At 40.2% G+C, this 62,526-nt stretch overlaps 1 protein-coding gene and 1 pseudogene across 2 annotated transcripts; one reads left to right on the top strand and one right to left on the bottom strand.

Annotated features, from left to right (window-relative positions):
* The first annotated feature begins 4,632 nt into the window (after nucleotides 1-4,632).
* LOC113254711 (cytochrome P450 4X1) lies at nucleotides 4,633-51,681 on the top strand. 2 transcript variants are annotated; one of them, XM_026498162.4, is made up of 12 exons: nucleotides 4,633-5,032; nucleotides 14,984-15,125; nucleotides 16,488-16,532; nucleotides 17,920-18,047; nucleotides 20,668-20,795; nucleotides 20,881-21,035; nucleotides 41,875-41,981; nucleotides 42,541-42,731; nucleotides 45,884-46,017; nucleotides 47,307-47,371; nucleotides 49,623-49,705; nucleotides 50,487-51,681. In XM_026498162.4, the coding sequence occupies exons 1-12, from the start codon at nucleotides 4,799-4,801 to the stop codon at nucleotides 50,653-50,655; spliced, it is 1,581 nt and encodes a 526-aa protein (XP_026353947.3). In that variant the 5' UTR covers nucleotides 4,633-4,798; the 3' UTR covers nucleotides 50,656-51,681. The 2 variants fall into 2 exon arrangements, with proteins under 2 accessions (XP_026353947.3, XP_026353948.3); XM_026498163.4 differs by having other exon boundaries at nucleotides 4,634-4,975.
* LOC113254295 (cytochrome c oxidase subunit NDUFA4-like) lies at nucleotides 40,388-41,436 on the bottom strand (annotated as a pseudogene).
* Nucleotides 51,682-62,526: the final 10,845 nt, after the last annotated feature.

Raw genomic sequence — 62,526 nt, 5'->3', positions numbered from 1 at the left:
TATCCCACAACACCTGGTGCTCTTCATGTCCCTCCAATCCCTCTGTTTGCTCCTTTTCCTCCTCTGGAAGCTCACACTTCTCAATCCAGTTTTTTAAATATTGGAATTACTTAAGGTAATTGAGCAACACTGCTAGACACATTTGACAGTTTCCTGACTCACTGGTTGTGTAATCCGAAGGAGTGGAGAGATGGGCACAACCAGTGTGGCACACAGGCAGCAAGGATTGGAAGGAGTGTAAACCTTGGAATTCTTGATCTGAAGAGAAGGGGCTCAGGGCAAGCTGCCTTTCTAAATTTTTTTTATTTAATTTCTTTATTCATAAGACCAGATGAAGTCTAGATAATCCATTGAGGTCTTTCCAGTCACTGCAGCTATTCATTATACTGTATCTATCTGTCCCTCCCCCAGATTGTGAGCTGTCCCAGGGAGAGGCCTACCCTGGATCCATCTTTTTATCCTGTCATTGTCCAGTACTGGCCAGTGTACAGGACACAGCAATGAGGGTGAGGACTGGCTATATGTCTCCTTTCTGAACATTTCCATTCTCTTACTCTGGACTATTGTGGGAGAAAATACATAATGGAGCCATGTGCCCTGGGCCCTCTGCATGGAACCTGCTTGTAAATTCCACTGGTTCCTCAGTCTCTTAACAACTGCTTGCCAATGCCCTCAGCATCACTGCAGCAACTGCTCTGAATCCCCACCCTGCCAGGCACTCAGTCCTCTCTGCCCCTGCCAGGGCAGAAGATGCCTCAGAATCCTCTGAGAAAATTGAGGTTATCTGGCATCAGAGATGTAATTTGCCCACTCCCTCCCTCTATCCTGCCTCCTATGCCTCTAACATGTTGGTCTTCCCAGTTTGACTCCTTCAAACCTGCAACTAATATGCCATCAATTAAGAGCAGACTGAAGTGATCACTGCTCAGCCTGGATATTTTCATAAAACAGTCTGGGACTGGACATCTATGACGTTTCTGTACCCCATCCCATCCAGCTTATTCCTTCTATTCAACACCCCACTCACCCCCGGGCCCTGTTTTTTTCTCTCATTGCCCCTCTCTCAGCACCTTCCATCCTTCCTCTCTATCAGCACCATCTCCCTTAGGAATATGCCCCAGATTCCCCCACTGTGAAAACAGTTGTCGTTTTTTTTATTCTTCCTCTCCTCACCTCCCTTCCCACCCCCTGCCTTATGCTTATTCTCTTAGTAGACAAGACCCTTGACCTGGGATGTCTCCATTCCTTCACTGTCCTCTAGTTTTGCAGATCATATAACTACATCTTATATTCCTCATCCTGCTCTTTCCTAAAAGCCCCCAATATGTCTCCCCAGTTCAAGTGAATTGAGTAACTATATCTAAAACATCTACTATGTGCCTAGCCTAGAGCTGGGCTCCAAGGGAATCCAAAAGATGGTGGTGGGGGGGGGGGTGTTTGCACTACCATGGAGTTTCCAGACCTAATTAGGAAGATAAGTTGAACATGAAAAGAGATACATAATGAGGTTGCATAGGATTGGTGACTATGGAATGAGTCATAAATGAAAACATGAATAAATGAAGGATCAAATGAGAGGTATGAAAATGAGTGTTTCCATTGTTCATAGGATCGATTCCAATGGGCTGGGTGGTTAGAGAAGCATTCATAGAGGAGGTAAATCTTGAGGGCATGTTCAAGAAGAGCAGAAGACACATGGGATGGGGCGAAGGAGCAAGGGGAAAGAGTGATTCTTCTTGCTCTTTCTACCTCAATGAAGAGAAACACAGAGAATATCCTAGGTTTCTTCCCTACTGGGCCCACATCCAGTCAGTTACCAACTCCATCAAAAACACTCTCTAGTATTTCTCCCACTCATTCTGCCTGTCTGACCCATGGCACTCCCCCTTGCAGGTCACCATCACACCTTATCTGAATATTGCAACAGCATCAGAACTTGTCTTCTAGTGCCAGTTTTTCACCCACCCCATACACATATTATTTGTTTCCGTAAATATTAAGATCCTAGGACCTGGATTCCTGAGACTGACTGGATTCAAATCCTGATCCCTTCTCACCCTCTGATTTTCTGGGCAGACTTCATAATCTCTCTGTCAGTTTCAGTATATATACAATGAGGATAATGGTAATATCTACCTCAAAATTTTTAATAGTAATATTTTTTATTATATTATGTTAGTCACCATACAGTACATCCCTGGTTTTTGATGTAAAGTTCCATGATTCATTAGTTGCGTATAACACCCAGTGCACCATGCAATATGTGCCCTTCTTACTACCCATCACCATGAGGATTAAATGAGTTACTACATGTAAATCACTTTAAAATAATACTTGGCACTTAATGAGAACACAGTAAATATTTGACTATTATTATCTCCCAAATAGCTGTGATCTACCACCTAACCATGTCACTTTTCTTCTTAAATTCCTTCGGTGGATTCCCATCGTCTTTTGTAAAGTCTGAAATCTTCATCTGGGCTGACCATGTTGCTGGGGCTTTTTCAGTGTCCCTATCCCCCATCCTACAGCCAAGCAAATTCAATTCAGTGGACATTTGCACAGGTATGCCAAGAAAAGGAAGGGATAGATGCCCCGCCATTGGTCTCCAAAATGGGATTTTCAAGTTGCAATAAGTATAGAAAGCCAGTCTTTGGCCAGAATAAATAATTTTCTAACTTTCTGAATGTCCCATTAGCATGTCCTACTGGAACATATTTTCAGTCTCAATCAGGGGTAGAGTGGACACAGGCTGTGTCATAAAGAAAGTTTCTACTACATGAATGGAAGTTGTAAAAAAGTCCCCCTCTTCCAGCCTGGTGGACTAGGGTAAGAATTAGCAGAAGTGGTAAAGCCAGAGGTCAAGAAAGCATCTGATTTTTCCCCTCTAGGCTAAATTTCTGGAAGTGGGGATTTGGATAGATTTTTCCTTGTTTCTTTTTGGAGAGGAACTAGAGTGAAAAATGGCAGTGAAACAGACAGAAGACTTGAGCTAGCACCCTCGAGTCTCTCTTAGGCTCCTGTGTATAGCAAAAAGTGCCAAAGTTCTTTGTTTTCTAAGGAAGGACATAGAATGCCGCGGATGGACCAGCCAGGTCTCGGAAAGGATTAACATCTCCAGCAAAAGCCTGAGTAAGACTGGGTCAACTAGGGAGTCCCCAGGCCCTGACCTTGCTGAAAAAACTAACGAGAAGTTCACTGACCCTACTCTACTGTTTGTCAGTCAGCCCAGAGGACTGCAGGACCAGAGCAGACTAGATGTCACGAAGCCAAGAGCAGCCTGGATCCTGAAGACAGAACATGGGACTGAGATCTCCATTTGGATCATCATGATGTGGTCATATGAAGGCCACCATATACTTATCATGAGTTGGGGAAAGGGTAGGGTACAGAGGAAGAATCTGAAAAACTAAAATGCCATGAGTTACTCAGAGAAGACTGTATAAACCAGAGATTCTGAGACACAGTCAAATAACAACTTCCATTTAAGGGATGGAGGTAGGCAGGAGGTGGGAAGGTCTGGGGAAGAAGGAGCTGTAACACAATGTGTGGGACATAATGGAACATCCCAGGGACTGGTACTTGGTCCAGATGAAGTTATCACAACTGGAGTCTGTCTTAACTATTAACCCACCAAATAAAACCTGGCAACGGAGACTGGGGTGGGGGCTTGAGGAGTGGGGGCAGTGACAGGGAGGAGAATAGAGGTTGTAGTAGAGATTGAGTTTATTGTTCAAGGCTGTAAAGCCAACACCTAACATGTGCCTTTCTTAGCATAAATACATACATACATACATACATACATACATACATACATACATACATTTGGGCAATGCCTATAAAGAAGGTTGGGATTGGGGGACAGCAGCTTGGGAAGTCAGGTCTGCTGGATCCTAGCTCACCACCTAATAAGTAATAAATACCAAAAGTTCATTACTTTCTAAATATTTTACTACATTTTCCTATTATCAATGCTCTTGAGTTTATTTATGTCTCTTTTATCCAGGGCTGGCTTCATGGGCGTTGAATAGGGCCCCATACTGCGAAGGGCGTGTGCTTGGCTTAACGCTCTGCTGTCATCATCTTGAAGTTGTTAATAACTTTTTAACAAGGGCCCCCACATTTTCATTTTGCCCTGGGATCCACGAATTATGTAGTGGGCCCCGATTGTATCTGTAGTGTCTTCTGCAGCTTGAAGTAGTACATGGTGGACGTTGGCAAACGCAAGAAATCCTAGTGAAGACCAATTGTAAAACATTTACCAGCACACCACTGGACAAGCCACACTATATAAGTATAATGATTATACATGTCCATTCCCAACTCCCAGATGCCTGTGGGTTCTGGCAGAATTTCAGAGCGGGGAAGAAGGGTTTTGGGTTGGGGTTTGTTTTTTTTTTTAACATAGCAGTTTACCATGTATTTGTGGCAAAGAAGAAAAACAATAGCCTCAGCCTTGGTATTATTTCAAAACCTTAATTCTGACCTTCCGTGATTGAAAACTGTCACAGCTGAAGTGTGACACTCCAGAAGGGCATTAAGAAGTCGCCCTGAATGAAGATTCTCCTCAATTGATAAAGGGTTAGAAAGGGTTAGAAAACTCTCGCCTGCCTCCTCTGGCCGAGCTGAAGCAGTCCCTCCCAGCGCTCATCCTCCTTCCCGGGGAAGAAGGGAGCTTGTCCGAGCGCACAGAGGCGCGCGGGGCTGGGCCATCCTCTCCAGGCGCGGCGCGGAGAAAGCCCATTCCCCCGCCTCGGGGGGCCCCGGAGATTGCCCGCGACCCGCGCGGCGCGCAGCGATGGAGTCCTCCTGGCTCGAGACGCGCTGGGCGCGGCCCTTGTACCTGGCCTTCGTGTTCTGCCTGGCCCTGGGGTTGCTGCAGGCCATCAAGCTCTACTTGCGGCGGCGGCGGCTGCTGCGAGACCTGCGTCCCTTCCCCGGGCCCCCCGCCCACTGGTTCTACGGGCACCAGAAGGTAATGGAAGGGAGGGACGGAGAAGGATGCTGCCGAGGACACCAGGCGGGCGGAGAGGTGGGCTGCTTCCTCCCTTTCCTTTCATCGCTGCATCCTGCACAGACCTCTCTGGCCCAGCCTGTGGCTCTCGGCATCTTTCCACTACTCTGGGCTTGCTCCGCCACAGCGCTGCAGAGAAAGGGAAACAAGCCTGGAGCCCCTGGAGTGGACGCTTTGGGGGCTGGGAGGACCTGTATAGAGACAGTACAGAAAAGGAGCGTCCTGTAACTCAGGGAGGTCTCCAGTTGCTTCACCAATCTTGTGCATTTATGGACTGCATCTTAAAAAGCCTTCCACATGGATCGCTGAGAAATAGTTATGTTATTCTAAATAATGCTTTTTAGCTGCAGAAAATATGCAAAATCGAACGCAATTAGTTGCCAGCCTTAGTGCATTACAACCAGAGAAAATGAACTTTTCCCAAGATTCTTGTGAAGTAGAGAGCAGCCCCCAACAATCACTCAAAAAGTGATGACGAATCGAAAATTGTAAGAAGGAGACCTTTACCTTTTGGTCCTCCTGTTCTCCAAATCTACTCACCCCTGATTCCCTGTTTTATTCAGTCAACCAGCTTTGAGTGGAATTGTGTGATGGGTGCTGGGATTACAAAGAGCAGACAGGTACCAGCCCTCAAAGGCCCAAGCCAGATGCATACTTAGACCTCAAAGAGAAAATGCAAATACAGGGCAGGGAGTGCTTTGATAGCAGCCTAGGGACAAGGGGATCTTGGAGGGAAGTAGGTGTCTCTACCTAGGGAAGGAAGGAAAGTCTATAGAAGTCTGGGCAGAATTTTAGAGCAGGGCTGGGGTGGGGAGGGTGTCCCCAGCAGAGCTCCTGCATGATCCTTTGCCCAAAAGCAACCACTCCCAACTGTTTTACCTGTTTATTTCAATCCTTACCGGCAAAATAATATTAATATGTTGCATTTCTTAATTTAATAATTTTAGATATCCACTTATTAACTACCTTATGATGGGTCATCACTTATACCTCATCATTTACTGTCCCAATATAGTTACATTATATTTTTTGTTAAATAGAATAGTTAGTATTTATATTATTTTGATCATGTAAATGTTTACTTACCACCTAATGGTTGATTTTGTTCCTTTTCTCATAGAACTTTTTTCCTCCCATGGTGTTATTACCCTCCTCCTCTCATCTGCTTAGTTTTTCAAAGTCTATCACTATTTTTTCCCCAAATGCCTTTATTTATTTTATTTTATTTTTTTTTAGATTTTATTTATTTATTCGACAGGATAGAGACAGCCAGCGAGAGAGGGAACACAAGCAGGGGGAGTGGGAGAGGAAGAAGCAGGCTCATAGCGGAGGAGCCTGATGTGGGGCTCGATCCCGTAACGCCGGGATCACGCCCTGAGCCGAAGGCAGACGCTTAACCGCTGTGCCACCCAGGCGCCCCCCCCAAATGCCTTTAATATTTCAAACACATCTCAACAATATTTCCAAATATTGAAACATATAAAAAAATCTGTCAGCCTATATGCTTTTCTGGAAGCATTTCTCCCAAAGACCTCTCCTCCCGTTCTAATCTGGACTGGTTGCTTTCGAGGCCAAGTACAAAGATATTGTGCTATCCTGTGTCATATCTTCCATTTCCTGGATACTATGTCTTTTCTTTTTCCTGATTTATTTCATCATTTTTATGGGTAGCTTCTTGAGATTGAGTGAAGAAATGTCCGGTGAATTTTTTGAGCTCTCCAAACTGCTGAAAATGTCTATTAAAATTCATAACTTGATCGATAGTTTGACTGGGTATAGGATTACACTTGGGAAATAATTTTCTCTCAGAATTTTGAAGACATCATTCCATTGTCTTCTAGCTTTCAGGATGACTGTTGAAAATTCTTTTTTTTTTTTTTTTAAAGATTTTATTTATTTATGTGACAGAGAGACAGCCAGCGAGAGAGGGAACACAGCAGGGGGAGTGGGAGAGGAAGAAGCAGGCTCATAGCGGAAGAGCCCGATGTGGGACTCGATCCCAGTACGCCGGGATCACGCCCTGAACCGAAGGCAGACGCTTTAACGACTGCGCTACCCAGGCGCCCCTGAAAATTCTGATACCTTTCTGACTTTTTTCCCAACATCTTTACCATAATAAAATGCCCAAAACATAAAATTTACTATCTTAACCATTTTAAAAAGTGTACAGTTCAGTGATATTAAATACATTCATAATGTTGTGCAGTCAACACCATCCAACTCCATAACTCTTTTGATGTGAAACTGAAATTCTATACCCATTAAACAATAGTTTCCCATTTCTGTCTCTCCCCAGCCCCCGGCAAACACCACTCTATTTTCTGTCTCTATATTTTTGACTACTCTATAATTTTGACTACTACTATCTCATATAAGTGGAATCGTGTAGTAATTATCTTTTTGTGACTAGTTTATTTCACTTAGCATAATGTCCTCAGGGTTCATCCATACTGTAGCATATGTCAGAATTTCCTTTCTCTCAAAAACCGAATAATATTTCACTGTACCTATATACCTCATTTTGTTTATCTAGTCATTGATCAGGGTTGTTTCTACATTTTAGCTATTGTGAACATGGGTGTACAAAAATCTCGTTGACACCCTACTTACAATTCTTTGGTTACATACCCAGAAATGGAATTGCTGGATCATATGGTAACTCTATTTTTAATTTTCTGAGGAACAACCACACTGTTTTCCACAGTGGCAGTACCATTTTACACTTCCACCAGAAGTGCACAGGGATTCCAATTTCCCCACATTTTTACAACACTTGCTGTTTTCTGGATTTTTGTTTGTTTGTTTGTTTGTTTGTTTGTTTTTTCTGACAGCAGTCATCCTAATGGGTGTGAGGTAGTATCTTATATTTTTGATTTGTATTTCCCTAATGATTAGTGACGTTAAGCATCGTTTCATGTGCTCAATGCCATTTGTATGTCTTCTTTGGAGAAATGTCTAGTTAAGTCCTTTACCCATATTTGGGTCAGGTTGTTTGTTTTTTGTTTTGAGTTTTAAAAGATCTTTATGTATTCTGGATATTAACCACTCATCAGATATTTGCAAATATTTCTCCCATTCTGTGTTTTTTACTTTTAACTCTGTTATACTCTTTTTTGTGCCCCCAAATTTTTCATTTTCATAAAGTTCAATTTGTATATTTTTTCTTTTTTCCTGTGCATTTGGTGTCATATTCCAGAAATCACCACCAGATCCAATGTTGTGAAGAATTTGCCCTGTGTTTTCTTCTAAGAATTTTACAGTTTTAGGTCTTACATTTAGGTCTTTGAACCATTTTCAGTTAATTTTCATATATGGTGTTAGGTAAGGAAGGGCCCAACTTTATTCTGTGCCATGTGGATATCCAGTTCTCCCAGCAACATTTGTTGAAAAGACTGTCCTTTTCCCATTGAATGGTCCTAGCTCCTTTGTCAAACATCATTTGGCCACGTATTTGGGGGCTTATTTCTAGACTTTCTATTTTATCCCATTTGCCTATATGTCTCTCTGTGCCAGAACCACACTGTTTTGATTACTGTAGCTCTGTAGTAAGTTTTGAAATCAGGAAATGTGAATCCTTCACTTTTGTTCTTGTTATTAAAGACTGTTTTGGCTATTCAAGGTCCCTTGATTTTCCGTATAAATTTTAGGATGGATTTTTCTATTTCTATAGAAAACATCATTGGGATTTTGGTAGGGACTACATTGAATTGTAGATTGCTTTGGGTAGTATTGACATCTTAACAATAATAAATCTTCCAATCCATGAACAAGGAACGTGTTTCCATTTATGTATGTCTTTTTAAATTTCTTCAGAAATGTTTAGTTCTCACTGTACAAGTCTTTCACCTTGTTGGTGGAGAATATTTGGTTTTCCAATACTTGGTTTCACCTCCTAAATATTTTATTCTTTTTGATGCCATTGCAAATGGGCTTGTTTTCATTATTTTCTCATTGTTTATTGTTAGAAACACAACTAGGTTTTGTGTAGAAAATGTAGATTTTCTACGTTTTAGTATAGAAATGAAACTGACTACCAAACCTAAGGTTAATTATTTATGCTTTCTTCTAAGAGTTTTATAGTTTTAGCTCTTTTATTTAGATCCTTGATCCAGTAAGTTAATTTTTGCATATTGTATAAGGTAGGGGTCTAACTTTATTCTATTTTTTGTGGATATCTAGTTATCCCAGCACCATTAGTTGAAAAGACTGTTTTTCCCCTATTGAATTGTTTTGGAACTTGAGTTGGAAAAACCAAGTCCTCCTGTTTCCCCTTTACTCTCACACTATGACCATATTCACAACACTTCTGACACCAGATGTTGGGTGAGTGACCCCACCCCTCACCCAAAACCAAGTGATCCTGTGATACCAGCTGAGTGTCCTATAATTTAATGCAATTCTGACACTGTCTACCCAGAGATAGCATCAGATCTCACAGATTAAGAACTCAGCCCCACAAGACTACCCCCTCCCCACTTCAGATGCCAATGGCAAGTCCAGGTTGTTACTGTGCTTCTGACCAATCACCGTGACCTCCTGTTTGGGTTTGGTTAATATGCTGGAACAGCTCACAGAACTCAGGAAAATGGTTAATTTACTGTTTACCAGTTTATTATAAATGAATATGGTAAAGGATACAGATGCAGTTGGAAGTGATGCATAGGACAAGGTATGTGGGAAGGGGTGCAGAGCTTCCATGCCCTCTCCAGACGCATCACTCTACAAGCACCTCCACATGTTCACCAAACTAGAAGCTCTCCAAACCCTGTACTTTTGGAATTCTTACAGAGGCTTCATCACGTCAGCATGATTGAACATTAACTCCATTTCTGGTCCCTCTCCCTCTCTGGAGAATGGGAAGTGGGGCTGAAAATTCCAAGCTTCTAATGATGGCTTGATCTTTCTGGTGACCAGCCCTCATCCAAGGGCCCACTAAGAGCCACCTCATTGGAACAAAAGACACTGCTATCAGTTGACTGTAAACATGAAGTTTATTTCTAGATTCTCAATTCTGTTCTATTGATCTATATGTCTATCCTTATGCTAATACCACACTGTCTTAATTACTTTTGTTTGTAGTAAGTTTTGAAATCAGGAAGCATGAGTCTTCCTATTTTGTTCTTTTTTTAAAAAGATTTTATTTATTTATTTGAGAGAGAGCAAGTGAGCTAGAGAAAGAGAGCTTGAGCAGTGCGGAGGGGCAGAAGCAGAGGGAGAAGCAGACTTCACGCTGAGCAGGAAGCCAGATGCGGAACACTATCCCAGGACACTGAGATCATGACCTGAGCTGCAGGCAGACGCTTAACCCGCTGAACCACCCAAGCACCCATATTTTGTTCTTTTTCAAGATTATTTAGGTTATTCTGGATACCTCTGGTTTCCATATAAGTTTTAGGATCAGCTTGTCAATGTCTACAAAGAACCCGGGTGTGATTCTGATACGGATTATGTTGAATCTGTAGATCAATTTGGGAAATATTGTCATGTTAACAATATTGAGTCTTCTGATACATGAACATGGGACATCTTTACATTTACTTAAGTCTTTTTAAAATTCTTTCAGCAATGTTTTGTAGTTTTCAGAGTATAAATTTTACATTTATCTTTTAAAATTTGTTTCTGAATGTTTTATTCTTTCTGATACTGTTGTAAACAGAATGGTTTTATTTTCATTCAGATTGTTTATTGCATTCATAATTTTTTTATTTTAATATTTTTTATTATATTATGTTAATCACCATACAGTACATCCCCGGTTTCTGATGTAAAGTGCGATGATTCATTAGTTGCGTATAGCACCCAGTGCACCATGCAATATGTGCCCTCCTTACTACCCATCACCAGCCTATCCCATTCCCCCACCCCCTCCCCTCCAAAGCCCTCAGTTTGTTTCTCAGAGTCCATAGTCTCTCATGCTTCATTCCCCCTTCTGATTACTCCCCCCTTTCTTTATCCCTTTCTTCCCCTACTGATCTTCCTAGTTCTTATGTTCCATAGATGAGAGAAATCATATGATAAAATTGTCTTTCTCTGCTTGACTTATTTCACTTAGCATTATATCCTCCAGTGCCGTCCATGTTGCAGCAAATGTTGAGAACTCGTTCTTTCTGATAGCTGAGTAATATTCCATTGTATATATGGACCACAACTTCTTAATCCAGTCATCTGTTGAAGGGCATCTCGGTTCCTTCCACGATTTAGCTATTGTGGACAATGCTGCTACGAACATTGGGGTGCATATGGCCCTTCTCTTCACTACGTCTGTATCTTTGGGGTAAATACCCAGTAGTGCAATGGCTGGGTCATAGGGTAGCTCAATTTTTAACTTTTTAAGGGACCTCCACACTGTTTTCCAGAGTGGCTGCACCAACCTGCATTCCCACAAACAATGTAGGAGGGATCCCCTTTCTCCACATCCTCTCCAGCAATTGTTGTTTCTTGCCTTGTCAATTTTTGCCATTCTCACTGGCATAAGGTGGTATCTTAGTGTGGTTTTGATTTGAATTTCCCTGATGGCTGATGACTTTGAACATTTTTTCATGTGTCTGTTAGCCATTTGTATGTCATCATTGGAAAAGTGTCTGTTCATATCTTCTGCCCATTTTATGATTTGTTTATTTGTTTCTCGCGTATTGAGTTTGAGAAGTTCTTTGTAGATCTTGGATACCAGTCTTTTATCTGTAGCATCATTTGCAAATACATTCTCCCATTCCGTGGGCTGCCTCTTAGTTTTTTTGACTGTTTCCTTGGCTGTGCAGAAGCTTTTCATCTTGATGAAGTCCCACAAGTTCATTTTATCTTTTGTTTCTCTTGCCTTTGGAGATGTGTCATGAAAAAGGTTGCTTTGGCCGATGTCGTAGAGGTTGCTGCCTATGTTCTCCTCTAGGATTTTGATGGATTCCTTTCATCCATTTGGAGTTTATCTTTGTGTATGGTGTGAGAGAGTGGTCACGTTTCATTCTTTTGCATGTAGCTGTCCAATTTTCCCAGCACCATTTATTGAAGAGACTGTCTTTTTTCCACTGGATGTTTTTTCCTGCTTTATCAAAGATTAGTTGCCCAAAGAGCTGAGGGTCCATTTCTGGATTCTCTATTCTGTTCTGTTGGTCTATGCGTCTGTTTTTGTGCCAGTACCATGCTGTCTTTGTGATCACAGCTTTGTAGTACAGCTCGAAATCCGGCATTGTGATGCCCCCAGCTTTGTTTTTCCTTTTCAAGAGTTCCTTGGAGATTCAGGGCCTTTTCTGGTTCCATACAAATTTAAGGACTGTTTGTTCCAGTTCTTTGAAAAATGTCATTGGTATTTTGATTGGGATAGCATTGAAAGTGTAGATTGCTCTGGGTAGCATGGACATTTTAACTATGTTAATTCTTCCAATCCATGAGCATGGAATATTTTTCCATCTTTTTGTGTCTTCTTCAATGTCTTTCAAGAGTGATTTATAGTTTCTAGAATATAGGTCCTTTACGTCTCTGGTTAAGTTAATTCCAAGGTAACGTATGGTTTTTGGTGCTATTGTAAATGGGATGGATTCCCTAATTTCTCTTTCTTCAGTCTCATTATTCGTGTATAGAAATGCAACTGATTTCTGAGCATTGATTTTGTATCCCGCCACATTACTGAATTGTTCTGTAACTTCTAATAGTTTGGGAGTGGATTCTTTTGGGTTTTCCATATAGAGTATCATGTCGTCTGCGAAGAGAGACATTTTGATTTCTTCTTTGCCGATTTGGATACCTTTCATCCCTTTTTGTTGTCTGATTGCTGTTGCAAGGACTTCTAGTACTATGTTGAATAATAGTGGCGAGAGTGGGCATCCTTGTCGTGTTCCTGATCTTAAGGGAAAGGCTTCCAGCTTTTCCCCATTGAGAATGATATTTGCTGTAGGCTTTTCATAGATGGTTTTTATGAGATCCCTCTTGACTGTCAGTAAATTATTTTTTTGTGTTTTAGAGAGGCCTCTATCAGAGTTTTACAGATGAGAGATGGCTGATATATCAAGCTGACTAATATTACCAACTCTACCTATTTACCTTCTTTTTTTTATACTTTATGTTTCTTTTGACAATTCATCACTTAGATAGTCACAAGGAACAGCTGGAACTATTTTCTTTAACCTCCCTAAGGTTCAGTTTCCTCATCTGTAAAATGTAGGTTCTAGTCATATCTGCTTCATAGGGTTCCTGGTATAAGGATTAAACAATATAAATCATGGAAAGCATGATCTTGGCAGCACCTAGTTCATACTAGTGTTTTGTAAGTGTTAGCTATTACTATTTGTCTGGAGACTAAGCATTTTCTGAATGTTTCTAAACAATGTTTCCTAAATATATGTAAGACATATTTTCAAATGTATTAAGATACTGCTGTGGATGAAGAAATATAAATTCATATATTACAGGAGTCACAATGGCTTTCTCTCCTTTTTGCCCAGACAGGAGTTACTAAAAGTATAACCAAATGCTTGTGGCTGAGGGTGTCCATGACAATTTCTAACTTAAAGAAATAATCCTCATATTAGACTATAATTTCCATAAGGGCAAGAACCTTGCCTGTCTTATATTTCCCTGCATCTCTATTGCCTGGTATATATAGTAGGCACTTAATAAATACTCACTTGTCTATTGTTTACAAATTAATGAAGGAACATTTGCTTTGTTGGGAGACATCATTTGCATTGTCAGTGAGTGCTTGTCACTGGCTTGATTGTGGGAATTTTAGCAAAAATGAGTCTGTACCATTTCAGGAGCTAGACTTCAAGAATCTCAACCTCCTAGGGGTCCTAAACTTTCCAGGGAACACTTCATGGGATAAAGGTGGTAGCTGGTAACAGAGGAAATTGGGAGCCAAAATTTTCCACCTTTTCTTAGGGTAAGAGAAATCACATGTCAAACGCTATATGATTGGTCACCCAAGGAAGAACTTGCCAGACTTCAGGTTTCTTCACAAGTCAAGACCCCCACGATCATGTGTCACTGGGCACACCCAGACACACACATACAGGTGCCCCCCACACTCTCACTTTATACGAGAAGTGGATATAAATGAATCTTCTTGTCAGTGATTTAGAGGAACTATTTAAATGAGTCATTAGTAACTTGCTTATTAAGGCAAAAAGTTCATCTCTGATGGTGGCATTTGTAATCTGGTTTATAAATGTTGGAAGCTAAGAGTTTTTAATTTAAACTTGCTTCAAGTTTCACACACCTGTATAAATGAGTCTTCTATTGTTGTAAGGGAAAAGAATGGGATTTTCTTAGTAGATGGAGTGGGCAGGTTTTTAGGGAAAAGCTTTCATAATAATGAAGTCACAAGAAAGAATCGCTCTTCAATAACTAGAGAAAGGAAAATGGAGAGGAAATAGTGAGCTGGATCATGGGTCATGTTCAATCTACTACCAATTAGCTTCCCACATAGGAAAAAAATCTTTCTCAGCTTCCAGACTCCACTCCTAATCAAAATGTGTGATGTTGGCAGGTGAGGCAGACTCGACTCTCTTCACCTTCTCAGTTGGGAAAGCAGCTCACCATAGATGTCATTTGACAGGGATTTACTCTGGGGATGCAACATACATTTACATTGAGAAGATAAATACACTGATCTTCATTACAAAATTATATTCCAGGGCACCTGGGTGGCATAGTCAGTTAAGTGTCTGACTCTTGGTTTCAGCTCAGATCATGATCTCAGGATTGTGAGAATGAGCCCCACGTTGGGCTCCACACTGAGCAGGGAGTCTGCTTGAGAATCTCTCCTTTTCCCTCTCCCTCTGCCTCTCCCCTCAATTCTCTCTCTCTCTCAAATTAATAAATAAATCCTTTAAAAAATTATACTCCAAGCTTGGAAATGCCAAGGAAAGCATGTTTGTGTGATCTTATCCAGGCCCTAGATTCACTTGCTCTGTAAGAGGGGATGAGTCCAGACTGTCTGGCTCCTCTAACTTCCTTCACTCTTCTTTTTCACTGCAGTTACTTCAGGATGGTAAAATGGAGAAATTTGAGGAGCTTGTCGAAAAATACCATTGTGCCTTTCCTTGCTGGGTTGGGCCTTTTCAGGCATTTTTTTATATCTATGACCCAGACTACGCAAAGACATTTCTGGGCAGAACAGGTAAGAAAAGGGATGCATCTCAGGAACTTAATCCTCCTAGGAGTGATATGCAAAACTCACAGGCAGGATTCTAAAGAAATCCTAAAGCAAAGATTAGAATTGGGCCTTTAAGAGACCTAGAGACACAATGATGGTTACCAAAGGGGGGGTGGATGAAATAGGTGATGGGGATTAAGGAGTGCACTTATGATGAGCACTGGGTGATGTATGAAATTGTTGAATTACTACATTGTACACCTGAAACTAATATAACACTGTGTTCACTATCCTGGAATTAAAAAAAGAAAGAGAGACCTGGAGAAAGTGGGGAGAGGTTTCTGACCAACCCTGAAAGGGATTATCACATCCCTCCCCCCAGTCCCTTGTCCAGCTCAGATTCCCTTGGGCCCTTGAGGGTGTATCTTAAAGCCCGACTGGCACCACTGGATCACCAAGGGCTTCCTTTGCCTCTTGGTTTTGTGACTTGAGCATCAGCAATACTCCCCACCCCCAGCCCCCTGCTTGAGCATAAGTCTTCAGGGGACTTCAGAACTAGCTCTGCCTCTGCTGGTTCACAACATGAACCTGAATGCTAGATCATTAATTTGCCAGTATAACCTCTTGATTGTGGTCCCAATTTTGTTTTTTGTTTTCTGCATATTTCTCTACTGTGTTTCCTTTTGGAGCACAAGTCATCTAACTCCCCCATGCAAGCCTTTTTCAAGGCATCTGTGGTGGATCATCTCATAGCACATAATTAAAATAGCTGGTTTTTGCTCGATCATCTTTGTTTTAACTAACTTAGTTTTAACTAAGATCTTATATTCTAATCTTTCTTCCCTGTCCACTGTCTCCATTACTTTTAATAAAACCTAATAAAGGAAAACAGCTTTTCCCTGAAAGTCTCCATGTTTCCCATGCCCCCAGCCCTGATTTGTTTCTTGCTCACCTCTTAAAGGACAAGAGCTGTAAAACACCTCCATGTTAGAGTTCACGAGAACCCCAAGAGACATTTGTCTCCCTTTCCTGTGGTCTGCCAGCCTCTGCTCTAATCACTAATCTATCTTCCAGGAAAGGCATAATATATTGTCCTAAATTCTGTTCTGGAAACTTGGTAACCCTCAGGCAATCTCATTTCTATTGGAGAAAGTGTAAGCAAGGGAAGAATCCGAGTTTGTGTTCCTGTCTGCCTCCTGGGGTTTGTTGTTCTCTGGTTCCTCAGCCAAGACCTGTGGCTTTCCTGGGCCTGCCAAGGCTGTAGGGGGTGAGCTCTGGGCTTCTCTTTGCTATTTATACTTAACGCAGGCAAACGAAGAGAAACTTCACCAACTTTGGTAATTTCCCTCTAATGCTGTCATTTGTTTCCTCTACTTGACTCTGCAGATCCCAAGTCCAAGTACCTGTACAAGTTCTTGATTCCATGTCTTGGTATGTATGTGCAAGAGAGTGGGGTGACTCACTTTCTCACATGAGGTCCCCTCATGAGGTCCCCTCATGAGGTAGAGCATTCCAAAGAAACAAATCAGAATGCTCAAAAGCATTAAGAGGGTGGTAGATCTATACTACAAGTTATCTAGGGGGAAGATCGAGAGGGAGGGCTAAGTCAACACAGCACAACCTCCTAGGAACCCTCTTTGTCCATTTCTCTCCCAAAAGTCTCATTCTCAAGGCACATGTGTGCGAATGGGTCCCATCTCTGTCTTTAAAAGTGCAGCCTCACATCTGTATTCTTTATTTTATCTTTTCTTCTCTCTTGTTTTCTTGGTTCTTCCCCTTTCTTTTTGGAGTTCCTCTATTTCCATTTGCAAACCAGTGCAGTTTTGCTCTGAAATATGGTTCGACAGTATTCCATGAGCAGATAAATTAAGACTTTTAGTCATGTGATTGGTATTTATGTTAGACAAAGAGGGAAATAAATGAAAAAACTGTAGGTTTGGGGTTCAGAGCTACTTGGATTTGAATCCTCCCACTGACTAGTTGAATGTGATTTTGGGGGAAATATCTAATGAGTGTTACATCTCTAGGCCATTGTGAGGATTAAGTGAAGCACATATTTTCTATACTTAGTGTAATGGCTGGCACTAGACCAGCACCGGACCATGCATCACAAGCCTGACATGTTGTAAGCTTTCAATGAATGATGGAAATTACATATTAATAAACTTAAAGGTCATTTTAAAGCCAAATCTTTAATGATCTTTCTTGCAACAGAAGGTTGTAAAGCATTGGCCTTGATGAGTATTTCCATTTCATATCATTTATAGGTGTAAAGCACAGACTAGGGCTCAAGGAGGAGACATCTGGGGACAGAGTGAATACTCAGGTCTAGTTCCTTATACATTTTGTGTTCACAGTGTACTTTATGGATTGGTTTGGAATCAAGAGGAGACAAATATTTGTTGTGTTTCTACCATGAGCTAGAAGCCAGTCTAGGTGCTTCATGTATATACCTTCATTTAATCTGCTCAGCAACACAGTGAAGTAGATGCTTATTATCACATTTTATCATTGAAAAAACCAAGCCTCAGGAAGATTAGGTGACTTACTCGGCTACTACACAGGTAATAGCTGGTGATTTCAGGATTGGCACACTCATCAGGCTGCAAAACTTAGGGTCTTCCTCACAATAGTAAGTACACCCATCCCAGATGTAAGCATCAAACTGACTTCCGACTTAATATATGAGCACTGCTCTGATTTCCATTCTGCTATGACACCTGTGTGCCACGGTCACCCCATGGTGCTGTGTTCCTCACCTCTCCTTCCTTATCATCTAATAAAATGGTATGAGGTTTTGTCCTTTTTATTACTCAAGGAAAAGGACTGCTGAGTCTAGACGGACCCAAGTGGTTCCAGCACCGTCGCCTACTAACTCCTGCGTTCAATGTTAACATCTTGAAATCATATGTCAAGGTGATGGCCCATTCTGTGAACACAATGCTGGTAAGTGAAGGGACAGAAGTGCTCTAGTGTGTTGCAGAATGCTGCCAACAGGGAATGTATTCAACATGTGTAGTGGGTAGTGAAAGTCAAAAGGGGATGCCTTTAGAAATTACCCAATGTGCAATTACCAGCTGAGCAAGAGGCGTCATTGTAAACTTTTGCTTTGGTTCTTTGGGTGATAAAAAATGATGAAGATCTGGTCATCTGACTTAGATATATTTTGAGACCCTATGGCAGTAAACCAAGTACCGAGTAGTGAGATTCAGATGGTAAGTGCTATAAATGATAGGAGAGGGAACCAGGAACAGCTATAGTGGCTTCAGATTTAGAGGAGACTCAGATTTGCGAAGAAATATGAGCTGGACTTGATTATGTGGCTAATACAGGTGTGGCTAATTCTAGGCAGAGTGAGTTAGCATGGACAAAGGTGTGGAAGTTGGAATGAACATGCCTGATGGTCAAAAAGACCCTAGCAAAGGATAGTATCTACATTAATGTCGCAGATGTGAGTTTCTTCTTGTGGTCCATCATTAGCAGCTGACTTGAGCCTTTTCAAAGGGGCAGGAGGATGTTGGCAGAGGAATATTGCTAAGGGTGGTCTCTGATTTGTAAATGAGTTCCATTCCAAAACTCCACTTGTACATGGTATATTTTGAATTTTAAAATTTGTACTTGTTTAAAAATCAGATAAGTAATTTGTTAATACAAATTTTATCAGAAACACTTCAAACTCCACAAACAAAGCCAAAGTTTCCCTCCACCTTCATTTGCAAGCCCATCACTTTTCCCAAGAGAGAACCACTGTTATCAGATGATTGACTGGGTTCTCATAGAAGCAGATTTAACCTCAGTCTCCCTGGTTGGGGTAAAAAGACCCGTGTCTCATTCTTGGCAGAGAACCAGAGGTGAAGGCTAGCGGGCTTGGGGCAAGGGGTGTGCTCCTTCCATTCTCGTGCTGAGCGGCTTTGTGCACAATTGCAGACTAGCCAGTGGTGGTACTGGGTTTATCTCTGTTCAAATAAAACTGCTTCTGTCTTCCTCATTTCTCTGTCCCACCTGTGCCTGAGACCTCACTCATAGCCCCTCCCTCTGCTGAACTGTGCCCAAGTGCCTCCAGCATTGAACCTCCCCTTTGCTCCCATTTCTTCTAAATTTACTTTATTTACTCAGTAAAACTTACATAATTCAAGATGAAAACAATTGAATAAACAGTTGACATTTGGGTAAAAGCTTTAAAAAAAAAAAAAAAACCTCTGCCTTTTTTTCCGAGACTTCGAAATGCATAACAGCCCCTAGCTACAGCATAGGTACTCAGCAAATGTAGGTTGATCTGACTTGAACCATTCAGATGTATTTGTGTTTTACACAAAGAATGCTTATTATGACAAATATATTTTCAACAGGGAACTTTATGGCAGTTTCAGCCACAAAACATCTCACGTCATGAGTAGATCACAGAAGTAAAGTGGACAGAGGGAGCACTTGACTGGGAGTCACTCCCCAAAGCTATTCCTTTCATGGCTTCTCTCTGACCACCGCTTCTGAATTGAAAATGGATAAAGAAGATGTGGTCCATATATACAATGGAATATTACTCAGGCTTCAGAAAGGATGACTACCCACCATTTGCAACGATATGGATGGAACTGGAGGGGATCATGCTAAGTGAAATAAGTCAAGCAGAGAAAGACAATTATCATATAGTTTCACTCGTGTGTGGCAATTAAGGAATAACACAGAGGACCACAGGGCAAAGAGGGAAAACTGAATAGGAAAAAATCAGAGAGGGAGACAAACCATGAGAGACTCTGGACTCCAGGAAAAAAACTGAGGGTTGCAGAAGGGAAGGGGTTGGGGGCATGAGGTAACCGGGTGATGGGTATTAAGGAGGGCATGTGTAGTGAGGAGCACTGGGTATTATACGCAACTTATGAATCATTGAACACTACATCAAAAACTAATGATGTACTGTGTGTTGGCTAACTGAACAAAATAAAAAAAATAAAACCACATTGAGTTAAGGGACAAAAAAATGAAAAAAGAAAATGTGTTTGTTTTTGTTTTGTTAGAAAGAGAGAGGGGAGGGGCAGAGGGAGAGAGAGAGAACCTTAAGCGGGGCTTGATGTCGCAACCCTGAGATCATGACCTGAGCCGAAATTGAGTCAGACGCTTAACCAATTGAGCCACCCAAGCGCCCCTGACTTGAAAATGTTTTTTTACAATGTTCCAAGTTTATTTTAAATGTGGCTATGGTGGTTGGCAGTAGTGATGGTGGGGTGGGGTGTTTAGCAATTTGGGGACTGGAGATGGAGGAAGCCCTGGGGTGACCCTTTGTAATTACAGGTCTGTTTTACTGGGACTCTGATCTGCTGTAAGGCAGAGTTATGGTAATAACTGCAAGGCCAAAGATACTTAACTCAGCCATGTACCAGACCTGGTTTGCTCCATGCTCTTTCTCACCCGGCTGGGTGCAGTTTTCCCTTCCTCATGCCAAGTAAGCATTTGCTTAATTTAGGCCAGGGCTGTCCACATTACATCCTAAGCGCAGGGTCAGGGAGGAGCTTTCAGATAAAGGAAGTTTGATGATGATGATGTCGTTGATCTTGACCTCCCGTGCCAGGGTAAGTGGGAGAAGATTTGCAGCCCTCAGGACACAGTTGTGGAGGTCTATGAGCACATCGACTTGATGACCCTGGACATACTTATGAAATGTGCTTTCAGCCAGGAAACCAACTGCCAGATAAGCAGGTCAGTGACAGGAAAGCAAAAAAAGGTACTTGTTCGCCATCATCTAAGTCATTCATTGACACGTTGTCCCTGCTTTCTCTTCTAGCACCCGTGATCTTTATGTTAAAGCAACGTTTGAAGCCAGCAAAATCATCTTTTACCGCTTATACAGTTTCTTACATCACCATGACATCATTTTCAAATTCAGCCCTCAGGGCCACCGCTTACAGGAGATGGTCAAAATTCTACATAAGTACACAGGTATTTCTTGCATTTGGGTGGCCCAAGTCCATGCGCTGTCATAATTGCATTGTGTCTGTCTAGAAGAATAGGCCTCAGTGTGAAAAAAGAAAACATTCTTGTTCTTAATGGAGATTTTGTAGGGAGAGAGCTGCTTTAGAAGAGTTTGCTAGATCCATAGTAGTAGTCCTGTCGGAAGTTTTCTATATCATGTTCATTATGTATAATTGTTATTAATACAAATATAACAAGGGGACATTTAATATCCCAAAGCACACAGGGCATATGGCTTTTTGTGCAGGGTTTGCAGTAGTAACAAAGGAATATTGACAAACTGAAAACACTCATGCTACATAGAAATGGATATGGGAGCAGAGTGAGCATGGATAAAAAGGAGCCTATCTCCTAGGTTTGTGGTGATGATTAAATATGTTAACATACGTGAAGCACTTAGGACAGTGCCTCGCACTGAATAAATGTTAAACATAAAATATAGTTACTTTAGCAAATGTATTTGGAAATTTGCAAGACACATCTACACATGCACAGTCATACACACATAGACACACAGGAATGTAGATATTATAAGGAGGACACTCAGAGAGGCAGGTTAGGTTAAGAATTTAAGAACACGGATATATATATAGCAGTAGTTCCAAACTTGTCCACATCGTGGCCCACACAGAAAATGCTAAATTTTATGGCTCATTAGAGTGGATCTGGGGGCATCTAATGAAGGACTTGGTGAAAAAATTCTTTACTCTTTCTTTGTATTACATAATTATGATAAAAAAAACAAAATACAAAGTTTTAGGGGAAGATGTTAAATTTATTCAAAATAAAACCTTTTCAAAATTTTTATTTTTATGTAGTCAAATTTATCAATACTTTTTAAAAATTGCATCTGGATTTTAAGTAGTAGTCACTAGCCCTCGCCTGTTCTAGAGTATCTCCGTCCCTGCTCTAATGACACTTTGGGCTGGATCAGTCTTTGTTGCGTGGGGAGCTGTCCTGTGCAGTGCAGGACGTTTAGCTGCATCCCTGACATCCCCACTCTCGATGCCAGTAGGACTCTGATAGTTGTGGCAACTGAAAATGTCTCCAGACATTGCTCAGTGTCCCATGGAGACAAAATTATCTGCAGCTGGGCTGCCTGCGTGGGTCGGTTGGTTAAGCATCCAAATCTTGATTTTAGCTCAGGTCATGATCTCAGGGTCATGAGATTGAGCCCCGAATTCGGCTCTGCGCTGGCTGTGGAACCTGCTTAAGATTCTCTACCTCTCCCTTTACCCCTCCACTCCCCCCCACCCCACTCGTGCTCCCTCTCACTCTCTCTCTGTGTCTCTCTCAAGAAGTAAAAAATAAAAATAAAACCTTTTTAGGGGCGCCTGGGTGGCACAGCGGTTAAGCGTCTGCCTTCGGCTCAGGGCGTGATCCCGGCGTTATGGGATCGAGCCCCACGTCAGTCTCCTCCGCTATGAGCCTGCTTCTTCCTCTCCCACTCCCCCTGCTTGTGTTCCCTCTCTCGCTGGCTGTCTCTATCTCTGTCGAATAAATAAATAAAAATCTTTAAAAAAAATAAATAAAACCTTTTTAAAAAATTATCCGCAACTGAGAACCACTGCCTTATACCCAATCTGTAGAGACATTCATCCGTGTTTTTCCTGCAGTGCTGGTGTGATTTTGTTCTTTTTGCATTTAGAATTTATTCCTATGTATGGTACGAAGTGTTGATCTAACTTTTCCAAATGGTTATCCAGTTGTCCCATCACCATATATTAAACAGTTCCATCTCTTCTGTGATATATATATACCATGGAATATTACTCAACAATAAAAGATTGAGATCATGCCCTTTGCAACAGCATCCATCCATACCTAGAGGGCATTATGGAAATGAAGTTAAGTCAAAGATAAACACTGTATGATCTCACTCAGATGTTTTGATTAAAGAAACAAAACAAATGAACGAACAAAGAAAAAAGAGACAAACAAAAAACCAGTCTCTTAAATACAGAGAACAAGCTGGTGGTGGCCAGAAGACACGGGGGTAGGGGGAAGGATGAAGTAGATAAAGGGGATTAAGAGTATACTTACCATGATGAACACTGAGTAATATATAGGATTGTTGAACCGCTACATTGTACACCAGAAACTAATATAATACTGTATGTTAATTACACTTCAATTAAAAATTTAATTTAATTTAAAAGTTCCATCTTTTCCAGTGATTTGAGATAACCACCTTTATCATATACTAAATTGACATATGTACTTGAGCTTATTTCTGGATTTTCTTTTCTATTTCATCGATCTATTTTTTCATGCATTGGAATCACACTGATTTATTTAAAGAGACTTTGTAGTATGTTGGGGTTTTTTTATTTGTTTTGTTTTGTTTTGTTTTGAATAAGAAACTAGGGATGGCACAGTCAGTTAAGTGTCCAACTCTTGGTTTTGGCTCAGGTCGTGATCTCGGGGTCATGAGATCCAGCCCTGCTTAGGGCTCCCCACTCAGCGTGGAGTCTGCTTAAGATTCTCTTTCCTTCTCCTTCTGCCCCTCCACCCCATGCTCAAGCTCTCTCTCTCCTAAAATAAATTTAAAAAATAACAAACTATTTTTCAGAGAGTTTTAGGTTTACAGAAAAACCAAGCAGAAAGCACAGAGAGTTCTCATGTGCTTTCTCACCTCATCCCCCTGCCTCCACTTACAAGTTTCCCCTATTATTCATATCATGCATTAGTGTGGTACCTTTGTTATATTTGATGGGGCTAAAATCCACAGTTTACTTTAGGGTTCACTGTTTATATTGTATACTCTATGGGTTTTGACCAATACATTATGATATGTATTCCCCTCTATTCCTAGTTTTCTGAGAGGTGTTTTATTTTTAATCATGAATAGATATTAGATTGTGTTAGATTTTTTTTCTGCATCTTTTGATATGGTCTTATGATTTTTCTTCTTTACCTTATTGGTGCAATAGATTACATTAACTGATTTCTGAATGTTGAATCAGACTTGCCTATCTGGAATAAATCCCACTTGGTCATGGTGTATAGTTCCTTTTATGCATTGTTGGATTTTATTTGCTAATATTTCATTGAGGATTTTAGCATCTATTTCATAAGAGATATTGGTTTGTAGCTTTCCTTTCTTGTAATGTCTTTGTCTGGTTTTGGTATTAGGATAATGTCTGGCCTCATAAAATGAATTAGGTAGTATTCCCTTTGCTATTTTTTGGAAGAGATTGTAAAGAATTGGTATGATTTCTTTCTTAAATATTTGATAGAATAAACCAGTGAAGTCATCTAGACCTCATCCTTCCTGTTTTGGGAAGGATATTAATTATTGATTTAATTTCTTTAATAGATATAGGGCTATTTAGATTATCTGTTTCTCTTGTTGAGTTTTGGTAGATTATTTCTTTCAAGAATTTTGTCCATTTCATGTAGGTTATCAAATTTATGAGCATACAGTTGTTCATAATATTCCTTTTTATTTTTATTTTTTTTTAATATTTTATTTATTTATTTGACAGAGAGACAGCCAGTGAGAGAGGGAACACAAGCAGGGGGAGTGGGAGAGGAAGAAGCAGGCTCCCAGTGGAGGAGCCCGATGTGGGACTCGATCCCGGAACGCAGGGACCACGCCCCGAGCCGAAGGCAGACGCTTAACGACTGCGCTACCCAGGCGCCCCTGTAATATTCCTTTTTAATGCCCATAGAATCAGTAGTGATGTCCCCTTTTTATTTTTGTCTTCTCTCTTTTTTTCTTAGTTAACCTGGCTAGAGATCTATCAATTTCATTGGACTTTTCAAAGAATCAACTTTTGCTTCATTGATTTTGTCCCTTGATTTCCTATTTTCAATATTACTGCTTTCTTTTTTTTTTTAAAGATTTTATTTATTTATTTATTTATTTGACAGAGAGAGACAGCCAGCGAGTGAGGGAACACAAGCAGGGGGAGTGGGAGAGGAAGAAGCAGGCTCCCAGCAGAGGATCCTGATGTGGGGCTCGATCCCAGAACGCCGGGATCACGCCCTGAGCCAAAGGAAGGCACCTAACAACTGAGCCACTCAGGGGCCCCAATATTACTGCTTTCTGTTCTAATTTTTATTATTTCCTTTCTTTTACTTTGGATTTAATGTGTTCTCATTTTTGTTTCCTAAGGCAGAAGATTATGTTGTTGATTTTAGATCTTTCTTCATTTATTTTTTTTTAATTTTTATTTATTTATTTGGCAGAGAGAGACAGCCAGAGAGAGAGGGAACACAAGCAGGGGGAGTGGGAGAGGAAGAAGCAGGCTCCCAGCAGAGGAGCCTGATGTGGGGCTCGATCCCAGAACGCCGGGATCACGCCCTGAGCCAAAGGAAGGCGCCTAACAACTGAGCCACCCAGGGGCCCCAATATTACTGCTTTCTGTTCTAATTTTTATTATTTCCTTTCTTTTACTTTGGATTTAATGTGTTCTCATTTTTGTTTCCTAAGGCAGAAGATTATGTTGTTGATTTTAGATCTTTCTTCATTTATTTTTTTTTAATTTTTATTTATTTATTTGGCAGAGAGAGACAGCCAGAGAGAGAGGGAACACAAGCAGGGGGAGTGGGAGAGGAAGAAGCAGGCTCCCAGCAGAGGAGCCTGATGTGGGGCTCGATCCCAGAACACCGGGATCACGCCCTGAGCCGAAGGCAGACGCTTAACGACTGCGCCACCCAGGCGCCCGAGATCTTTCTTCATTTCTAATATATTAATTCAATGCTATAAAGTTCCCTCTAAGTACTGCTTTCACTGTTTTCCACAATTTTGATTAGTTGTATTTTAGTTTTCATTTAGTTCAAAATATTTAAAAAATTTCTCTTGAGATTTCTTTGGCCCATATGTTATTTAGAAATGTGTGGTTTACTCTCCAACTATTTTGGAGTTTTCCAACTAGCTTTCAGTTATTGATTTCTATTCCATTGTGATCTGAGAGCATACGTTATATGATTTATGTTCTTTTAAAATTTAGGGTGTGTTTTATGGCCCAAATGTGGTCTATCTCGGAGAATGTTCTCTGTGATCTTGTAAAGGAAGTGTATTCCGCTGCTGTTGGATGATGTGTTTATAGATGTGAAATAGATCCAGCTGACCGATGATATTGTTTAATTCAACTATGTCCTTGCTGCTTTTCTGACTGCTGGATCTGTCCATTACTGACAGGGAAGTGTTGAAGTCTCCAACTGTAGGAGTAGATTCATCTGTTTCTCCTTGGAGTCCTATTATTTTTTTGCCTTATATATTTTGACACTCTGTTGTTAGGTGCATTCACATTTTTTAAAAAAGATTTGATTTATTTATTCATGAGAGACAGAGAGAGAGAGGCAGAGGGAGAAGCAGGCTTTTCTCAGAGCAGGGAGCCTGATGCGGGACTGATGTGGGGCTCTATCCCAGGACCCTGGGATCCCGACCTGAACCAAAGGCAGATGCTTAACTGACTGAGCCACACAGGAGCCCCAGTGCTTTCACATTAAAGATTGTTGTCTTCTTGGAGAATCAACCCCTTTATAATTATGTAATGCCCTTTTTTATCCCTAATAATATTTTCCCTAATATTTTTCCTTGCTTTGAAATCTGTTCTATCTGAAGTTAATATAGCTACTCCAGCTTTCCTTTGGTTAGTTAGCATGGCGTCTCTTTCTCTATTCCTTTACTCTTAATCTATATGTATCTTTATATTTTAAAGTGGGTTTCTTGTAGGCAACATGTAATTGGGGTTTTTTAATCCATCTGACAGTCCATCTTTTAATTGGTGTATTTAAATCATTGTTGCTTAATATGATTATTGATATATTTGGATTAATAGCTACCATGTATGTTACTTCTTACTATTCTTTGCTTTTTTTTTTCCTTTTTGGTCTTCCACTTGTTTTCTGCCTTATCTGGTTTTAACTGAGCATTTTATCTGATTCCATTTTTCTCCTCTCTTAGCATATAATTTATACTCTTTTTTACCTTGTTTAATGGTTGTCCTTGAGTTTGTAATATATATTTAGAACTAATCCAAGCCCACTTTCAAATTATACTTGCAAGTGCCTTATAACAAGGGTATTCTCAACTCCCAGTTTCTCTCCTATCTCTAATAACATCGCTCTAATTTATTTTACTTCTCCATAAGCTATTAAACTGAATGCATTGTTATTATTATTATTATTATTTGAACAGATTGTTATCTGTTAGATCAATTAAAAATAAGGAAACAAAAGGTTTTATTTTACTTTCATTTATTCCTTCCTTAATGTTTTTCTTTCTTTATGTAGATCTGAGCTTCCAACCTATATCATTTTCCCTCTTTCTAAAGAACAGATTTTACTATCTTGCAAAGCAGGATAAATTGAGGACAAATTTCCTCAATTTTTGTCTGAGAAAGTCTTTATTTCTCTTTCATTTTTAAGGGTAATCTGGAAGAATTCAAGGTTGGTGGGTGTTTCCTTTTAACGCTTAAAATATTTTACTCCACTCTCTGCCTAGTTTCTGAAGAGAAGTCCAATGTCATTTTTGTCACTGCTGTTCTGTAGGTAAATTGTTTTTTTCCTGTGGTTTCTTTTAAGATTTTCTTTTTGTCTTTGATCTTCTGTAATTTGAATACATTGTGCATATTGACTTTTTGGTGTAGATTTTTTGATGTTTTCCTGCTTGGTATTCTCTGCGTCTCTTGTATCTGTGGTTTGGTTCTATCATTAATTTTGGAAAGTTCTCAGTTGTTTATTGTTTCAAATACTTCTTCTGTTCCTTTCTCTTTTTCTTCTTTTTGGTCCTTTATTTTTCATTTTTCTGGTGGGGATCGTTCCTTGATGACCTTCTCTATTTCTTATGTGGAAATTAATCTAAGTTTTCTATCTCTACTTGGGTCAACTCTGGTATACTGAATTTTCCATTTCATCTAGGTTTTAAAATTTATTTGGATAGAAGCAATAAGCTCATGGTTTTAAAAAATTTCTCTGATCTTTAAAAAAAAATTCTCTGGGGTCTCCTGGCTGGCTTAGTCAGTAGAGCATGCAACTCTTGATTTCAGGGTTGGAAGTTCAAGCCCCACGTTTGGTGTAGAGATCACTTAAAAATAAAATCTTAAAAAATAAATAAATAAACAATTTAAATTTTTAAAAATTTCTCTGTATTAATAGTTATTTTCCCTTTGTCATTTCTTACCTCATATATTTGTACATTCTCTCTCTTTTCCTGATTAAATTAGCTAGTATATGTCTGTTACGGATTTTTTTGAAAGAGCCAAAATTTTGATTTATTAATTTGGTCTACTATTTTTCTGTTCTTTACCGTATTAACTTTTGCTATTTTCTGTATTTTTTGTACTCTCTGTTGGTTTATTTGTTATTCTTTCTCTAGTTTTTAAGTTAGGATTTAATATATTTACAGTAGCTCTCCCTCTTCTATGGTTTTGCTTTCCGTGGTTTCAGTTACCCATGCGCAATCATGGTCCAGAAGAAGATGACCCTTCTGATGTATCATCAGAAAGTCGGTAGTAACCTAACTCTACATCACAGTGCTTGTGTCATTCCCCTCACTTCACCTCATCACATAGCTATTTTATCATCTCACATCATCACAAGAAGCAAGGTGAGAGTATAGTACGATGAGTTATTTTGAGAAAGAACAAGAGACCACACTCACATAAATTTTATTACAGCATATTTTATAATTATTTTATTTCATTTTTATTGTTGCTAATCTCTTACTGTGCCTAATTTATAAGTTAAACTTTATCATAAGTATGTATGTATGTATAAGAAAAAAACAGATTAGGGCTAGGTACTATCTGTGGCTTCAGGTATCCATTGGTGGTCTTGGTACATATCCCTGCAGATAAGAGAGGACTACTGTATTTTATTCTTTCATTATTTTTCCTCTTTTTTATTTGCTTTGTTAATCTGTGTGTGTGTGTGTGTGTGTGTGTGTGTGTGTGTGTGTGTGTATTTGTAGGTTTTTTTTCTTTTTTTATTGTGGTAAAATACATATAACGTAAACTTTACCATCTTAACCATGTTTTATTTTTTTATTTTTAAAAAGATTTTATTTATTTATTTGACGGAGAGAGAGAGAGCACAAGCAGGCAGAGTGGCAGGGAGAGGGAGAAGCAGGCTCCCCACTAAGAAGAGAGCCCAATGTGGGCTTAATCCCAGGACCCTGGGATCATGACCTGAGCCAAAGGCAGATGCTTAACTGACTGAACCACTCAGGTGCCCCAACCATATTTTAAATGTACAGGTCCGTGGTATTAAATACACTTACATTGTTGTGCAGCCATCACCATCCATCCCCATAAATCTATTTGTCTTGTAAGACTAAAATTCTATACCTATTAAACAGTAACTCCCTATTCTTCCCTCTCCTCAGTCCCTGGCAACCACCATTGTACTTTCTGTCTTTATGATTTGGGCCATTCTAAGTACCCTATAAATGGAATCTGTGGATATTGGTCTTTCTGTGACTGGCTTATTTTGCTTAGCTTGTCCTCAAGGTTTATCCATGTTATAGCATATGTCAGAATTTTCTACTTTTTTAAGACTGAAAATATTCCATCCTATGCATATTCTATCACATTTTGTTTATGCATTCATCCATCAATGGACACTTGGGCTGCTTCCATATTTTAGCTTTTGTGAATAATGTTGTTAGAAACATGGGGGTACAAATATCTCTTCAAGACTCTGCTTTTAATTCTTTTGAGGGTATACCCAGAAATGGAATTGCCGGATCATATGATAATTCTATTTTTTTATTATTTGAGGTGTTGCCATATTGTTTTCCACAGCAGCTGTACCATTTTGCATTCACACCAATAATGCACAAGGGTTTCTGATTTCTCCAGATTCTTTTTTTTTCCAGTGGATTATTTTATTTTATTTTATTTTATTTTTTAATGTTTTTTTTATTATATTATGTTAGTCACCATACAGTGCATCCCTGGTTTATGATGTAAAGTTCGATGATTCATTAGTTGCGTATAACACCCAGTGCACCATGCAATACGTGCCCTCCTTACTACCCATCACCGGTCTATCCCATTCCCCCATGCCCTTCCCTCCGAAGCCCTCAGTTTGTTTCTCAGAGTCCGTAGTCTCTCATGCTTCATTCCCCCTTCTGATTACCCCCCTTTCTTTATCCCTTTCTTCCCCTACTGATCTTCCTAGTTCTTATGTTCCATAGATGAGAGAAATCATATGATAATTGTCTTTCTCTGCTTGACTTATTTCACTTAGCATTATATCCTCCAGTGCCGTCCATGTTGCAGCAAATGTTGAGAACTCGTTCTTTCTGATAGCTGAGTAATATTCCATTGTATATATGGACCACAACTTCTTAATCCAGTCATCTGTTGAAGGGCATCTCGGTTCCTTCCACGATTCAGCTATTGTGGACAATGCTGCTACGAACATTGGGGTGCATATGGCCCTTCTCTTCACTACGTCTGTATCTTTGGGGTAAATACCCAGTAGTGCAATGGCTGGGTCATAGGGTAGCTCAATTTTTAACTTTTTAAGGGACCTCCACACTGTTTTCCAGAGTGGCTGTACCAACCTGCATTCCCACAAACAATGTAGGAGGGATCCCCTTTCTCCACATCCTCTCCAGCAATTGTTGTTTCTTGCCTTGTCAATTTTTGCCATTCTAACTGGCATAAGGTGGTATCTTAGTGTGGTTTTGATTTGAATTTCCCTGATGGCTCATGATTTTGAACATTTTTTCATGTGTCTGTTAGCCATTTGTATGTCATCATTGGAAAAGTGTCTGTTCATATCTTCTGCCCATTTTATGATTTATTTGTTTCTCGCGTATTGAGTTTGAGAAGTTCTTTGTAGATCTTGGATACCAGTCTTTTATCTGTAGCATCATTTGCAAATACATTCTCCCATTCCGTGGGCTGCCTCTTAGTTTTTTTGACTGTTTCCTTGGCTGTGCAGAAGCTTTTCATCTTGATGAAGTCCCACAAGTTCATTTTATCTTTTGTTTCTCTTGCCTTTGGAGATGTGTCATGAAAAAGGTTGCTTTGGCCGATGTCGTAGAGGTTGCTGCCTATGTTCTCCTCTAGGATTTTGATGGATTCCTTTCATCCATTTGGAGTTTATCTTTGTGTATGGTGTGAGAGAGTGGTCACGTTTCATTCTTTTGCATGTAGCTGTCCAATTTTCCCAGCACCATTTATTGAAGAGACTGTCTTTTTTCCACTGGATGTTTTTTCCTGCTTTATCAAAGATTAGTTGCCCAAAGAGCTGAGGGTCCATTTTTGGATTCTCTATTCTGTTCCATTGTCTATGTGTCTGTTTTTGTGCCAGTACCATGCTGTCTTTGTGATCACAGCTTTGTAGTACAGCTCGAAATCCGGCATTGTGATGCCCCCAGCTTTGTTTTTCCTTTTCAAGAGTTCCTTGGAGATTCAGGGCCTTTTCTGGTTCCATACAAATTTAAGGACTGTTTGTTCCAGTTCTTTGAAAAATGTCATTGGTATTTTAATCGGGATAGCATTGAAAGTGTAGATTGCTCTGGGTAGCATGGACATTTTAACTATGTTAATTCTTCCAATCCATGAGCATGGAATATTTTTCCATCTTTTTGTGTCTTCTTCAATGTCTTTCAAGAGTGATTTATAGTTTCTAGAATATAGGTCCTTTACGTCTCTGGTTAAGTTAATTCCAAGGTAACGTATGGTTTTTGGTGTTATTGTAAATGGGATGGATTCCCTAATTTCTCTTTCTTCAGTCTCATTATTCGTGTATAGAAATGCAACTGATTTCTGAGCATTGATTTTGTAACCCGCCACATTACTGAATTGTTCTGTAACTTCTAATAGTTTGGGAGTGGATTCTTTGGGTTTTCCGTATAGAGTATCACGTCGTCTGCGAAGAGAGACATTTTGATTTCTTCTTTGCCGATTTGGATACCTTTCATCCCTTTTTGTTGTCTGATTGCTGTTGCAAGGACTTCTAGTACTATGTTGAATAATAGTGGCGAGAGTGGGCATCCTTGTCGTGTTCCTGATCTTAAGGGAAAGGCTTCCAGCTTTTCCCCATTGAGAATGATATTTGCTGTAGGCTTTTCATAGATGGTTTTTATGAGATTGAGGAATGTACCCTCTATCCCTACACTCTGAAGGGTTTTAATCAGGAAAGGATGCTGTATTTTGTCAAATGTTTTATCTGCATCTATTGAGAGAATCATATGATTTTTGAATTTTTCTTTCTGGATTAAATCTAAGACACCGATTGATTTGCGAATGTTGAACCACCCTTGCATCCCAGGGATGAATCCCACTTGGTCCTGATGGATAATCGTTTTAATGTACTGTTGGATTCTACTAGCGAGGATCTTGTTGAGGATTTTGGCGTCCATGTTCATTAGGGAAATTGGTCTGTAATTCTCCTTTTTGATGGGGTCTTTGCCTGGTTTGGGGATCAAGGTAATATTGGCCTCATAGAATGAGTTTGGTAGCTTCTGTTTCTACTTTTTGAAATAGCTTTAGGATAATAAGTATTATTTCTTCTTTGAATGTTTGGTCGAATACCCCAGGAAAACCGTCCGGGCCTGGAGTTTTGTTATTTGGAAGGTTGTTTATCACTGACTCAATCTCTTCATAATTAATTGGCCTGTTTAAAAAATCTATTTCTTCCTGTTTCAGTCTTGGTAGTTTATAGGTTTCCAGGAAGGCCTCCTTCTCTTCCAGATTGCTTAGTTTATTGGCATATAGCTGTTGGTAAAAGTTTCTAATAATCCTTCCAATTTCATTGGTGTTGGTTGTGACCTCTCCTTTTTCATTCATAATTTTATTAATTTGGGTCCTTTCTCTATTCTTTTGGATAAGTCTTGCCAGCGGTCTGTCAATTTTATTGATTCTCTGAAAGAACCAGCTTCTAGTTCTGTTGATCTGCTCTACTATACTCCTGGTTTCTAATTCATTGATTTCTGCTCTAATCTTGGTCAACTGCTTCCTCGTGCGTGGATTAGGTCTGTCCCTCTGTCGCTGTTCCAGCTTCTTGAGGTGAGAATATAAAAACTGCATTTTAGATTTTTCTATTCTTTTGAGGGAGGCTTGGATGGCTATATATTTCCCCCTTAGGACTGCCTTTGCAGTATCCCATAGGTTTTGGACCGTTGTGTTTTCATTCTCGTTGGTCTCCATAAGTTGTTTAAATTGATTTTTGATTTCCTGGTTTATCGAGTCATTCCTGAGCAGGATGGTTCTCAGTCTCCAAGTGTTTGAGTTTCTTCCAAATTTTTACTTGTGGCTGAGTTCCAATTTCAGAGCGTTGTTGTCTGAGAATATGCAGGGAATAATTTCAGTCTTTTGGTATCGGTTGAGACCTGTTTTGTGTCCTAGAACATGGTCTATTCTTGAGAATGTTCCATGGGCATTAGAATAGAATGAGTATTCTTTGGTTCTGGGGTGTAGTGTTCTATGTATATCTATGAGGTCCAACTTGAGTATGGCATTCAAAGCCCTTGTTTCTTTGTCAATTTTTTGCATGGGTGTTCTGTCTATTTCTGATAGTGGAGTGTTGAGGTCCCATACTATTAACATATTTTTATCTATATGTCTCTTTATTCTGGTTAAGAGTTGGCTTGTGTATCTTGCTGCTCCCCTGTTGGGGGCATATATATTTATAATTGTCATATCCACTTGTTGGATACATCCTTTAAGAATAATATAGTGCCCTTCTGTGTCTCTAACTATAGTCTTTAGTTTAAAATCCAATCTGTCTGATATGAGAATTGCTACCCCCCGCTTTCTTTTGAGGTCCATTGGTGTGAAAGATGGTATTCCATCCCTTTACTTTCAGTCTGAATGTATCTTTAGGTTCAAAATGAGTCTCTTGTAGACAGCAAATGGATGGGTCATGTCTTTTTATCCAATCTGCAACCCTGTGGCATTTATGGGAGCATTTAGGCCATTTACATTGAGACTGAATATTGAGAGATATGATTTTAATGATGCCATGTTGCCAGTACAGTCTTTGTTTCTATCGATTGTGACTTTCTGTTTTGCATCACTCTTGGGGCCTTTTTACCTTTATAGAACCCCCCTTAATATCTCCTGTAGGGCTGGTTTTATGGTTACGAAATTGTCAATGACTGGTGATTCTGGAAGGTCTTTATTTGTCCATCAATTCTGAATGACAGCCTTGCTGGATAAAGGATCCTTGACTGCATGTTTTTCTCTGAAAGAGCTTTAAAAATGCCTCCCCCAACCCTTTCTCTCATTCCAGGTCTGTGTAGACAGGTCTGACGTAATTCTGATACCTTTGCCTTGGTACGTGAGAAATTTCTTTGCCCTGGCCGCTTTCAATACTGTATTCTTGGATCTAATATTTGCGAATTGCACTATGACGTGACGTGGTGTAGGTTTGTCATGGTTGAGCTTGGGAGGGGTCCTCTCTGCCTCTTGGACACAGATGTTTGTTTCCCTTGCTAGATTAGGGAAGTTTTCAGCTACAATTTGTTCAAATATCTCTTCTAGACCTCTGTTTTTCTCCACCCCCTCGGGGATGCCGATGATTCTGACATTGGAACGTTTCATTGAGTCAGTAATCTCCCATAACCTACATTCATGAGCATGGATTTTTTTAAGTCCAGATTCTATTTTAGTTTTCTCTTCTACTAACCCATCTTCCAATTCACTGATACATTCTTCTGCCTCATTCACCCTGGCCATCAGAGCCTCTAGTTTTGACTGCATTTGGCTCATAGAATTTTTAATTTCTGCCAGATTCACTCTCATTTCTGCCCTTAGAGATTCTATATTCTCATTAACATTTTCATTAATACTTTTTTCAAGTCTACACATCATCTTGACCATTGTTACTCTGAATTCCATTTCTGATAATTTGGTTATATCCATATCCATTAGTTCTGTGGCAGAGGCCACAGACTCATTGTCTTTTCTTTGCTGGGGAGGATTTCTCCTTCTCGTCATTCTGATGAGGAGAGGTTGTGGGGTTGTCCAGAGCCCAAATTAATGACCGGGACCCAGGCCGTGCGCCCTTGTTTTATAGGGATCTTAGGGATGTGGGCTTCTTGATTTTTCAGCCTGCCTTCTGGGGGAGGGGCCTCCCGCACCAATACTCAGGCAACCCTGTTTGGGTAGAGTCTCCGTGTCCCCTGCGAGGGAGGATAGGGGTGGGCACACTGTGAGCCGGTCTTTCCGGGCTTTGTTCTCTGGCGGCTTTCCCTGGTGGTTTGCTGTGCCTCTTCTGAGAGTCAGAGCAGCAGTGGCCGAATCTCAGCTTCTGTCACAGAACAGAGGGATCGCAGACCGTTCTCCACTGATGTTCTGGCCACTTTAACTCTGTTTCTGTTGGTGCTGCTCAACCCTGCAGCTTCCCGAGATGTGCGCCCCACAGCTGGTGTCCCAGCCCTCACTTCCAGGGCCGGCGTGTCTCTGTCCTTTGTGTTTCTAAAGCCGCCAGCCACCAGCTGCCAGCCGCCCCTGCGTGCTTCTGGAGCTCCCGGTCTCAGTCTGGTTCCAGTGAGCGCACCGGTGTTCCGTGAGAAGTCTGGTCGCGCATGTTCCCCCGGCTCACGGTCTCAGTCCGCTCTCTCGCGGGTGCCCGTCCGCGAGTCCGCCCGCTCCCCAGTGCAGGTGGCTACCGCTTCCCGGCGCCCCAACGCGGCGGCTCCCTCCCCCTTCCGTTTATCTTCTGATATCTGTGCGCGGTTTCACGGTTCCCCGCTTCGTACCTCAATACTCAGCGCTGGAGATGTTCATTTGTAGAGATCCAGATGCATCTTCCTGTGTCTCAGGCTGATTCTGTGGGTGTTCAGGCTCGTCAGGTACCTATCCACTCGACTCAGGGGACCAGCTGAAAAAGGGGTCCCCTACTCCTTTGCCATCTTAACTCCCTCTCTGATTTCTCCAGATTCTTATCAACACTTGTTTTCTGGGGTTTTTGATAGTAGCAGTCCTAATAAGTCCGAGGTGGTATCTTATTGTAATTTTGATTTGCATTTCCCTAATAATCTGTGATGTTGAACGTCTTTTTTTTTTTCATGTGCTAATTGGCCATTCATATATCTCCTTTGGAGAAATGTCCACTTAAGTCCTTTACCCATTTTTGAATCACGTTGTTTGTTTTTTGGTGTTGTGTTTTAGGAGTTCTCTATATATTCTGGATCTGAATCCCTTATCAGATAGATAATTTGCAAATATTTTCTCTCATTCTGTGGGTTGCCTTTTTACTCTATGGATACTGTTTTGTTTTGTTTTTTACTCTATGGAGACTGTTTTTAAATTTTCATAAAGTCTTATTTGTCTATCTTTTCTTGTGTTACCTGTGCCTTGGGTGTCAGTGCAAGAAATCCTTACTAAATCCAGTGGCTTTTAATCCTATTTTTCTTTTAAGAATTTTATTATTTTAGGTCTTACAATTAGGTCCTGGATCTATTTTGAGTTAATTTTCAAATCTGGTATTAGGTAAGATCTAACTTCATTCTTTTGCATGTAGATATCCAGTTTTCCCAGCAACATTTGTTGAAAAGACTATCCTTTCCCCTATTGAATGGTCTTAGTATCCTTGTCAAAAATTATTTGACCATATATGTGAGGGTTTATTTCTGCACTCTGTATTCCATTCATAGATGGTATATGTCTATCTTTAGGCTGATACCACATTGTTTTGGTTAACATAGCTTTGTAGTAAGTTTTGAAGTTAGGAAGAAGTGTGAGTCCTTCAGTTTTGTTCTTTTTCAAGATGGCTTTGGCTCTTTGCAGTCCCTTGAGATTCCATAAGAATTTTGAGATGGATTTTTATATTTCTTATTCTATGTGTTTTTAAGACTATGAATTTTCTTTTGTTCATTGATTAAATATATCCCATGTATTTTGATAAGTAATGTTTTTATTATCATTACTTTTCCAGAAATTCTTTAATTTCTGTTTGTGTATCCCTTTCACTAAAAAGGTGTTTAATAAAAGGTTTATAAATTTCTGGGTGAAAAACTTTCCTATTTTTTTATTTTTAAAAATTTCTAATTTAATTGTATTGCAATTCGAAAGCATTGTTTGTAGTATTTCCATTTTACAGAACTTACTAATGGTTTTTTTGCTCTAATATGTGATCAATTTTTGTAAATGTTCCATGCACTCTTATGAAGAAGATAAATTGTCTATTATTAGGTATGGTGTCTGATATTTTCCCCCATATGTTCTGCCTTATTATTTTGTTTGGATCTTCTATATCTTCTTTTGGTCAACTTGACCTGTCCTGTACTGGGAGTGGTATGTTGAAGACTCTTATTATTAGTGTGAGTCTACCTATTTTTCCTTGCATTTCCTATAGTTTCTGCTTTAAATAGGTACTTCTGCATTATTTGGTGTGTATATATGTTCGTAAGTATTATATCCTGTGATATCATGACTTTTTAAAGATTTTATTTATCTCTACACCCAATGTGAGGCTCGAACTTATAACCCTGAGATCAAGAGTCACATGCTCTACCAACAAGCCGGCCAGGTATCCTGTGATATCCTGACTTTTAACATTAAAAACTGACCTTCTTGGAAAGCCTGGGTGACTCAGTCAGTTAAGCATCTGCCTTAGGTTCAGTCATGATCCCAGGGTCCTAGGATCCAGTTCTGCGTTGGGCTCCTTGCTCAGCAGGGAGCCTGCTTCCCCCTCTACCTGCCACGCCCCCTACTTGTGCTCTCTCTCACTCTCGCTCTGACAAATAAATAAAATATTTTTTAAAATATAAATAAATAAGCAAATAAATAAATAAAAACTGGCCTTCTTTGATGAGTTTTTGTTCAAATTCTACTTTGTTTGATATCAGGATTGCAACCCCAATTTTCTTATTATCTACATTTGTCTGGTATATCCTTGTCCATCCCTTTATTTGTAGACATTTTGAATTGCTTTGTTTTATGTGTTTTCCTTACATGCAGCACATAGTTCAGTTTTGCTTTATGAGACAATTCGAAAATGTTTTTATTTTAGTAAACAAGTCATTCTCATTCTTATTTGTTGAAATGACTGGTATGTTTGGACTTAACACATTATTATGCTTTACTATGTGTATTATATTATAGTTACTGTGTGTATTAGTTTCCTAAAGGCTTCCTTAACAAATAATCATTCACTGGTTCTGAGTGAACATGAATTTGGGGGGGACATTATTCTAGTCAGTACGCTGTGTTCCTTTCTCTATGTGGTATGTCTTCTTTGCTCTTTTAAAATATATTTTTTGATATTTAAGAAAGTTTATATTTTTTCTCTGGCTACCATAGTGTTTAGTCCTTCCATAAATCCTTAATTCCCCTTCCTTTATTTAAACTTTTTTTTTGAGATCCTGTAGCCTTTATTTTTTAAATTTTTTTTATTATGTTATGTTAGTCACCATACAGTACATCATTAGTTTTTGAGGTAGTGTTCCATGATACATTGTTTGCGTATAACACCCAGTGTTCCATGCAACACGTGCCCTACTTAGTACCCATCACCTGGCTACCCCATTCCCCCACCCACCTCCCCTCTAAAACCCTTAGTTTGTATCCTGGAGTCCATAATCTCTCATGGTTCATCTCCCTCTCTGATTCCCCACCCCCCTTCATTTTTCCCTTCCTGCTCCTAATATCCTCCATGCTATTCCTTATGTTCCACAAATAAGTGAAACCATATGATAATTGTCTTTCTCTGCTTGACTTATTTCACTTAGCACAATCTCCTCCAGTTCCAACCACGTTGATGCAGGGTAATCATCCTTTCTGATGGCTGAGTAATATTCCATTGTATATATTGACCACATCTTCTTTATCCATTCATCTGTTGAAGGGCATCTCGGCTCCTTCCACAGTTTGGCTATTGTGGACAATGCTGCTATGAATATTGGGGTGCATGTGGCCCTTCTTTTCACTACATCTGTATCTTTATGGTAAATACCCAGTAGTGCAATTGCTGGGTCATAGGGTAGCTCTATTTTGAACTTTTTGAGGGACCTCCACGCTGTTTTCCAAAGTGGCTGTACCAACTTGCATTCCCACTCACAGTGTAAGAGGGTTCCCCTTTCTCCTCAACCTCTCCAACATTTGTTGTTTCTTGCCTTGTCAATTTTTGCCATTCTAACTGGTGTAAGGTGGTATCTCAATGTGGTTTTGATTTGAATCCCTGATGGCTAATGATGTTGAACATTTTTTCCTGTGTCTGTTAGCCATTTGTAGGTCTTCTTTGGAGATGTGTCTGTTCATGTCTTCTGCCCATTTTTTGACTTGATTATTTGTTTCTTGGGTGTTGAGTTTGAGAAGTTCTTTACAGATCTTGGATACCAGCCTGTTATTTGTAGTGTCATTTGCAAATATCTTCTCCCATTCCATGGGTTGCCTCTTAGTTTTGTTGATGGTTTCCTTTGCGGTGCAGAAGCTTTTTATCTTGATGAAGTCCCAAAAGTTCGTTTTCACTTTTGTTTCCCTTGCCTTTGGAGACGTGTCTTGAAAGAAGTTGCTGTGGCTGATGTTGAAGAAGTTACTGCCTATGTTCTCCTCTGTGATTTTGTTGGATTCCTGTCTCACATTGAGGTCTTTCATCCATTTGGAGTTTATCTTTGTGTGTGGTGTAAGAGAATGGTCAAGTTTCATTCTTCTGCATATAGCTGTCCGATTTTCCCATCACCTTTTATTGAAGAAACTTTTTTCCATTGGATATTTTTTCCTGCTTTGTCGAAGAGTAGTTGATCATAGAGTTGAGGGTCCATATCTGGGCTCTCTATTCTGTTCTATTGATCTGTGTGTCTGTTTTTGTGCCAGTACCATGCTGTCTTGGTGATCACAGCTTTGTAATGCTATCTGGCCTGTCATTTTTACTGTGGTAAATACAGATAACATTTACCATCTTAATCTTTTTAAGTGTACAGTTTAGTGCTATTAATTACATTCACGTTATTGTGCCATCACCACCACCATCCATTTCCAGAATCATTTCACCTTGCAAAATTAAAACTCCATACATATTAAATTATAATTCCTCTTTATACTCCTTTCTCAGCCCCTGGAAACCACCATTCTATTTTCTGTCTCTACAAATTTGACTAGTTATTCTAGGTACCTCATATACATATATGAGGAATCATATAGTATTTGTTTTTTGTGACTGGTTATTTGATGGTTTGTCAGTTTTTAATAATATCCTTTGATTTTCATTTATTACCTATACAACTATTAGTGATTTTTTTGTTTCAAGCTTCAGATATTTATTAATCAGTATAAACCCCAACACAATACACCAACATGATTTCATGCATTTAGAGGGGAAATAATTCCTGGATAAGTGGGAAATTGTGAGGATGGTTTCTGGAAGGCCTTCATTCTGAGCAGCTTTATATTGAAACATTTCATTTAGAAGTCTGGATCTTCTTTCTTCAGTTTGCTATAATCTACATTCACTGAGCAGAACTTATATTAATCACAGAGGCCCAGTTTGTTCTAGGATTCTGGGTTATTCCTATCCCCACTGACATCTGGATTGAGCAATGCCAGGTGCAAGTATCACAGAGCTGCTCCAGTACCTCCCGCTCCAATAAATATGAGGAGGAGGATCAAGCTCCGAGGCTGATTGGCCTGACTGAGGATCTGGTGTAAAATGGTTGCAGCAGAGGCCTCAGGTCCAGAGGAAGAAAAGATCAAATATGCAAGGCCCCTAACAATTAGTGATTCTTCTACTTTCCCATTTCTCCCTCTCTTCTCCTCCTATTTTTAGAAGAATTATTTTCACCGTTAGTGTTTATGTGATATTCCTCTGCCCATGTGCCAATCCTTATTTTGATCTGAGATCTAGAATTACATCTATGAAATGCACACCTCAGTTCTTTAATGAAGTTTTCCTAGTCATCTCTTGGTTGGATGAAGCTCAACCACACTGGATTCCTCAGGATGGGCTCATGAGCATAGTATTTTCTGAGTCCATGCAAGTTTATACCTGTTTTTTGGGAGACTTGATACTTACTCAAATGACAATTTTCCTGGATATAAAATACTTTACTGTTACTTTGTTTCCTTGAGTTTCTTGAAAATGCTCTCATCTTTTGCCCAACACAGGGCTTGAACTCACAACCCTGAGATCAAGACCTGAGCTGAAATCAAGAGTCAGATGCTTAACTGACTGAGCCACCCAGGCACCCCAAAAATGCTTTAATCTTGCTTTGATTTCTTTATTGTTCTTGAGAAGCATGATGCTGCCTTAATTTTCTTACCCTTAAAAGTCATTTGTCCTTTTCATTTGGAGTCTCTGAGGAGTTTCTTTTCTCTGTCTACAATGTTGAATCGTTTTATTAGGGTATATATTGGTATTGGTTATTCTGTTCCAACTTTTCCAGGGATAGGGTGGGCTTCTTAATATATACATTTAAATTTTGTCTCACTTCCAGAAAGTTTTCTTGGATTATCATTTTAGATATTCTGTTTCATATTTTTGTGGGGTTCTCTTTTAAGCCCCTTCAGTTATACAGATGTTTGTGTTTCTTTGCCTGACTTCCATTTCATTTGATAACATTTCCATGAAAATAAGATATTAGACTGAGAAAGAAAAGAATGCTTGGCCACTTGCACCTGTGTTTGAAACCATCTTTATTATATTGCCTACTTAGTTATATAAAGTCTGATTCACGTATATTGTGTTTCTTTGGAGCTTTGATCCAAGTTTGCCATTTGACGAGAGAACAAACATCTGCAAAAATTAAATCTATTTAAAAACAATGTACCCATTCTGAGATCAGGAAATAGGTAAGATTTGAAGCTATTCATGGGCCATGGCTTGCTCTGTAATTATTTTACTTTGATTAACTTTGCTGTCACTTTGGTAATGGGGAATTGTTATTCTGTCCCAGAAAAGGTAATCCAAGATAGAAAGAAATTCCTCAAAGATGAGAAGAAGCATGGTAACACTCAGAAGCAGAAGTACCAGGATTTTCTGGATATTATCCTTTCTGCCCAGGTAAATCTTTCAAATGTCTGAGGCTGCTCATATATGTAGTTAATTGTGTGGGTAAATGGGTGAGTGAGGAGGAGGGGAGACAAGAGGAAAATTGATCAACTAAATTTAACAGTACTTTTGAATTGATGGGTTAGCTCCACACAGTTTCAGGAAAAGATAGAAGTCTATAATGCTGTCAGTAAAGGGAGTCAGGTAAGATAAAAATTGTTTACTAATTGGACAGGGCTTGGTGATTATTGCATGGCAGTTTAGGGAAGCACAGGAAAACGGGTCATAGTGTAAGTTGGTAAAATGATGAGGAGGAGGTGCTGGGAAATCTGCATGAATCTGGCAGGATGAATTAAGGAACTCTTTGCAAGGCCTACTTTCCTTATCTAATGTTGGTTTTCCTTTGGGCTCTGGTCAAAGTGTGGCTCCTACTATGTATTTGTTGAACTGAATTAAAATTGAAACTCTCATATGAAACTCTAATTTTTTCCCCTAAAGCCATTATCTTGATTGGGGCTGCAGACATCTATAAACTGACATTGCATAAACATATCTCTACTATACCTTCCAGGCTGAAAATGACAACAGCTTCTCAGATATTGACCTAAGGTCTGAGGTGAACACATTCATGTTGGCAGGGCATGACACCACAGCAGGGAGCATTTCCTGGCTCCTCTACTACCTGGCTCTGAACCCTGAGCATCAGGAGAGATGCCGGGAAGAGATCAGGGGCATCCTGGGGGACGGGTCTTCTATCACCTGGTAAGATCTGCATTCTTAAACATTTCATCTTTCTTCCTCTCCATGGGTTTTGCTTTATTTTTTCCTCTGGTACCTTGGTAACCATTGTGCTTCAAGATATGTGCCTGTAGAAACTGCTCTTTTACTAGAGAGACCAAAATTATCCCTATATCTTTGCAAAAGAAGTTCACTCATCCACAAGTAATCTGCTTCATTGGTTTTCCAATCAGTGTTGTGTAATGTCCCATTTCTTTCACCTGCCTTGGTGCACTGGAAATGGGGACTTGATCCCTAGACTTGCTTTGAGAGTTTGAATGGTAGGACTCAAGTGGGTCTCCTCTCTGAGACCCAAGCAAGCATCCATATCATTTAAGCCTGCATTGTAGTCATTCCCACCCATTTCTGTGTTCACTCCTCAGGACTGGCTTAGACTTTAAACATAGTACTAAACGATATACACTGTAGTTAAGTCTAGCGATTATGGACTGAGAACATTCTAAGTACTTAGGCACTTAAGAAATATGCAAGATTTGGTGTGGATCCTGCCCTCAATGAACTCACACCCTGGGACAGGAGACAGGCCTCCGTATGGATAATTGCCATAAAACCTGGTAAGGGTAGTGAGAGAGAGACGTGCTGGCTACCACAGAAACTCAGAAGACAGGCACCTAGTCCAGTATAGGGGACTCAAGAGGGCTTCTTGGGAGATTTGACACCCAAACTGCCTCTTATAGGATGGGTTAGCCAGGTGAAAGATGTCAAAGCAAGACGTTGAGCTTATCTGGTTGTTAAACAATGCCCAGGTTATGGATTTGCCCCTCAGACACGCTGTCTGAAAGAAAACCAAACACGTGTCTCTGATTTAAACCACATTCTTCACCTTAGCTATATATTTAACTTACCATTGTTTTGTTGGCCAAAGGGGCAGAAAGGTAGAAATGCTAAGGGCTACTCAGCCCCAGGACTGGGGGAAAACATATTTCAAATGCAAAGGTCAGCTCAGTTAGAACATTTGTAAGGAAAAATTTGGGTTTATATAGATATGGTAGAGCTCCAACCTTTTATAAGGAAATACTAGTTATTTCCTACCATAAATTAAAGGTTTAATCTGTGTAGCACAAAATATGGTATTGATTAGTCATTTTTTATTCACTCTTTAACATTAATTCGTTATTTTAACTGTTTAGGGTGGATACATATACAACCCCAATATTGGCCTTTCTCATTCTTGTCTGGCCTATGTGAAATGTGAAAACAATAAAGAAATTTTTGCCAGGTGAGAAAACGAAGTGCAAAGGATCTGTTAGCTACCATTTATTTTAATGAGAGAAATGAAAATAATTTTTTTTTTAAAGATTTTATTTATTTATTTGACAGAGATAGAGACAGCCAGAGAGAGGGAACACAAGCAGGGGGAGTGGGAGAGGAAGAAGCAGGCTCATAGCAGAGGAGCCTGATGTGGGGCTCGATCCCATAACGCCGGGATCACACCCTGAGCTGAAGGCAGACGCTTAACAACTGCGCCACCCAGGTGCCCCGAGAGAAATGAAAATAATTTTATAAAAAATAAAATACATTTTTATTCCATAATATGGCTTTATACTCACATTTATGAAATTTGTATGTAGCATGCTAAAAATGTATAATTCTTTTACACAGATAATAAAACCACATTGCAAAGAGCAATTTCTGAAAAAACTGGCAAGTTGTTCAATGTCTCCATTTGGCTTGTCAGCCATTTCTGCATTGTGTTAAAATTCCTCTCTTCTTCTTGCACCAGGGCTAAGATGCACAACATTGTGTTTCTAAAATATGCAAAGTGCCAGGCTAAGCAGAATTACCCTTTTTATTCTGGGCTTGAGGAGGAAAGAGCTCAAAATGAAAATTTCACACTACTGAATGGCCAGAGCCTGCATTCAAAATAAGTAATCAGAAAAGCAAACAGAAATACAATAAAGCAAATAGACTGAATATATGCAGTCATGTTATGACTAGCTGACTGTCTAGGATGCCAAAAAAACCCCTTTATTCTTCTCCCACTGATATTTCACACTTGCGTGGGACAAGTGCTTTTTATCTCTGGGGTGAAATCTTGAGTGAATCTCCTAGAGCACCTATCCATTTAAGTCACAAGAGCAGTCTCATTTCAGTAATGAAGCTGTCTGGTCCAGTGGAGTAATGAAAAATGCAAATTCGTATCTACTTGGATCCTCCCCCTCCATCCCAGCTCAGCATTTCTTTGAGTCCAGAAGCCAGTGGTGGGTGAGGGGGTTGTGGTTGGCTTCTTTTTACTGACCAGGTCCTCCCCAACCCAGTAGCTTCTGTTTCTAACCCTTCCATAAGTGGTCCCAGGAGGGAGCAAGAAGAAGAAAGGGGTTGGTACTATGGAGATCTTGCCCTCTGAGCATGGTGGCTGGCTATTCAGTGCTTCCTTTCACTCTCAAGGGGCACATCTGTGAGTTTCTTGGAGATTCCCTCACTGGAGCTTTGCCATGGTGATTCATGGGGCAAGGGAATTCTTGTCCTCAGAATTCCTTTCCAGCTGGTTCTGAAGCTCTCCCTCTTGCCAGTTCATTGGCCCATAGAGCACAGTGGAGCACTCCTGACTTGTTTGTCCCTGTTGCTCTCCCCCAACTCCCTATCTGTTCTGAATCACAGACTTTCCTCTCAGTCCTCTGTTCCCCAAACTCCAGGGGGCACATGTCAGATCATCTAAGTGACCCAAGAAGGCCCTCTTTGCCTGACATGGTTGGGGGGCCCTCCTCTGTTCTCCACAGCATTCTGGCATTCCAACAATTCTCTTTAAAGGATTTTTTCTTACCTCTCAAAACTCTTATGCCCTCTCTCTTCAGGCCTTAGTCATTACTTCTACAGTCTTGATTTATATAGTGAGCTAAGAGTTACAATACTGGCTTCAGAAATCTCCCTGGCAAATCCTTTACTGGTAGATTAGCATCTCATTTTATAATGTGGATATTTGGCACTTGTTTGGAACCTCAGCTGATCTTGAGGTAGAAAGAGTCTCATATTCTGTTACATAAGCCAATTGCAAAATAACTTTAACCTAGAGATGATATGTACTAGGAATAAACACCAAAGAAGAAAAAAACATCAATATTTACAAACTAAATATGGAGCCTGAGTTCCCTCCCCTCCTTCACTTGTCCTCACAGGGACCAGCTGGGTGAGATGGCATACACCACAATGTGCATCAAGGAGTCACTCCGACTGGCGCCTCCAATCCCATCCATTTCCAGAGAGCTCAGCAAGCCCATTACCTTCCCAGATGGACGCTCCTTGCCTGCAGGTCCTTGCATTCCTTTCTTTAGCAGTTCCTAGAGACCAGGGGATCCTGGCAACCACAGTGACAAAGACTGGCTTTTTTCTCAGCTCTTGGAGGAGTCAAGACAAACCTAAGGAAGTCTGGCTTAGGGTTGGGTGCTTATTAAGAACTTAGTGGGTAATTCTTTGGTCAGACGTGGTTTCCAGACTTTCCCAAAAGCACGTAGTCATTTGCAAAGAGTCTCTGCCCAGAACCTGGGTGGCCAGAATCCCGACCCAGGGTCTCTTCGTTCACAGGACATTGTTTCTAAAATAACCCTTGTTTGGCTTATTTGGAGACCCAGGTGAAACTTCATGGGAGATGAACAGCATTGTCTTTATCTAGAAGACCCAAGATGGGGTCTTTGGCTTCATCATCATCATCATCATAGCACTCTTATAAGTGTGCAGCTCTTACTAGTTAACATAGAACCTTCAAGCACATTATCTCATTTTCCCACCCTTGGAACATGATCTTAACAGACACTTATATGGTGCTTTTCAGTTTACAAAGCACTTTCAAATACCTATGGTGTAGCCAAAAACCCACTGGAGACCCCAAAGTGCAGATGAGCAGAACTAAAACTTGCATTGAGGCCCCACATTTGGAGCCCAGTGCTCTTCAGAGCACAGGTCTCTGAGCAGGGCAAGTGGGAGGCAGAAGGGTGTCACGTGAGACACTCTTCACTTGTCTGCTTCAGTGTTCTGTTAACTCTTGCCCTTGGAAACAAGCCGACAGGATCTCTTATAGCAAAAACCAACAGCTTGTCACTGCGACTTTGTTGACAGATCCAAAATTAATTTACCAGAATTTTTTATGGTAATCAAAAAATCTTCAAAATCTCTCTCCCCTTCTTTTTTAATCCCCAAACCATGTGGATATTTGCCAAAATTTCCTCCCTTCCACTTATGAACAGAACCAACAGAAACTTGTCATTGGACCTACATGATGGAATTGTGGTTCTGTTCTTTGGGATGCAAGCTATCTCTAGTGGGTGCTGTATTGTCCATTAACAGATATCATTCTGACATGATACCAACAGCTCCTTAAGATAGAATCAGGTATTAAATAAGTCATTGCTTTGAAAACTAAGGTGTCACTCAAGCCTCATCTTCCCATGGGTCCTTGACTGCTGACATCAGCTACGGCGCACAGAACTCTGCCAGGAGCCAGCTCATTCCCTTCAGGAAGAAAATTCTTACTGAAGAGTGGTGTAACAGTAGCCCACAACTTGTTCTATCTCCTGTAATCTTTTTACTTCTTTCCTTTCACAGGAATAACTGTGGTTCTCAGTATTTGGGGACTTCACCATAACCCTGCCATCTGGGAAAATCCAAAGGTAAACACTTCAAAAAAACAAATGCTGTGCAAGTAACTTTTTGTTAGCAATATGTGGAAGTGGCAAATGACACAAAGCAAATAAAATAAACATAAAGACCAAAATTGTTCAACTTTTCTCCTAAAAGAAAACTGTCCCCTCCCCTACTCCTACTTCATGTTTGCTTCGAATGAACAGATTGACATAATGCCACACAATCTGCCCCAAACTGCAATCTGTACTGCAGTGATGTGCTTTGCAAGCTCTGCCAAGCCCTCACCTGGACATCTGCAGGAGTGTAGACTGTCCATGTAGCCAGGCAGGCGACTCAAACTCTCTTTTGCTGGATGGAACAATCAGAATTCTGGCAGAAACCGATGACACACTCAAGTTGGGCACTTCGAGGAGAAGGAATAGTAAAGGAACTAGTTACAAAGGTTTGGTAGGGTTTAGAAGAGCAACATGGAGCACGCAATTGCTGAAGGGCTTCCCACCTCTGAGCTTGGCGGGAGAGAGAGTTACAAAGACCGGAGGGAGATTGTTGTGCTGGGAAGGGTCCTGAGCGGGAGTTGGGCCTCTAGTAGAACAGCCAGCCTGAGGCAGATTGGTAGGGTGAGGTCCAGGGAATAAATAACCCAAAAACTCTCTCCACCCACCAACCCACCAGATCACCCATCAATGTCTTTTATTAGCCAAACCTAAGAGCAAACTATGCGGGTCCGCTTCTTGGAGCCCAGAGCAGAGCAGGAAAGGGAGGAGAGAGGATCTGGAGAGGCAAAAAGAAGACACCTAGCTAACCATAGCGCTTGATTCGATCTTCTTAAACTCTAGACACTCACAATACCCAAAGATACTTCCTTTCACTGAGTGGCTAGGGCTTAAGATCTCTTATGTGTGTTGGGAGGTGGACTGCATGTCTCAGTAACAATTGATCACATAATCATTTTGGCTAGACTTCTAAGTGGGTGCATTCTTTTTTTTTATGTTCAAATTAATTTTATTTGAGTGTAGTTGACATGCAGTGTTCCATTAGTTTCAGGGGCACAACTTAGTAATTTGACAAGTTGATACCTGATGCTATGTTCACATCGCTATAACAATATCAGTGACTATATTTCTTATGCTGTGCCTTTTACTCCTGTGACTTATTCATTCCTTAACTGGAAACCTGTATCTCCCTCTCCCCTTCACTCACTTTGTCCAACCCCCAACAACCATCGGTTTATTCTGTGTATTTATAGGTCTAATTCTGCTTTTTGTTTGTTTATGCACTTGGTTTGGTTTTTTTTAGATTCGACTTATGTGTGGAATCATATAGTATTTGTCTTTTTCAGTCTTACTTACTGCACTTAGCATAATACCCCCTAGGTCCATCCGTGTTGTCTCAAGTGGCATGATCTCATCCTTTTTCTGGCTGTGTAATATTCCATTCTATCCATCATATTTTCCTTATCCTTTCATTTATTGATGGACACTTAGGTTGCTTCCATATCTCAGCTATTATAAGTAAATGCTGCAATAAACATAGGGATGCATATATCTTTTCAAATTAGTGTTTTCATTATCTTTGCGTAAATTAAGTGGGTACATTATTACCTCCAAAGTGAAAACAATATCACTGGCCCTAGCGTTTCTGCTTTCTCCATACTTAGTCTGGATAGCATACTAGTCCACTAGGAGGCCAAACGAGGGCTGCAGGTCTAGAATTGCCCTGTCCAGTGTGGTAGCTATTCATCACACGTGGTTATTGAGCACTTGAAATGTGGTTAGTCGGAAATGAGACGTGCTGGAAATGCAAAATACACACTGGATTTTGAAGACATAGTACAAAAATGTGGAATATTTCCTTAATAATTATTTATATTGAGTACATGTTGGAATGATAATACTTTCTACAAAATAAATTCTATTATTAAAATTATTTTCACATTTTAAAACTGTGGCTATGTGAGATGCCTGGGTGGCTCAGTCCATTAAGTGTTTGCCTTTGGCTCAGGTCATGATCCCAGGGTCCTGGGATCGAGTCCCACATCAGGCTCCCTGCTCAGCGAGGAGCCTGCTTCTCCCTCTGCCTGCTGCTCCCCCTGCTTGTGTGCACTATCTTTCTTTCTCTCTGAAAAATAAATAAAATAAAATAATAAAAATGTGGCTACCAGAATGTTGAAATTACATATGTTGCTCATGTATTTCTGTTGATTAGTGCTTAGTAGTAGCTTAAGAAATGTGCTGATGGTGTTTTGGGAATGGGGGTGGGGTTGCCCTGTCATTTCAGGTCTTTGACCCCTTGAGGTTCTCCCAGGAGAATTCTGAGCAGAGACACCCCCACTCCTTTTTACCATTCTCAGCTGGACCAAGGTAAGGACAATGTGAAGTTGTTGAAAATTCACAGAAATGTTTACTTGGAAACAGCTCTTTCCCTTTGGTGCCTCAGCTCCATATATTCTTTCACGGAACCCCATCTTCTCACCAGATTATGAGGTAGATCGTGGTACCTGTTTGAGCTCCCGAAAAGACCATTTAGTTTCACAAAGGACAAGGCCCTTCTCTGTCACATCCTATACAGCCATGCCTCAGAAAGTTATCCCACGATGCAAACTTGCTCATAAGCCATGCAGCCCACCCCCAATGCAGGCGAAACAATTCTTTTGTTTTCCCCTCAATTTCAGATTTATTGAGGTATAGTCGACATATGCAATTGTAAGATATTTAAAACGGGCATCCTGGTGATTCACTATCTGCATTCATTGTGAAAGGGTTCTTCCCCCTCTAGTTAATTCCCACCTCCTCCACCTCACCAGTTGATCTCTGTGTGTGCGTGAGGACATTTAAGTTCTACTTTATTAACAGATTTCAATTACACAGTACAGTGTTACCAACTATAATCACCACGTTTTACATTACATCCTCACAGGAGAAACGGTTCTATGAGCACCTCCAAGTGCCACTCTCTTTAGGGAGGGCATCACATTATAGCCTCTCAGTTCATATTGTTGCAGGGAATAGTGGAAGTCCAAAAGTTCACGGTGAAAATACTGCTTTACCGTGAACAGTAGATTCATTATTCTAGCATCTTAACTAAAGAGCCAGAAACAACTACCATTTCCTCGTGTATCTTTCTTTCCCTCGGTGTCTGCAGAAACTGTATCGGGCAGCATTTTGCCATGATTGAGCTAAAGGTGGCCATTGCCTTGATTCTACTCCGCTTCAAGGTGGCTCCGGACCCCACCAGACCTCTAGTCTTCTTGCACAAGATTGTCCTCAAAGCCAAGGACGGGGTCCACTTGCACCTGAAGAAACTCTCCTGATGTTACAGCCCCGGGTACAAAGATTATGTATATATTCAAACTGTGTATATATATATATATATACACACACACATACAGCTTGGATATATATATCCATCCATCCATACTATATATATACATACTATATATATAGTTTTAAAGTTAAACTACAGCTACTGGGCCAAGAAAATGAAAAGGAATCAAAAAATATGGTGGGAGGGTTAGGGGTAGGTGGGATGGGGGTCTCTGTGTAACTGTACATTATCCAAAACCATTTCTAGGTGATACCCTGTGTCACCTAGATCTGTGTCTGTATGATTTGGGGAAATTTTCCAATCATTTCTGTTTTATTCTGGCTGCTGTTAATGCCATATACCAAGAATTTTGCTGGGTGACTTCCATATATTTTCTGTTGCTTTTTAAGATAGTTTTTGGAATTACACAATAGGTGCACATATGCTTACAGTAGAAGTTATCCAATATTCAAAAAGCATGTAGAACAAAAAGTAAAAATCCCACTCCACATACCGTCCACCTCTCTGCCCTGACCAATCCTACTCATTTTCCTAAAAACAGAATAGTTTGGTGTGCATTCTTTCAGAACTTTTCCTATACCTTTCATAAATACATATGTATGTATGTATGTATTCTTACAAATGGGATCGTATCCATATTATTCTTGCTTTTTTCACTTAATAAAAAATACATCTTATTCCTAATCGTAGATTCATGATATTCTATAATATGGATGTATTATAATTTATTGAACTATTTTCTTATTATTGGATATTTAAATTATTTGTGGTTTAAAAAAAATGCTTATTGGCCACTTGTGTTTATGTTGTTGTCTGTGACTCATACATCACTTATGCTTCTTTTTCCGTGGAGTTCTATATGAGTTCTTTAATACAGTGGGTGATTGTCCTTGATTGTAACTTTTCTTTATAGTTTTCCCCAATCTTTTACTTTTATAAAACTGAATGGTGTCTGTTAGCATACAGAACTAAATTTTCATGAAATAAGATAAATAAACTTTTCTTTATGGTTTCTGGGTTGTAATCTTGGATAAGAAAACCTCCATTTGGAATATTATCTAAATAGTCTATGTCGTTTCCTGGTGCTAACAATGCTTGTGAAGCCTGAGCAGGAATTTTTAAATAATTTCCAAATATTAATAATATTATTATTATTTCCAGATTCATCACTTATTTGATGTTTATGTGTTCACTACATGTCAGATATTGTGATACGCATTCAGTGAATGAACAGACATGACCCCTGCCTTCACGGAGCTTGTATCCTAAAGGGGAAGATGGATAACAGACAAATAATTACAAATTTCACTAAGTACCATGAAGGAAACAAATGGGCTGAGCTAGATAGTAATGAAGGGGAACTTACTTTAGATTGGGTTGTCTAGAAAATCCTCTGTAAGTTGTGACCTCAAAGCCTAGAAGGCTAACCCTACTCTTTCTCAGATGCCCCCTAGGGGCAAAATTATGGCAATTCATTGGACAATTTAAATAGCTCCGAAACACTTTTAGTTATAGAAAGAATAAATCAGCCTATCCCATTTCCCCGCCCCCCTCCCCTCTGGATAGGCTGGTGATGGGTATTAAGGAGGGCATGTATTGCACGGTGCACTGGGTGTTATACGCAAGTAATAAATCACGGAACTTTAAAAAAAAATTTTTTTAATTAAAAAAATAATAAAAAAATAAAAAATAAAATTAAAAAATTTAAAAAAAAAGAAAGAATAAATCATGGGAATAAAAGGCACAGTGTAGCGAATATAGTCCATGATATTTTAATAGCATTGTCTGGTGACAGGTGGTAGTTACACTTGTGCTGAGCATATCATAACATATAGAGAAGTGGAATCACTATGTTGTACACCTGAAACTAATGTAGCATTGGGTGTAAGCTATACTCAAATAAAAAAAATTTTTGTTAGCCCTGATATTGTCCTTGCCAAGTAAAAGCAAACTGATCTTGACTATCTGGATGGATAAGAAATGAAAATAAAGTCCTGGTCACATCCATAACGGCTTGCTATAGCAAAAATATCCCCAAAGAGAGGAGCTTAAACAAGATAAAAATGTCTTTTTCTCTCATATGAAAGTCTTGAGGAGGGAGGTGGTCCAGAACTACTGGGGTAGTTTGGTCTACAGGATCGTCAGGTATCTAGGCTCTGCATATCTTGTTCTCCATCTTCAACACACGGCTGTCAATGAATGAGTCAATGAATGATCTAAGCTAAGTTGCTAGCCCCTGCCACCACATCTACCTTCGAGCAAGTGGGAGGAGACGAAAGGGAATGGGAAGGCAGGTGCCTTTCCTTTTTAGGATATTAGCTGGAAGTTGTACTCATCACTCTGCTCACAGCTCTGCGGAAAACCCAGTCCCTCCGAGAGCTGAAAGGGAAACTGGGAAATATGGTCTTTGGCTGGCAAGCTCGTGCTCAGCTAAATCTTCTATTTCTGTAGGAGTGGAGAAGAGATGCTGAAGGGACACCGAGTCACCACTGCCACCAAAAGTCTATCATTTAAGCATGGACTAGAACAGGTCCTTTAAACTAGAAATAGTATAGGAGATATTGCTGACCATGAAGGTATCTTAGCATTCAGAGTATAGTAATCAAGAGCCAGCATTCAACAGGCCATACACGTAAATTTATAAATACTCAGTCCCAAGCCAGAAACGGATGGGGTGGGCAAGCATCTTGAAGGAACCACATAGTCCTGGATGAAATACTCTGACTCTCTCTGTCTCCTCAACTGGAAGATGGCACATAAGCAAAAAAAAAAAAACAAAACTGTGCTCAGTTTCTTCAAGTCTAGATGGGATAATACACTCAACAGAGTTGTAAGTAATATCAAGTACCCTGTTTTTATTCTTTATCTTTTGTGAATCATTGGCTTTTTTACAAATCTAAAGAAAATTGTGGTTTTTCTCCAGAGATGTGTGTGCACCCCAAGTACCGACAGAGTTTGTAATTTCATGACGTTGGTGGACTCCACGAGCCCATGCCTGGACCCAGTTGATAGCCTTTCCACTGCCCTCCTATCCGTAAGAACCTTAGCAGACAGCTGTGTCTAGTAATGGAGGTTCCCGTCAGTTCAGGAAGCAAGTCACTGCATCCCTAGGCATTTGTCATTGACAATAGCGCTTCAGAATACTGTTGGCTAGAAACAGGCTGTGCTGAACCACCCACACTCTTCCTTTTTCTCAGTCAAGATTAGGGACATTTGTTGTGGAATACGGAGCTATACCTGCTTGACTACATCTAACTATAGATTGGCCCCACCTCTTGCCACAGGTTGACCTCGTAGCTCTGTATACCCTACTACAGAGTAGGCACTCAAAACATATTTGGTTAATGAATGAATGAATTCATGGATGGATGAGTGAACAAATGAACTATGATCACGAGCTGATCTCTAGCCCCAGCTGTTGTACTGACTGTCCAGCCAACAAAGAGTTATGTATGTTCAGACAAAATAAATGTTGCAGCTCTGAGTTAATCATGATGTCAGTCTCAGCCACGGTTTGGTGAGACGTTGTGTGGGTTCGCATAGCTCCTGCCCACTGCAGGGGACATAATTCGGTCTGCCCTTCTTCAGTCATAGCTACTTGTGGAACACCTGTGCGCCAGGCACTGTTCTAGGCACTGGGGACGTTGTAAGGAATAAACAGACAAAGACTGACCTCTTGAAGCTTATATTCAAGAGGGGACCCAAACTGTTAAAAAGTAAGTGAATAAATGAATACATTACTTAGGGTTAGACTAGCTGTAGTAACCAACAAATGCCCCAAAACAAATATTGCCCTTCTCTGTGCCAGTCTATCCCTTTGGTTTATTTTCTTCCCAAATACAGACTGCATTTACTCCCTCCGTGAGCATGACAGCAAAAGTCCTATCTTGCTGGATATCTAAAATCTCTGAGTGATGCTCATTTCTCTTCATCAGGCCTGGATAAGACTCCTTGTGTTCTAGGGTTCTATGAACTAAAAGACGAGTTCTCTTCACTTAATGATGGAGAAGAGACAGGAAAATTGTAATAAAGACTCTCAACCCTATCCCAAAAGACTGTATTTCTCAGATGTTCTTGCTGTTAGGTGTGACTATGAGACTTAGTTTAGGCCAATGGGATATGAGTAAAATCAATATGATGATTGGATCATGTCATATTTTAATACCAAGCTGCTTGCTCTAGATCTCCTCTCCCCTTTCCCAAGGGTTGAAAGGATTTTGGTTGATTTTGATAACTGACCATTTGGGCCACTTGTTTTTTCTCCTCCTGTACTTTAAATTCTACTCTTACGTTTTAAATACACCAAAAAAGAGTGAGCCTGACAAACCCTCAACCCCAATAAAAGCGGAATACCAGACCCATGTATGCTCTCTTTACCCACAACTTTGCTGGATGGCCCTAGCTGTGCTGTGTAATTTACAGGTCTTCTAAGTAATAAACCTTTATTTTTTCAAGGTTTCCTGGTGGTTGTTGCTGAAGGGTGTCTTGCATTCATAAGAACCACAAGGGCTGGTCCAGCCACATCGGTTACTGATAGGCTGAGACCAGTGCAAAACACTACCATACTTCGGGGCACCTGGCCGGCTCAATCAGTGGAACACATGACTCTTGATCTCAGGATTGCCAGTTCAAGCCCCACATTGGTGTAGAGCTTACTTTAAAAAAAGAAGAAAAAAGTTAAAATAAACACTAAAAAAAAACCCCAAAAAATCCAAAAACCCAATACTATACTTCTATGTTCTCCCACCAAAACAAAACAAACTTTCATTAACTTTATTAATGATTCTAACAACCACCCAGTTACTAAAGCTAGAGAGCCATCTACTTCCCTCCTATCCCCACTCATCAGACTCAGTCACAAAGTCTGTTTTCTAATTTTCTCTTGAATTCAACTCCTTTTCTCCATTTTTATTAGCAACACATTCATTCACTGATTCATTTATTGACTCTACTGTGGGCTAGGAATCATGTTAGAAATCGAAGATATCAAAGATAATTAGGCATGTTTTTTTTATTGAGAGGAGTACAGTGAGGAAGAAGGTAAGTAAAACAATGTTTATAATGCATCGTGAAGGGCACTGTTCCTCAGATTTTCCCAGGGTGCAATGGGAGCCTAAGGGAGTGATTGCTAAGCAGCCATGTGGTGATGGTGATGGTAAGTCAGGTAGGACATGCTTCCCAAAGGAAGTGATGCCTCTTTTTGTAGACCCTTACTATCAGGCTGGGCTCCTTCATGAATATGGCAAGCAGCAATATTACTTAGAATCAAGGAAATAATTTTCTGGGAGACTTCATGTTGCTAAGTGCTCATCTCAACTAATCCAACATTACTGATAAAATTCCTACATAAAGGATGTGGGAGGGACAATTGCCATGACACATTGACTCCAAGCTGGCCTCCACTCAATCAGCTGTGAGGGGCACTCTAAACCAGTGAGTGTTAGTAACATCTCTAAAGGTATAAGTTTTAGCATCACCATGGAAATGACTCCCCTCAGAGATATTAATGAGATGGTAATAAAGACAGCTGTTGTATAATGAACACAATATGGATGGAAACAGAATTACCAAGAGGATGATCTGAGAAGAGACCAAGAAAATTTTTCATCCACAGGCTTCATGGGATAGAATGGAAAACGACCTCTAAAATTCTAATGTGGAGACTTGGAATTTGAGTGCTGTCCGTAAAGCTCTTCTGCCATTGTTACATACCATACATTGAGTTTTGATTATGCCGTCCCGTTTCTCAGCTGACACTTTTAGTGCTGGTACAGACCTCAAGGAGCTCACAAAATAGCAACCAAAGATCATCAAAAACCCTTAGAACTGTTTTCCCTCCTAACATATTGGAGAGTGCAGAGGGACACCATAAATGACTGGATATGTGCCATGAGGGCAACAACAACTTTGGAAGACCCAATATTTAAAATTAACATTTTATGACTTGATCCCCCAAAGTGCTCATTTGAAAAAAACAAAAAACCTGCAGCTCTCAGTTCTTTGGCCTTTCTCTCTATTTCTCTACAACTTTTGCTTTCTTTTCTCTATTTCCTGCCATCTTCTTCTTTGCTTCTGGCTTGCTTCTCCTTTCCTCCTTCCACCTGTGCCTGCCCTCTTCAATTGCCTTTCCTCTGAGAGCTGGTTTTATCTGTTGGAAGACTGAAGGAATTAAGTTTATTTTCTACTAAGTCACACTGCCAGGAACATAATTTCCTACAACAGACTTTCGACTCTAGTCACATGTTCTTTGCACATTCCCCCCGAGTTTACTGCATATCAGTTGCTGAATGCAGTGGTTAATCCAATGTGCCAATGTGACTAGGTCCCAGATGCCAGACATTGGGCCAGGCATTATTCTGGGTGCGTCTGTAAGGGAGTTTCCAAATGACCTTACTGCTTGAATGGGTAGACTGAGGAGAACAGATTACCCTCCCCAGTGTGGATGTGCATCATCCAATTAACTAAATAGAAGACCTAAATGAGCACTTCCTGCCTGACTGCTGGGCTGGAAAATCAATCTTTTCCAGCCTTCACACTTGGACTCAAACACTGGCTCTTCTTGGGTCCTAAGCCTGCTGGCTTTTGGATTGGAGCTACACCATTAGCTCCTATGGTTCTCAGGCCTTCAGATTCGAGATGGAACACTACACATTGGCTTTCCTGGGTCTCCAAAGTGCTGACTGCATATCTTGAGACTTCTCAGCCTCCATAACTGCATGAGATAATTCCTTACACACAATGTTATATATATAACTATATATATATATATATATATATATATATATATATATATATATATATATATATGTGTGTGTGTGTGTGTGTGTGTGTGTGTGTGTGTGTGTGTATACACACACACACACACACAACCTATTGGTTATGTTTCTCTGGAGAACCTTGAATAAACCCTGGATTAAATCCTCAAATCTAAGTTTTCATTTGTCTTACAATTGTTCAGTTCAGCTAAAGACTAACCAGATTGTCTACCATTTTCATTCAGTTTTAACAGTCAAGGTTACCAAGACCCTACAGGGTCAGACTAAAGTTGTAGCTAGGGTCTGGAGTTCTTGGAAAGCCAAAGTTAACTTTCCTGTTAACAGGAAGTCTGTCTGCTATGACTCCTCCTTCACTTCTACAATAATAATCAGGAAATTCTGAGCATACTTACATAACTCTACCTTTCAAGAGAAGTCTCAAGAAACAGTCAAACAAAAGATTCTGGATCAGGGAGGGCTTGCCACCATCTCCCTTGCCCACCCTAGCACCTTCCTCCGGAAATGCCTCTGAAGTCAACAGGCCCTCAGGTCTCCCCATCCCAGGGTCGTACTGTCATCTATTAGTGCTGGCCTTTTCCATTCTTCCATATGCCTTCTCTCGCACAGCCCACTCTCATGTCAATGCTGATATAGGAGGAGTGGCTTCTTAATGTTTAGGTAGGGCTTTTTCAGCATGAGGAAGACAGTTTCTTCTTCATAGTCATGAAGTCCTAACACAAGCAGTGATAAAGATTGTCCATTGATCTGATTGGTTTCAACCAGGTACCTTTTGGAATGCACAGCATGAGTCTGCCTACATCTTCTGTTAATGTTGGTTTAGGCCTGATTTGTTGATCTATTCTAGATCCATAAACTGATTTCACTGTTGGTCACTAGGTGAATAGCTGTAAGTATCTGGGGTCTTTATTCTTAAAGGGGGCAGTTAAGTTATTCAGAGACAGTGTGGTCCTTTCAAGTCTTATTTCCATGCTGTGTTGGACCAGCACAGCATTAAGTCTAGGTCTCATTCTGTCCTACTACTATGACAAACTCCCTTTGAGTACTTTACCTGATGGCTTACGAATTCTGAGGTTTTTCACTCTTTTGGTGGGAACACAAAATATTCCCAGACCATGAACCTTTGATTTTGTTCCTGCTAAGACGTTCAGGTATGCTTTCCCAGCCTTGAGTAACTTCCTTGGGTGCGTGCTGAGTAAGCTTCCTTTAAAGGAATGAAACGCTTTCTTCTTGTTTCATCTTGCCTGTTCTTAACTCAACAAGAGCTAATGACAGAGCTAAGACCTTACTTGGCTCTGAAGCTAACGAACTTACTGTGTGAGACCACACACCTGTGCTGTCAAAAGCTTTCCATCTCCTGAATCAGGGTATCACAATTTTTTCTTTATGAAATAAACTGGCTCAAAGCATTTCATTTCCTTTAAGTATTTTGACTTGTTCTTCAAAGTTGTGTCCACAGTTGAATAACATTTGAATTCGTAGGGAATTATTTTTATTCTTGAATCTATTGACTCAAAGTATCATGTTTCACTTTTTAAATGGTGCTATTGTACCAATCTACAGAGGAAAAACTTGTCCAGTGAGGACGTTTGGGCTAGGTGGTTTGATGGGCATGACTCCATGGCCAGAAGAACTTTCTGGATCCCCTATGTTCTGGCTAAGCTAAGCAGTGCTCTTAGGACATCCTTGATCATCATCTGATCTTGTGAGTATTTTGAAATTCATTCTAGAATAGTACTTTGTAAGTTGGAGTGGCTTAATAGACCCTCTGATGTTGTCAAAACGTCTGTAGTCTTCTTCCCAATAACTCATAATCCAGTCTTATCATGAGAAAAATATCAAATTCTATTAATGGAGCATCTTAAAAAATACCTGACCAGGACTCCTTAAAACTATCAAAGTCATCTAAAACAAGTAGAGTCTGTGAAACTCCCATAGCACAGCCAAGAGGAGCCAGAGGAGACGTGACAACTAAATACAACGTGGTATCCTGAATGGGATCGTGGAACAGAAAATGGACATTTGGTAAAAGCTAAGGAAAGCTGAATAAAACTATTGCCATTTCATTAATTGTAACAAATGTACCACATAATGTAAAAATGTCAATAATAGGAGAAACTAGGTGCAGAATATGGGAACTCTATATTATCTCGTCAATTTCTCTATAAATATAAAACCATTCTAAAAATAAAGTCAATTAAAATAATCCTAGGGGATCTACAAAAAAGGCTACCAAGGGGTGCCTGGGTGGATCAGTTGGTTAAGCGTCTGCCTTCGGCTCAGGTCATGATCTCAGGGTCCTGAGATCAAGCCCCACACTGGGCTCCCTACTTAGCAGGGAGTCTGCTTCTTCCTCTGCCTCTGTCTCCCCCTTCCCCCAGCTCATGCTTTCTCTTTCAAATAAATAAATAAAATCTTAAAAAGATAAAAAGCTACCAAAACTAATAACTAAGTTGGGAAGGTTACAAGAGAGAAGGTTGTGCACTAAAGAATTAACTCACCAGACTTGAGATGTTCAAACCCTACTCGTGCCAGAAAACAGACTGTCTTTTGATGGACTCCGGGGAATTAAGCTATAAGCTCTTAAAATATCTTGCCTGATGAGTGTCCTAATACACCTGGGGCCTCAGACCTCACCAGAAAGTTTATGCTAACAATGTGATTTATGGTGGAGACCTTGGGCCATGCTGTATCATTTCCACCTCCAAAGAGGCTGGAGAGATTGAGTAACTAAGGTCAGTCACATTCTCCATTCTTAAATTACTGACTCCCAAGAAAATTAAATCCTGGACACCAAGGCTAAGGCAAACTCCCCTGGTTGGCCATTCTTTGTATGTGTTGTCACATGTCATTGCTGGGAGAATCAAGTGCTGTTGACTCCACTGGTAGAAGAGAGCATGAATCTCACTTCTGGTCTCCATGTGCCTGTTTCCTTTGCTGGTTTTAATGTACATCCTTTCACTGTAATACAGTGTAATTGTGAGTAGAACAGCTTTTCTGAATTCTCTGAGTTCTTCCAGTGAATCCTCAAACCTGATGGTGGTCTTGGGAACCCCCAACACAAAGGCCAATAGGTCAGCATATAAAAATCAGTTGTATTTGTAGATGGGAGCAATGAAGAATTGTAAAGTGAAACTAGAAACACAAGTCCATTTACAGTAGTAGCCCCAAGTATAAAACATGTAGGAGCAAGTTTTACAAGAATATGTTCAAACCTATAGACCCAAACTATAAAACTTTGCTAAGTAATTCTAGAATTTCCATTTCACTCTTTTTTTTTCCATTTCACACTTTTTTATAGATTAAATTATTTGATGAAATTCTTCTTTTTTCCCCTCTATATTCTAAACACATTAGTCATAGTTATTTCAATGTCTCTGTCTGGCTACTCACTCTCTGGGTCACCCAGGGGACTCTTTTTATTGTCTGAGGTTTTTTCTTTTGCTTTTTTGATCAATTGGGACTGTTTCTTGGCATTTCAGCTGAGTTTGTATTAAAAGCTGAACATTGTGTGTAAAGAACTGTAAGAGCTCTGGTCAGCTCACTGAAGAGGGAATTATCTTTTGGAAGTCAAAAAACATATTGGCAGAGCCTAGTGATACAACTGATGAGAAGTGGGCAATTTGGACGCAGCATTTCCATTCAGGGCTTTCTGGTTGTTTCACTTTGTAGTACTTATAATTATACTGTACATTTATTTTGTACCATATCTCTCTACTTCAGAGCTCAAAGAAGCTCTAAAAGGCACCATAAAATTTGAGCATCAGGGACATGTAGGAAAAGGGGCCAGTAGACACCGATGAGCATTTGGTATGACGTGATCTTCATCTCTCTTTCCAGGACATATGAGAGAGGCCCATTACCCCAAACCCAAACCTGAATGTCTTTGAACACATTTCCTAATGACCCTGGACACCGTTATGAAGTGTGCCTTCAGTCACCAGGGCAGTGACTAAAGGAGAGCGTTCAGTGACTAAAGGACAGGAGGCAAACTCATTCACCATCCACTGTTCCATCCATTAGCACGTTCCTCCACTTCCTCTCTTCCAATATTTCTAAATTCTGCCTAGAAGCAGTGCTTAACAAAAGGAAACTCATCCGCCTTGGCCAGCACACTTTTTTGCATCACCATATCTAGTTTACAAATTCAGCCATCAAAACCTCCATTTTAATAAATACTGTCTAGTGGCCAATGAGCACACACGCTTGTCTTGGGCTTTGCATTGCCTGAGACTTGCCTAAAACAACCAGTTGCCTGAGACACAAATGCCGATGACGGATGCTTCTGCGGTGGTGCTTAGACAACATGGAGATTACAGGTAATTCTCAAGAAAGAAATGGTCGCTAAACGTGAATCAGGGCAGGGCCAGTTCTAGAATCCCAAACTCCTGTACTCCAGCCAGTGTTCTATCCATTAGGGCCACCCCCACATCTCCCCAGGGATCCCATCAGTGGTCACTCCACCCAGACTTCCAGCCTGGGCAGTCTCCTCTCTCTGCACAGGAAAAGGCGGGTTACTGGTCCCACATTGATCTTCCCAGGGACCGTGTAAGCTCTGCCATCTGGTGGCGAATCAAGATGTTATAAGCAATGGGGAGAAAGGATAACAGGAACAGACACTGGCAAAAAGAAAGCACTGTATTTTGTGAATGAGCTTTTAGAAAGTGTTAGGGCTCAAAGCGAATTGGAATCTCCTCCCTTCCCTTACTGTTTATACTGTGGTAGAACTGATTAAGTGTAAATGGATTCAACCCTTAGAGAAACCAATAGAGAGCATGTACCTTACAGGAGCCTTAGAAATGCTCATATTCTTGGGGCGCCTGGCTGACTTGGTTGGTGGAGCTGGTGACTCTTGATCTTGGGGTTGTGAGTTCAAGCCCCATGTTGGGCATAGAGATTACTTAAAAATAAAATCTTGAAAAAAAGAAATGCTCATATTCTTTGATGGAGTCACTCCACTCCTGGGAGTTTGTCCTGAGGAAGGGTTATTGATTCAGGGCTTTGATGGAAGAGGCGCCATGACCAGGGTCATCCAGATAGAGGCACTGTCCAAGTGCAGAGATCCACGGGGAGTGGTTAGGAGC

This window comes from Ursus arctos, unplaced genomic scaffold (genome assembly GCF_023065955.2).
Source record: "Ursus arctos isolate Adak ecotype North America unplaced genomic scaffold, UrsArc2.0 scaffold_12, whole genome shotgun sequence".
NCBI lineage: Eukaryota > Metazoa > Chordata > Mammalia > Carnivora > Ursidae > Ursus > Ursus arctos.
This window is presented reverse-complemented; position numbering and strand designations above follow the sequence as displayed.

What these genes read in the sequence shown, in the direction of transcription:
- LOC113254711 (XM_026498162.4), top strand. Translation starts at nt 4,799, where the DNA reads ATGGAGTCCTCCTGGCTCGAGACGCGCTGGGCGCGGCCCTTGTACCTG. An exon ending in GACATTTCTGGGCAGAACAG is followed by an intron (nt 15,126 to 16,487) that starts GTAAGAAAAGGG and finishes TTGACTCTGCAG; the next exon opens with ATCCCAAGTCCAAGTACCTG. An exon ending in GTTCTTGATTCCATGTCTTG is followed by an intron (nt 16,533 to 17,919) that starts GTATGTATGTGC and finishes TTATTACTCAAG; the next exon opens with GAAAAGGACTGCTGAGTCTA.